This window comes from Pagrus major, chromosome 10 (genome assembly GCF_040436345.1).
Source record: "Pagrus major chromosome 10, Pma_NU_1.0".
Classification (NCBI taxonomy): domain Eukaryota; kingdom Metazoa; phylum Chordata; class Actinopteri; order Spariformes; family Sparidae; genus Pagrus; species Pagrus major.
The window spans coordinates 15,878,687-15,948,452 of record NC_133224.1 but is presented as its reverse complement, the minus strand read 5'-3'; the positions used below and the strand labels follow the sequence as shown (position 1 = coordinate 15,948,452).

Below are 69,766 nucleotides of genomic sequence, written 5' to 3'. Positions count from 1 at the left end.
TACAGCAGTACGCTCCCCAAACTTACACACGATGCCTGTCTCTTCCCTTTTCAGTCTGAGAGTCCCAAGGCTGTGCATCATCACAGCTGCAGCTTATTAGTTCATCACTTGATCGTCCAATGGGGGCAAGTTAAGCAGTTCACCATTCACATCACACTTTCCCCTCTCCTGACAAATGAGACTCGTCCTTGAGTCACTACATTGACATCTGGTTATCTTGAGACCAGGCAGGTGGCTTGTGATGTTACATGGGCCATCCACTGGGATTGCCCTTTCCTCTTCGTTGGAGCAGGATGCAGATCGTTGGAGGCCCGACCTGCTGGTGGCAACCTTCTGATGTTCCCATGTATGGCGATGATGATGGACCCAACCCACATCAAACTGGACCTCTGAAAGCTGCTGTCTTGAAAGTCTGGTCAGCCTTATGTCTGGTTGGCCAGCCCTCCTGGAAACTGGATTGCTTGTCACTACCAAAGGAGAAGTAAAGGGCTTAAGTCTGTTTATTCTTCCTCTGTAACTTGGCGCACAGCATATTGCAAATGTTTTGTCTCAAGACACATTTGAGGACCTGTGACAAAGCTTGGATGGTTTGTGACAAAGCTCTGGTTGGCCAGCCCTCTTGGACACTGGATTGCTTGTCACTGCCAAAGGAGAAGTAAAGGCTTAAGTCTGTTGAAATGCACCACACACTCAAGGCCTCCCTCTACTGGCATTAGTCTATAGATCACATCTGTCCCCCTTTCAACCAACCTGAAGAGGCCTTTGTTCTTGGGGCACAGCCCCTGCTTCCTAGCCTCATTCTACACCCAGACTGACTTGCCCTCAGTATAATACTGGAAATTAGCCCTAAAATTGTCTTTTAACTGCATCTACAATCATAGATAATATTTCACTAAGCCTGGAAACATACTCATGGACAGAGGAAAAATGCTCCTCAGGATCTAGTTTCAGCATGACATCAACAGGCACAGTGCCGGCCCTGACCAATTTGGTGCCCTAGGCAAGATTTTGGCTGGCGCCCCCTTGCATCGCAATCAATTTCACAATTCATTTTCATACACTCACACAGAAACTACATGTATGTATTCAAGATTGTATTTCTTTTAAGTCAAAAATATCACACCAAATAAAAACTTAAGAAAGAAACAAGTGATAAATTAAAACTACAATATAAATAAGGTATTGCACAAACATATTAAAGAATATTCTATTTACATACAAAATAAAAACAGTCTGTATTCTTTGGGAGGAAACCTTTTGCAGCAGAAGCAGTGCAAGCTATCATTCTTTTTTGAGTACATCAGCCAGCTTCTTTTGATTTTTTCCCCACTGACTAAGACTCTGGTAAAAAAGTCATGTGGACACTTTCTCCCATCTTTGTTTTTGGGAAATGTGTAACTGTTTTTTATTTGAAATGGTCCTCTGTGAACTAACTCCTTTCTTACTTTGTCAGTTAGAAGAGATGGCCAGTCAACAGGGTCTATTGGTGCAGCCTTTAGTCCTGATGCTGTGTCACTTTGCTGTGCTGAGGTAGAGGACAGGAGCACCTGATGCTGTGTCACTGGCGGTGGTGGTGAAATATTTTAAAAGTGCATCTGAAGAGAGAAGAGGAGTATATGTGACCACTGGATGTTACATTTTAATAAAAACAGATGCTTGGTGTGTGCTATACATAAGATTAATATAGACTAATAATGAAAATACGATGAGATTCATTCAACTATATCGTCATTGCAATGCAATTCAGTCTAACCAGAGTGCAAAAAGCAGTAAATTGCAATGAAATTTATATATATATATATCTATATATATCTATATATATCTATATATATATATATATATATATATATATATATATATATATATATATATATATATATCATGCTCCAAGCCACTTCTCTGTATTCCTTTAATACTGGCTTTACCACATAGCGCTATCGCTAACGGTTCAACTGTGATAGCAAATAAAAGGGGCAACAAGGGGCAGCCCTGCCTAGTGCCGTGACGGAGTGGGAAATAGGAGGAGAGATTGTTGTTTGTTCATACATTGGCCAATGGAATAGAGCATCCTTATCCAAGAGACAAATCTCGAACCAAAACCAAATTGTTTAAGGGTATAAAAAAAAGAATCCCACTCCACCCAATCAAAGGCCTTCTCAGCGTCAAGCAATATTGATATTTCTGGAATATCGGGTGGAGTGAGATCATAAAGGATATCAAATAGGCGTTGTATATTAAAGAAAAATTAGTGACCTTTAATAAAGCCCGTTTGATCGCCATAAAAAATTGAGGGTAGAACAGCTTCTAAGCGGCAGGCTAGCATCTTGGAAAGAATTTTACTGTCCACGTTTAAGAGTGAAATAGGGCGAAATGCATTCCAGAGGATTCTTTGTCTTTTTTTTGGGATAACTGATATAACCGCCTGTCGCATGGTCAGAGGAAGGGAGCCAGTAAGAGAAGATTCCTCAAATACAGAAACCAAGATAGGGGCAAGTTGATTGGCAAACTTTTTGAAAATTTCACTTGGAAACTCATCAGGTCCCAGAGATTTTCCATTTTGCATGGGCTTGACTGTATTTGTAAGCTCCTCTATGGAAAATGGTTCTTCTAGACCGACTGCAGTCTCACTATCAATTGTGGGAACATCTAATTTTCCCAAAAATGAATCAAACAGTGAGTCATTCTCAAGAGATTCGTGATTTCAGACGTGACCAGAGTATTGTTCAGCACAGTACCATCTATGACAAATTCTTAATTTGCATTCATCAGTACTGCCTCTGTTGCCCCAAAGAAAAGTGGAATGATAATTTTACCTGGTAATGCAGGGTAAAATCCTCAATGAGTTTAAATGTCTCCTTCACAGTCTCACGTAACTACTCCACAGTACTGGGTATTCCTGAAGACAGTGTAAGCTTCTCATTCCGGTGTTCTACAACTTTCAAGGCAACCAAATCCATCTGTACAAAATCAACAACCTGAATGAAGGCAGGTGTTGGACATTTAAGAGTCTGAGTCTTTTCACCTAACACTGGCAAACAATGAATCTTTTCACCTAACACTGGCAAACAATGTGATGTTTTGATGTCACCATGTGTTTGCCTCCCACAAAATATGCTCTCAAGGAATATGTATCACCAAGTTTACGATGCTGTAGCAGGGTGATTTTCCCAGAGTGGTTTCACATAAATGCCCTGAAATGTTCATCATACCAGCTGTTAAGTAATTTTTACAATGAAACTGAGATTGCAGTCTACAAAAACAAATGTGAAATCTCAAAAAAATCAGGCAGACCACCAGTTGATCCATAAGGCAAAAACCATCCCAGCAGTATGACTACATTGGTCAAGTTCACATAAGTTTGTGTTGGCTATACTTTCTTGAAAGACTGCTGTATTTCCATATCAAGTAGTTCTAATGGAAGAGATGATATTTTAGCGACACATATTGCAGGTTTTAAAGCATTTGCTTGTGAATTGTAGGCAATCATCATTTGGTGCTTTGAGTCATCAATGTGTCATCAATACATTTCTGAAGCCGTTCGTGTATCTAACAACTCGCTTAAGAAACTATGTTTTGCCTCAACCCTCTTATCATATCAGGATAATGCTACAAAAAATAGCACTTTGGAGTTAATTTTTTTGAAAACTTCCAACAGTGGCGATGTTCTGATATCAGTGTGTCTAGGTATACTTTCCTCAGTATGAATAGGGGATACTAAAAGCTTAATAATATCTTTTAAATTCATGACAACTTGCCATGCTGGATCATTTAGTGGTATCTTCGCACCAACAATGAATGGGCTACCGTCCTGCAGCAAAAATCCATATAACTGGCGTCAATGATGCCCGAGACGAAAAGGTCCATAAAACTACACAAAAACTTTGTAATATTCCTCCATACTGCTCGTCCGCTGCAATCCAAGTGTCCTGAAATGGCGACATACAGAGTTTGCTCGAAACGGCGTCATTTAGTACATTTTTATAGCCTAAACAGTCACTATACTATATTTGCCTGGAGGCATGGTTGCGCGTGCACGCAAGTCTCCCTCACAGCCGCTTGCACTACGGAAGCCGCAACACCACAGTTATTCTTTAAAAAATATCACTACCTAACTTTGGAATATACTGAGTTGATGATGTACAGATAAACTGAAGCTGTTCCACCAAGTCATCAATGCATTTGCCAGAGACACTATAGATGCTTTCCATTTTTAACAAGAGGGAACCAATATTTTTCACTATTTCAAGTATCCCTTTCACAACCCAACTCTACAGTGGTATCTACTGTATGTCCACATCATGATTCCAACACTGGAAAGTGGATTTCATTCTCAGTAAAAAACGTTGTCTTAAAATGTTTCCATAAAATTGGATTTGTGTTTTCGACTTCTGTCTTCTGAGGAAGTCCCATATATGTTTGTCTGGAAATCACATCCATCAAAAGCACATTCTATGGTTTCATGGAGTCACAAATTTTACATCTGAAAGATTGCACAACTTCACACTCTTCAGTTTACTGCAAATTGTGTTATCTATGCAAGTGTGTGCGGAGGCCACCCCATGTCTTAAAGTAGCAAGGACAGTTTAAATGAAGTGGGGGTACTGAATATCCATGACCAAAGGTACACTCTAACAAATGATGTGCTGGCTCAATGTAAAAAAATGATGTAACAATTTGTATGGATATTTTTAAGTTATTTCAACTTAGCTAGTATTGAGTACATGCCACAAGACTTCTCTAGTTAGGCCAACTCAATTACTTTAGTACAAGCAACATGATTTGCCTTGTCCTCTACAAGCTTATTTAAGTTGAAGCGACTTAATTTTAATTGTGCTAAAATTACTCCTTTTAGTTATTCTAACTTATTTCTTTTCCTTTCATTCTACTCAGAAATGTCCATGCAAATTGTTACCTTAATTTTTTTTAGTACAAGAACTTATTTATCTAAGTCAGAATAAATCACACATTGAAATTCCAGTTTTATGATCTATAGATCATATGCTGACTGGTGTTTGAATAAACAGTTATAACTGTTTATTCAAACACCAGTCAGCATCTCACTTACAGTAACAGTACAGTATATTGACATTTTAATAGCACACAAAAATGTAGCCTTCATAAAATAAATCAGGAAAATTACAACATAAAAAAGCCCAATTTAAGCAGCAGGTGGGCTACACGTTTTTCTATTAAATTAGGCAATTCTCTCATTTCATTATCTTCAGCATCTTCACTCACTGCAACCTCAGTATCACCCTCCACAGGATCGTCCCCTGCATTTAGGGGATTGACATACCTCTTCAAAAGCTCAGGCTTGAAGTCATCAATAGCGTGAGGAGTGTGTTTCCAGCTCCTATGAGAAGCAAATGTTCCATAAATGTTTGTTTTGAAAGGACAATTTTCAAAAACACAACACACAGTTTCCTGTTTCTTTAAATGACGGCCAATATGCTCAAAGTATTCTCTTTCTGTGGAGAAAGTGTTTAAGGGCCAACATGGACATTTAAATGACAGTACAGTGGACAATGGAGTGACTTCTTGACAGGTCGGTTCGCAGGCTGCCCCATGTTTTAAATGAGCAATAGCACTCCCAATAAAGACAAGGGAGAGACTCTCCACCATGACCATGTCTAAGTCTATGATGCTTTAACAGATCTGTCTTTCTTGGTGTTTCAAATTTGCAAATTTTACAGGCCCACTTCATTTTAAAAACTAGCAGTTCTGTTTAAATTACTTGAGTTTGGGTCATCCAGAAGGCTGTGGTGCCTACAACTTGTGCAACTTAAGTACAGTAAATGTTATTTAACTGTTTTTTAGACTGCACTTGCTGCTGCAATGGCTGACTAACAAACCGAATGTGTGCTCAGTCACCTACAACGGTCTAGCCATGAAGCTATTGCTGCTCAAACCTTCAACACTACTACAAATTTAAAATAAATTTGAAAGAAACAAAGTTAAAACTACTGAAAACCAGTGCTAATTAACACCTGCCACCATAAAACAAAAGTTAACAAACACTAATGTTAGACTGAATTACTACCATTACTGCTAGCTTACACATTACTACTGCTGATCGAGAAAAAGCATCTAGTGTTGTGTAAAACGATTTCTTGTACTGTCTGCTGATGCAGTTATTAGCTGTTGTGAATAAAACGAGTCAGAATTTTACTCACCAAGCCGTAAAGTTTGCAAACCGCGTTTCTCCAACTATTGGAGAAACATGGAAAAATGGTATTGGTCTATTAAGGACGTTTTATTACTGGACACAGTGTTGGAGGTGGAGCCCTGTTCATTCATATGAAAGCTGCTCAGTGGTGTTTTGAAGCCAAAAAAGCTCGACTTTCCGGCAATGAGAACACCTGGAATGCTGACTGACCCGCCTAATATCCGGTTTAAAATAATTTAATCCAAATGTTCCAAATGTTATTGGACCGAATGGCTCAAATTATGATAGTGAAACATGTCATTTCGTGGGGGTTGTGACACTTAAAATAATCTATCCACCGTTATACAGGCGCTTCTTTCACGATGGGTCTATTGTTGTTCTCTCATCTGTTACAACTGTTTCCAGTGCATTCGTAACGTGAAATGGGATGTCAGTGATGTACAATGTAATGCTTCAGATAAAAATCACAGATGGGCTGCTTTGCCTGTGGGAAGTGGGAATGGGGTCAATAGGCGCTTTTTAGGGGGTTGACCCGTGTTTAAAAAACCTATGTGGACCCCCTAACTTTGGTGGAAAAACGGTAAAAGAGAGACTGAAGTATAATATATATAAAAAAGTAACCTCCGTAACATTGTCATGGGCCTCCATGGTGCTTTCTACTGTTTACTAACCCTTTTGTCCAGTGCATTCGTTATGTCGAACTTACATGGGTTGCTTGAGAGAGACAGGATACAACTTAATGCAACAGACATACAGCAGTCCTGTTGCAGGTGTGGAGCGGCGGGCGTGATGGAAAGCCTCGACATGCAAGTGCATGTTGCGCAGTGTTAAAACAACAATAGATTGCTAATTTTACATCCATAACATTATGTGTATTTAACTGTGCGTTAGCTGAGCAGTTTGGTGGTTGGAATAAATAGACACAGTCACAATAATTCTAACATCAGGACTTGCCCACTGCAGAAAGTAATGTTAATGTTAGTTAACTAGCTCACCTTAAGGACATTATTCAGAAGATTACACCCTATAAAGTTTTGTATGCACGAATACAGGGATGTTGGGACCCACAGATGAAGTAATTCATTGTGGATTTCAAAATGGACTCTGAACTGAACTCAGTGTCCCAGAATTCCCCATTGTTCACACCTTGGTGCAAAATTCAGCTTTGAGCTACTATTGGTCAGGGTGACAGACCCCTCTGATCAGATAGTTAAAACTCCAACGCCTTCCTCTTCTCCTCTCTTCTCCTCAAGCCTCTCTTCTCCTCCGACTTCTTATCCTCAAGGGCTCCTCTCCATCTCCCCACCACAGGGCTGCCTGCCGTCAAGATCTCTTCTTCTGGGCCTAACAGCTGTGGAGAGCTGCAAGCTGCATTTGAAGCAGGCCCAAAGAACTTCTCCTCACTGGGACGGCCGGTCCATTCCGAAACACCTCCATTGTGACACCCCTCCATTCCAAAACACCCCCACTCCGAAACACCACTGTTCCGAATCCGACTTTCAAGTTCCAATTACTTCCCAATAGGGTTAGGGTTAGGGTCAGGGGTTCCCCAATAGCCTTTTCGGAATAGCGGGGTCTTTAGAAAAAATGGGAAACCACGCCATTACGAAGAATGGAAGTCTATTTTCGGAACAATGTTGTTATTTGATCTGTCCCTTTATTTTGAAGGCAGAGGGCAGAAATGGAAAATAGCTTTTTATTTGCATTGTACAATGTAACCTCCTCCTCCTCTCCTCCTTCTCGTGCACCTGGGAGCAGTTGAGTTGTTGTTGTTGTTTTATTTCATATTAAAAAAATTGTGATGAACCACTATACTCTTGCTATTATCTATGAATTCATTTCAGTTGGTTACTACTGAAAATATGTGGGTGTTTTTTAAAATCAATTTGGGCGGACTTCGAGCAAATATTGGGTTGGAAAACATCAAATCTCCTGTGAAAAATCTTCAGTTCACCACAAATTTTTTGATTCTAAACTCTTCTCTTACTATCTTATCTCGAAGAGTAACCGCCATTCCTTCTGCTAACACTGTTCAAATGCTGTTCAAAAGCTTTGCTATGCCAGTAGCTATCAAATGGGAAGCCTTGGATAAGCAACATCATACACAATAGAGTGCGGAAGTCACGCCCCTTCCTGTTGACCCCATGGGATCTTATTTCGAAAAACCTTTGTATTGTAGTGAATGGAGAAAGGCAAATAATTTTTTGATCCCTCCTTAATTGTGCCATGAACTACACATATGGGGCCCTATTTAGACAGTCTATGGTGCATGGTCTAAAGTGCATGGCGCTAGTGCGTTTAGGGCGTGTTCAAGTCCATTTTGCTAGTTAAACGCAGATAATCTGGGCGCAAAGTGAGGCACACTGTGCAAAGGGGTTGTATTTAGAGTCTGGTTAATGGGTGTGTTTTGGGCAGAACATAAATTAAACAAATCTGAGTGTCGTCTCCCATTGCCTTTAAGAGCCAGGTGCGCCAGGAGCTGGTGTGGTCCTCGGCTCCTGGATGTGGTCCTCGGCTCCTCGACCCTCTGCCCCGCCATTTCACAATCATCTGTCCCATCAACAACTGTTTGACTGCATGTGAAAAAATATACTGATATTTAACTGAGGAGGAGGAGGAGCGCTGCTGAGCATCTCTCTGTGATGCATGTATCTCAGCCTGTGGATCAGGCGTGACAGTTCATAAAAAGTATGAACCTGATCAATACTGGGGTGAGAGGGGTGAAATACGTCTTTAATGGGGTAAATATTACCTGCATTGCTCCACCAGCAACAGAAACGATATGGGTATCTCTACATTAACATGCGCATTTATGTACGAGGAACAGCTGGTGAAATTCTTTGATTATTTAAATCTCCTGACTCACCAACAGGATAGTTAGTATTTCATGTTTTTTAATGTTCTGTGTGTTCTTCTATGCATTGAAAGGTCACACACGCCACCCAGATTCATATAGTAAAATAGTTTGGTGTAAAGCAGCTGTCCTGATAAATCCTGAGATCCTGTCAAAACATATTATTTTAGAAGCTAAAAATGTGTTCTGTGTCCTTTGCGAGAGTTTATGACTACTGCTTTTAGTTTTGCTGATTAAATGTGCCACAATATTTGTTACAGACTAATAACGTAAAGCAGCCTCTCAAATAAAAAAAGAGTACAAAGAGTATGCAAGGCCTGTGTAGGCGCATCTTACTATCTGAATAATACGGTCTATAAATAGCAGGAAACAGACTGTCTCTTTTGACTTTAGACCAACTTTTTGTTGGTCTAAGGCACATTCACTTTCTGCTGCCTCAATCTGCCATCAGTTCTCCTGACCACACCTAACTTTAAGACAAACACACCCAGGGAAATACAGGTAGGTGGAAGTCCATTTTTCTATTTACACAACATTGGCACTGGGCTTGAAAATGACAACTGCGTCTGTCTTAAACTAGTAACGACACTTGCACTGCGCTGTGCGCCGCTTTGCACTGAGCATAAGTGAAAGCCCATGATGTTTATCAATTCAAAAGTTAATTATTCAAGTAAAAAAAATCACAATTTGTCAGAACTAAAGTAACATACTGTCTAATTTTGTGTTAAACCGCTCACTGACCTACATCGTCGCTCAACACACGTCACCAACACCGACATGGCCGTCTACTCAGCACAGAGAAGGTACTAAAAAAGATGAAAATCACAATAAATCTGGTCATACTGACAACTGCAGTTATGTGAAAGGGGAGTTCATCAGTTTTGTTAGCAAGTTAATATACAGGAGCAGCTCTACGATGTTTAAGTTACCAGTTTGATGACCGTTCAACTGTTGGCTGTCTTTATAATAACATATTTTCACAGTCTTAAATTTCATTAGTTTTATGACAAACTGCAACTTAATTTGCTTTTTTGAAAATTATCTTTTTAATTGACAAACATCATATGTGTGATTCATGACACAATTCAAATGGGTTTAACATTTTTTTCATCTTTCTTCATTCACTATCACAAAAAGTTTTCCTGAAATAAGGTCCCATGGGGCAAACCAGAAAGGGGCATGACTTCGGGTCCCTTTAGTCATAATGACGTTTGAGAACTCTGCAACTATAGAGCGGTGTAGTCTGTAGTCCTCAAACCCAGAAATCTGTTAGCATTTTTGCACATTCCATCGTCACAGAGTCTATGGGTTTTTTAAGTTGTTTTTTGGTTAAATGCCTGAAATAAGGCCTAGTCATAGGCTTACGATATTTGTACATTTGTTCTGCAACATAAAATACTTCGTTAAATGTCCCACAATTTAATTATTAAAACAGTGGTTGCTAACATGTTGCTAAATGAGACAAGATATGTTGTCACCGAAATTAAACATCATCATGCCGGACATGGAGACTCATCTACTCACTAGTCCGTCTTTAGAGGCGGACTTCAGTTGCAAATTATTCCAACTCTAACTTTACAACAGGTAGATGATCAATTACCTTGCTGGTTATATTTAAGTCATGCAATGTAGTCTGCAATGTAGTCTGTTTTTAGCCTAACATCAACTTTTTACTTCAAGCTATTTAATTTATGCTTTGAAAATAACAAAAGTGGTGTTCATCTGTGAAGATTATCTTGCTGAACAAAACATGTAAATATCATAAACTTCTGTTTGCCACAGAGTTTATTTTCAGCGAAATTCAAAAATCCAATTCAAAAATCCCAAAGATTATGTCAAGCGAACCGAGGCGATCCTAACTTTCGGGTTACCTTCAAAAATATGTCATCCCTACACCACTCTATTGTTTTGACTAGTCAAATACTGAATTAGAGATATCCGCAATTGTAATTAGAGATATCTGTAATTGTAATTAGAGATATCTGTAATTGTGATTTGAGATATCTCTAACACAGAGATATATTTAATTCAGTTTTGACTAGTCAAAACTCAATTACAGATATCTCTGTGTTAGAGATACTGTTATTTTGACTAGTCAAAATGACGTCATTAATATCTTGAATAAAAATGTTGACTAGTCACAATGTACCAACGATTAGTCAAAATGACATTGTTAATATCTGTAATCTAAATTCCGGATAATCATATTTTGTTACTTGCATGGAGTTTACCATTACCTCTGTTTACAAGAAGGGGATGAGCAGACTATACTTCCTGAGGAAGCTGAGATCCTTCAACATGTGCAACAAGATGTTGGAGATCTTTTATCAGTCTGTGGTGGCCAGTGTACTTTTCTTTGCTGTGGTTTGTTGGGGAACCAGCATTGGAGCCAGCGATACCAATAGACTCAATAAACTCATTAAAAAGGCTAGCTCTGTGATTGGCTGTAAACAGCACACTCTGGAGGCTGTGGTGGAGAGGAGGACACTGAAAAAACTGTTATCCATCATGGATAATCCTCTCCACCCTCTCCACCTCACACTGGTCAGACAGCAGAGCACCTTCTCCAAAAGGCTGCTTCTGCTTCGCTGTCGTAACAACAGATACAGGAAATCTTTCCTGTCACAAGCCATCACTTCATACAATAACTCTCTCACCTCTGCCTGACAGAGAGATCTCTGATCTCTCTACTGTTTTACTCAGTTTATAACATGTTTACATCTGCACATTTTAGGTTCTTTTGACCTGTGGTTCTATTATTGCACACTCATATGTACATTTTGGTTCTGTTATTGCACATTCATAGGAATTGTTTATTTCTTGTATAGTTGTATAGATTATTATTGTTTATAGTATAGTTTGCACTGTGTATATACATTGTATGCTTTCTATTTATGTGTGAGTGTTTTTCTTTTTCGTTCCCACTGCTGCTGTGACAAAATAATTTCCCAGTCTGGGATCAATAAAGTAATTCTATTCTATTCTATTCCATTCTATTCTATTCTATTCTATTCTATTCTATTCTATTCTATTCTATTCTATTCTATTCTATTCTATTCTAGATAGGTTGCATGTTAACTCCACCCCCTCTGGCATTCTTACGCTTAAACTACCCGATCCGCCCACTTTTACATGACGTACAAAATGGCCAATCCCAGGTCTCTGTGGGCGGGATTACGGCAAAATGACGGCGATCTGTTGCAATGAGAAAGCCTCTTTGTGTGTTGTCAACGTATATAAGACATTTCTGCCGCAGTTTCTTTCTTTGGAATTATGTCGGCTGAATATGACAATAGGTGAGGAAAAGTTTTTTATGTTTCTATAGGTATTTCGCGTTTCAAAATTTGACTTGCTTTATAGGTCGATAGGTTTGTCTTTGTTATGGATGGCTTCGCGATGTAGACATTGAGTGAAACTGGCTGGTATTTCTTTGCTCGAAAAACCGTTAACGCAAAAGGCCTGCCGATAGCCTGCATCAGACTAACGTCACTGGTCTTCACTGTTCATAAGCCAGTACGTTGATTATTATTGGTATTCGGTTTTCTCAAGTCCCAAGTATGCTTTGCTTCCTAACAAGTTTGTTTCAAGTGGCATGAACGTTTGCGATCGCTGTAATGAAGGTAGCTAAATGGCAAATGAAATGGCAACCGGCGCGATGGGTAGCACGTGAACTAGCTTGGGCTAATGTTAGGCCTTCCGATTTTTTATTTTATACGATCCTGGCGCTAAAAGCCTCTTATTGATTGTAATAATATATAGGAGCTGTTGATTTCCCAGCTTGTAACACAGCTGAACAAAGCTCTCGGAGTTGGCGGTGTAAATGTAGAGAGATTCGTTCATTTTGTTTCAAGGGGCGCACATGGTCGTAGTAGTGTGCTGCGGCTCGGACAAAGCCGGTAGCGTAGGCCTCAAAGTGCTATTGGAAGCGTTGAGCCCCAACATGGCTGTCGCTTTAGTATAAGATAGCTTCGTAAAAGCAAATGCGTGGATTGGGGCCGTGTACCCATTGTTAATGGGTAACGCTGACTTGACAAGTCCAAAATGGGCCACAAAAGGCGAGCAAGGCCCGTTGGCAGTGCTACAGCGGGATTGGGCAACAACCATCGGTGCTGTTTGTATTGTTACTATCAGGAATTTTCCATTCGAACTAACCTACTTCTTAAAATCTACTATCCACACTTAATTGAATGTAAATTAAGTCGCATATTGTAACTGTAGTTTGCAATTCGTAATGGTAGTTCGTTATTCCATCGTCCCGCTTCAGACTTCACATCCCTGACCGAAGAAACGACCATCTTGAATGTATGTAACGGTAGTAAAAATGGCGGACTATTAAGTGCGTTTGCTTACAAGCACAAGGGGTGAAACGAAAAAATATTTTATTAAAGTCTCAAATGTAGTAGTCCATACAGTATTGTTTGCCATACGTATGTGGTAGCATATGACCATGAGATGCTAATGATAAAGGCGCTGGCCGATTAAAAGGGCACACGTATTGTGCTCGTGGGGACGTAGAGTCGGATTGTAAACGGACGTATTTCTGAGCAGTGTCGCTTCTGGTAAATCAATGTTAAATTGTAATCACGTGTGGCGCAAAAGGAGTACGCTTGCAAGGAAATGTATCACTGTCTTTATTGTTTTGTCATTCTCAGTGACAATGGCCCCGAGGGCATGGAGCCAGATGGGATCATTGAGGTGAGTCCTCTGCAATTACTAAAATAGTCGAGACCCCTTACAACACAGTAAAATTGCCGCACAGTATGGCTGTATACATGTTTAAAGAAACTGTCTATTTTGCCAGATATTGCAATATAATTAAAGATTGTGGGATTGAACATGAATCATTCTTTTCCCTAAAGACTACTAAAATCATGTCTGGAGAATAAGATTTGTAGGCCAGGGCATCTATGCAACACTATAGAATTCTGTTTTCACATACATTTGCCATAAGTGGCAACTTGCAGCTTCTGCTATTTGTCAAGTCAGGGATATCATTAAATTTCTTTTTTCATTTGTAACTTTGTTTTGCCCTGTTGTCTTGCCACCCCCCAGAGCAACTGGAGTCAGATTGTGGACAGTTTTGATGAGATGAGCCTGCGCGAGGCTCTGCTCAGGGGAATCTATGCCTATGGTTTTGAGAAGCCTTCAGCTATCCAGCAGAGGGCCATTGTCCCTTGTATCAAGGGTAAGTAAGACATGCATTATACTTTATATTTAAAAAACAAAACAAAAACTGACACCTGGAATTGCCATGAAGGTTGTTTAGAATGAGGAAGTCCAGGTATTGCGTTTGTTGAAATGCATAGGTTCACATCTGAACATTCTTGTTCTTTCAATACTCGCACTTTCAGTGACGCTAAGGACAACATCCCATTCATTGGTGTTGGGCAAGATTTTTAATATTATATAAAACATTTATGTGCAAACATTTCAGACACGTGGCCTGATTAATGTTCGTCTTGCATAGGCAATTATCCAGTCACTAAATGAAAAACGCTTGAAACCACTGCCTTGTTTGAAGAACTTCTAGATAACTCAAGTGTGTGTGTGTGCACACCGTAAATTGTGTTCTACTTTTTTTTTTTTGGTTCAGTCAACACCACTTCACAACCCAGAAACTTGACATCTATGAATCCATTTTGGATTGTATGAGAATTGAAATTCCATCTTAGCCCCACAGCACCATGTTTTTTCCATACTTGGTTACTTTTCATTAACTAAAGGAAAGAAGATTGAATATGGGAAATAAAACCCATCAGGTAGAGAATTGATTAGTCTTGTACCCATCCCTCCTTTGTAGTCACTGAGCCACAAATTGAATGTGTGTGAACCTTGATGATGATTAATATGCTGCTGAAGTGCTATAATCTGTGGTGCATTGCATTTTTGGTTCCTGTAGGTGAATCAGGTTTGTAAAGCTTGTTTGTTTTTTTTTAGGTTATGATGTGATAGCTCAGGCCCAGTCTGGAACCGGAAAAACCGCCACGTTTGCCATTTCTATCCTCCAGCAGATTGATGTGGAGCTGAAAGACACTCAGGCTCTGGTCCTGGCTCCCACAAGGGAGCTGGCTCAGCAGGTAGGCTCACTGTCAAACGCAACGTAGATCATCCAGGACAATGGATGGCATTAATGGTTAAATTAATCTGGTAAAGATTATTACAAGAGTTTGTGGCAATAAAAGCCAAATTTGGATCATGCTGTGGGACCTGAAGCATAAGCCAGTTACTTGTGCTTGTTACTTTTGATATATTCCAATCCAGCATTATTGATGGGTATGGTGGTAGCTTTCCAATGAGGGCTTTATAGATAAATGCCAATGATTGTTATGCCTCTTAAGGTCAACCCACTTTATCTTACAATATACAATAGCACATCCTGTAGCTATGGCCAGTGATGATGTTGGAGAACAGAATGTTAGATTGAGTTGAGGGGCTTAAGAGTGGTAGGAATTTGGTAGTTGCATCAACCAGAATTTCTCAGTAAGACACCGAGGTCTTTAAATTCACTAACTTGATGATGCAGTGTATATATGCATACTAGCAAATCAGTTCTCTGGCGCTGATAAACGGCATGAATTTCCTGCATTACCATATTTAGATTTAGTAAATTATACTATGGAGCATTGAGGGAAATTGCATGTTCTTAATGGATCACTGTACAGAATTGGCACAAAGATTGGACGTTGCTTCAATGAAGAGACCATTTCATTTTTTTAAATGGCATAGAGGATTAAACCCAAAATTGAACCTTGAACAACTTTTGTTCCCTGCAAGAAATCAGATCAGACACTCCTGACTTGTATGCGAAATGATAAATTGGTTTGACCTCACTTAAAAGCAAACATACGGCTATGACATGCCTTGTTTGAATGTTAAGTTTTTTTTCTATTAAAAGGACTAAAACATGAATAAAGTGTTGTTTCTTCTTTTTTAAATATAGATCCAGAAGGTGGTGCTGGCCCTGGGTGACTACATGGGTGCCAGTTGCTATGCCTGTATTGGAGGGACCAACATTCGCTGTGAAGTTCAGAAGCTGTTGGCTGAAGCCCCTCACATTGTGGTGGGAACCCCTGGCCGTGTCTTTGACATGCTAACTCGCAGAAACATCTGTAAGTCCTTGTGTATATCGAATCTTGCAAATTCTGAGATTTCTTAAATGAAATGTCTGTCCCAGGGCTGTGCAGTGTGACTATTTAATATAAAATATATTTAAGTTTTGGGCAATACAGTTTATCACTACAGGTAGGGTTGGTTGCATTCACATTTGAACTGATGACCAACGGTACCTTTTTCGATACTTAAATCTCTAATTTCATTTCTCGACAATAAATCTAGAGACTGACATGTTATGTACAATGTTAGTGGAAATATGACTCATGATAGTCACTTTCTTTCAGTAGCATCTTGCTATACTGCATATATAAATCTGGTAAATAAATGATAAAATACTTTTTGTAGTTTCCTGCTAATCAACCTAGTGGTGGCTGAATTATCATTTTGAATTTGCGTTTTGACCCTTGGTCTTGCAGTAGCGGCTCAGTTTTGTGTAAAGTCAGCAGTTATAATTTTGTTTCTTGAGGATATTAAATACTGTGCCTGTAAATATGAACACACCTTATGTTTAGATGTGAATTCAAATGGACAGTTATTTACTTGTATACTAAATATACTTTGACTGCCCTAGCCTTGCTCTAACCTCTGGCACATTAATGGGAATTTCCTTTGTGTTCTCATTGCAATTGGTGGCTGAGTGCTTCTTGTACAGAATCGTTTCAGCACTCAAAGAAGGCATGCTGTAATATTTCTTCATATGCAGTTGACATGATGTACTGTTTTAGTAAACTAGACGCCAAGTTTTGGGGAGACTCAAATGTACTCTAATTATGCACACTCGTACCAAAATTTGATACAGATGACCAAGAAAATTGTAATTGGTGCATCTCTCCAAATCTATAAATTGGAGAATTTTGTCGACATGTAAGCAGTTACTTGCTGCATTTGTGTTCAGATGAGAATATAGTGGGGAGATGGAGGCTTTACTTGTGGTGTGATGAACAAGTGATATTCTACGAGAGTAGGACCAAAATTGCGTCTTTATGCACAATTGGAAAGAACTGCTGTATAATGATGAAACCCATGCGTGTCAACTGACTCTGTAAACCCCTAAAGTGTTGTTACTCTCGTTGGCGTTCTGCTAGCTTGAGCACTCAGCGCAGTAGGGGTCCAGAGACATGATCATAAATCACTACTTCTGAATACAGCACCCATCAGACCTCCCAGAACGGAGTAATTAGATTACAGCAGAGAAAATGCGCATTCTTAAAGCATACATTCTAAGTTTAAATGTACAGTATTTGGTTTCATTACTAAATGGAAACTTGCTGTATCTTACATTTATGCAGTTTTCAGTTTTAAATGTATCTATTCTGCAACATTCTACTAAACAAACGGGACTCTGGTGTAATATGCATCGTCTGCCCATCAGGTAAATCGAAGCACACAAAATACTGGTGGATTGGTGACAGATAATTGCTACTGCGATAACTTTTCAGAATACAGTGTTTTGGGGCCTTACAAAGTGATTCAAAAGCATTAGCTGTTGCACCATATGTACTTCCTGGATTACATTATGGTCTCATCAGTACTATGTTGGAGTATTTATTAAAGTCCACCTTTTTTTTTTTTTTTTTTGAAAGGGTGATATCATCAGTTAAGCCATAAATTGAAACCACAATGCCTGCAGGAAATTAAAGCTTGCTTGGCTTCATAGTCTAGCCTACTAGTTTCACATCGCCATCTGTATGCAAGTTGTAGGCAGAATAGGGGATTTTTAGATTTACAGGTGGAAACGTGCTTACAAAACTCAGTCCAGACCAGCATTTTATAACTTGATTAAAAAATATATTTTCTGTCCACACGAGCACACCTGGAAAATGCAGTCACATAACCATGCACATGCTGGTATTAACAGGAATTGTATGGTTTACCCTGTGGTTGGTTGCTTACTATCAGAAAATGCAATAAATGTTTTACTTTTCCTCTTTACTAACTTATACTTTAATTCCTGGAAAAAAGGACAAATGATGGGCCAGGGAGAGGTCACTGTTCTCACAAAATCCTCCCAGATATATATATTTTTTAAAACATTGTCAACTGCTGATTTGTGTCCCTTTTTTTTCCTTTGTATTTTAAATGTACACTTGTCTTTCTAAATATTAAAATTCCATCAGTGTACAAACTAATATAATATCATAACCCATAATCAGAGTTCACATCCGCCAAAGATGCTTCATTTGTCAAGACCTGATTAGGGGACCAACATGGGTGTCTGTGTCACTGCTTTCAGAAAATATCAGTTTCTGCCCAGCCAAGTGTTGTCCAACAGGTCCATTTTAGGTGACATGAAGGACGGTTTACATGTGTAAGGCCAAAAGGGAGAGAAGAATGATTTAAATGTCTATGAATGAGGTCATGAATTATCACCATCACTAATACTCTTACATCCAGCCTTTTTTAGAAGGTCAAACAATCTATGTTCATTGTTTTTTTTGTTTTTTTTCCAGCTTCGAAGCACATTAAAATGTTTGTTTTGGATGAGGCCGACGAGATGCTTAGTCGAGGGTTCAAGGACCAGATCTATGACATCTTCCTGAAACTGGGGCCCAGCACACAGGTAAGAGCTGACCATGTGTCATACCAAATTCCATTCAAATACGATATTTAAATTCTCTGAAATTAACACTTGGGATGGGCCATTTGACACTACTGGTGCCTTGACAAATCTTTAATTTGTTTTCAGTTGACTTCTGTAAAGAGCTTGCGTACAAGTAGGTTTTAACAAGTCCTGCAATGTCTGTCTCTAAGGTTGTCCTACTGTCGGCCACCATGCCAGCTGACGTTTTGGAGGTCACAAAGAAATTCATGCGTGAACCTGTCCGAATCCTGGTAAAGAAGGAGGAGCTGACCCTAGAGGGCATCCGCCAGTTCTACATCAATGTGGAGAAAGAGGTGGAGACACATTATCCAGTTGATTTAGTTAAAAATCTTTAAAAATAAGAAGATTACGTCCAATTTAAGGTGCATTGTAGTCTCTAATGGACAAAATACTCTGGTATACACTAGGTGCACCTATTTAACTGGCAAAGTGGTCTAATACAACAGCTGTGTGCCAAACCTTCATAGATTTATAATCAATCAACCACTCTGTCAAAATACTGAACTGACATTTGGAGAATGCTGTTTTTACCTGCATTTTTTTATCATATCACCCAATTTTCATTGTTGAGGATATCTATGTATAATGAAATACAGTACATGTAAATATTGCACATTCAAAAATAAATGAGGGAATTTTTTAACAGCTAAAAATTACAAAATTTTAATTGGCTCAAAATATGCAGGAACAGTAAACAAAAACTGTAAGGGTCAGCATTTTCATGAACAGCCTTTTTAAGGGTAGCATTTATTGCTAGACTGTATTAGATTTCATTAGCTTTAGCTAGGTGTACTAATCTGGCAGCTGAGTGAAATGGATCCAGATGTTCAAGGACATGCGGTGTATAGATGAACCATCTTTTGTCTGCGTCTCACCTGGTTGTGGTCCTCAGGACTGGAAGCTGGACACACTGTGTGACCTGTATGAGACCTTGACCATCACGCAAGCGGTCATCTTCATTAACACAAGGAGGAAAGTAGACTGGCTCACTGAGAAGTTGCATGCCAGAGACTTCACCGTCTCTGCTCTGGTAAGAGCCTCATTTTGTGGTAATTTCTATGTAACCTACCAGGTTGAAGATCTGTCTGACAAATTAACTCACCAGTTAAATGCTTTTAATATGAAGCTGCAGCCAGTTATATCTGGCTAGCACAAGCATTTTAGTTTTGAAAGCCAGATGTCTTAAACACATGATTGGGTTACATACATTTTGATTGTATTTGAAATGGATTCACATATCAATTTCCATGACAACTTTAGATCTGCCATAGATGATCCCCATTCCATTTCGAGAAAATTGTGGATCTCCTGAAAATAGTTTTTAAAAAAAAATAAATCTAAAAATAAGACTTTCGCCAATGGTTTCTTGCTCAAAATCCTGACTGGCCTCATGATGGCAACTAGTTTATGCAATGTAACAAAGTGTCATTTTGTGTCAGAGTAGATTTTCGGAAAACAAAATGGGGCTTCAGTAGTGTACGGCACTTCTTGCTCACCCGGCTTGGTTTTTGTGCACAAGCTTTGTTCTTTGTGTGGATTAAAAACATGGCAGTAAAATATTAAGATGAGACATCAAAAGATTAAATGTTGACTACACTTCCAGGACAATGAGTAAAGTGAGTGCATTTTGTAAGTGAACTGTACTAGACACTGTTTTGAGTGTACTGTAGGCTTCCTTTCACTTCGGCTTTGTCTCCACTTGTATCCTCTATCCCCCTCCATCCCCCCCCACCCACTTAAAGCACGGTGACATGGACCAGAAAGAGAGAGACTTGATCATGAGGGAGTTCCGCTCTGGCTCCAGTCGAGTCCTGATTACCACTGACCTGCTGGTATGTACAGTAACAGCCTTTCAGTGTTTGCTATGATTCCCAACACCACCATGCTTTATTTTGATGTTGCTTTTCTTCTTAGCCCAACATCCCCACTGCATTTGGTAAAACCCAGACTAACAAATGCCAGGTTTACCTTGAATATAAGTACTTTCTGCAGGCCAAGGTTCCCTCTCCTCCCATCTGCAGTGTTGGTGAAGGACTGAAAGTTCCTTGGTAGAGGATTCTATCTGCCCTCCACTGTGGCTGGGTTTAAGTCCATGACTCACAACTAATTGGCAGATTACACTCAGTCTTGTCTTTTTTTTTTTTTTTTAAATGTTTTTGAAATGAAATCGATGAGTTGTGTGGTGCACTTTTAAAAAAATATTTTTTTATATTCTAAACTGACTGCTATGTAACTGATCATTATGTTCCTCCTCAGGCCAGAGGTATTGATGTCCAGCAGGTGTCCCTGGTCATCAACTATGACCTGCCAACCAATAGGGAAAACTATATCCACAGGTAAAAACAGTGTGCAATGTATATCACTGTAGCACATCATTACACTTGTGGCACTTCCCTTACAATAGTTGTAGTGTTCATTGGTTCATACAAAGTAATCAGTTTTACATAATGACTGAAGTTGGTTTTTGATTAGAAAATTAGCAACACTGCTTCAATTGAGGCCTTTCTTAATGACACAGGACAGGTTTTGATTCACTAATATGTGGCATGATGAGCAGTATTTCAAAAAGCTGGAAACTGTTAATGTCAGTTTCCACATAATTGTCATTTAAAGTGATTGAAGTCAGATCTGATGGTTAAATGCTATGAAAATGAAATGAATAGTATTTTCAAACTCAAAACACAGCTGTCCTGAGGGTTCTGATGTGAACATGCAAGTCCTTAACCCTAATGCCTTGAACTGTAAAACTTTACCATCCCTCTTGGTATGACATGAATACTCAAATACTCACCTCATGTTGCCGTTTGGCACCGTTAGGTAGTCTTTGCTCCTTTAACTGACTCTGAGGTTTTTGGTTTGTTTTTTTTTCTGCCAGGATTGGTCGGGGTGGTCGTTTTGGCAGAAAGGGAGTAGCCATCAACATGGTGACTGAGGATGACAAGCGAACCCTGAGGGACATTGAGACATTCTACAACACCACCGTTGAGGAGATGCCCATGAATGTGGCAGATCTTCTCTAGAAATCTAGAAGAATCCAACCACCCTTCATCTACCCAACCCTGCTTATTTTAGAAGTCAAACCTTGTTTCTTATATGATCTGAATTCTAAGAACTTTCTTTTGCTAAATTTCACCATGACTTTACACTCTCCATTTGAAGGAAATGGGAAATGCAGCCATTATTCCCACTTAACATTTGAAGTAGTTTTTGGCCATCTTGGAAGGATGAGTTACTGACCAGCTAAATCCAGTTGCCATTGTCCTGACCCCATATTGGTACCTAAAATCTTCCTGCAGTTAATCCCTCTTCTCTCAAACTGGAAGCATTGATTTCAACATTTACACATTAATGAGCCCCAAAAGTGCAAAACATAACCAAGTTTCCAAAGCACATTTTAAAAAGAATAACAAAGTTGATGTTTTTAAGGGTTCTGGCTGTTGGCAAAAGCCTAACATTAAATTAATAACTTTGCTCAATTGATAACATGCACAACGCTAACATGCAGATGTTTGAAGCTTTTGTGAAATGTGGCTTTGTTGACCTGCACAGCATTACCAGGTGCTGCACTGCTAGTGAATGCTGGATGGGAAGTTTTAGACTGCGTTAAGTTTGGACTCCACAAAGCAAATCTAGGCTAAATGGGAAATGCTGCATTTGACCAGATCAGTATTTAAACAACCTTCAGTGTACTTGCCTTTAACACACTTTCGTGATCATGTAAAGAACAGAGGTTTTGGGGCTAGAGTACACAGGGCATATTCAATAAAAAGACATGTATAGTAAAATCCATCATGAATGAGTTGTTTACGATTTTGATCCTTTTACTGCTGTTTCTTATATATTTTTTTATTGCTATTGTACATACTGCTTGACTTGTACAGTCATTTGTGCAGTAGCATTCAGATGAGGACTGACTGGTGGCTACAGATGTTTGGAGGCAAAATCAACGGTGAGTGTTGTGGAGACTAAGCCTCACGACCCTGAAAATCTGGTTGAATTTTAATCTCTGACATTATTGTGGTGGTGGTGACTTTTTGTAACCTACCTCACCAAAATGTGTGTGTGTGTGTGTGTGGGGGGGGGGCATCGTACATGAAAGGACCAAATTACAAATGATTAAGTATATCAATCCCTATGCCCCAAATCTCTACTCTTTCTAAGCGCTCTCAAATATTAAATTGCCTGTTATCATGGGGCTTGGTGTCTGGTTTAGCGCAACTGTCATGTTTTGGGGTGTATAGTCAGTGCTATTTTTTAAAATGAATTTACGGAATTGTTAACCTTTTTCAGACAGAAACAGTGTATCAACTTTTCTACATTGGATTCTGTATAGTATTTATTTTAATGGGCTTAAAGAAAAAAAATAAAGGTTTCTCCTTTAACTGTGTAAACTGGCCTCTGCATTGTTGAATAGCATGAAATCGCTTTTGGCCAAATCCTGTTTCGAAAGGCTGGTCTGTAATGAATATACAGTCTAAATTGACAGCTGAAGTTTTGGTTCTATTCAACTGGCCACACCGGTGCTGCAAGTCTCAGTGACATTGCTGCTCATTAACGTTCAGACCGCATTTTGGTCAAACTACTGGCGCTGCCAGACAACTACCCACGGAGCTGTAAAGTTTGAGTTTATTTTAATGTATAATTTGCTTTAATGCGTTTTTTGATAACTGGGTCTGGGAGAACGCAAACAACTTGAATGCCCTTTATCTCGTGAATCTTTAATGACCTGCCGTTTACACTTACGACGGTACGAGTCTCCAGCCTGGACTATATTTAGAACATTCTAGCATGTATTTACTGAGTGTTGTCTTTCCGCAATAAAAATGGAATTGTATATCGGTGTGATGTGCATTCAGTCAGTGAGCCGTGATTGTTTTTGTGACAGCTCATCCAATACGTGCAGAGACTACAAAATCCAAGAGAATAAGGGGTAGCTTGACACGTAAAGTAAGACTCATTCAATAACGTCGATAAAATGTTACTATAATCAATCGTCAAAAAGCCACAACAATAACACCTAATGATCGAATTTTAATAATACTAAAAGTATGACGCTGATAATTATGATCGTGATGATGGTAGGAGTCAGGCAGGGACACAGCAGCAGAGCCAACCACGACCCATAGGAACCTGCGAGGCGAGAGAGCAGTCAGAAGAGGAAGAAGCCATGTTAGTAACAATGAGATATGAATGTATACAGATAGAGGTGCAAGAGAGTGGAACTCTCAGCTCATGAACATTTGATCGAACGGACAACGTAAGAGACAAATAACATACGCATTACATATAAAATTGTAGCGATCGGCTTTATAATGAATTCAGCATCCTTTTATGCACCGCACAAAAAAAAATCTAAAACACGTTGCAACATTCTTACATAATGAGCATGATTAATCCAAGCTGTTTCCAGAGGTCTTTATATTTGGAAATTATGAGGTATGATGACTAGGCTACTGAATTTTTGCAAAGCTTAGTCGCGCATTTGCAATCTTGCTGCATATAATGGAAAACGGCACAGTACTTTCATGTTTTTAGCTTGTGATAGGCTTAGTCCTTAGTGTTAGCAAAATGTAGCCTAAAAGTTTGAAACCAAATTAACCGGTAGGCCTACAAAAGAGCAGTGCCATTTCCAGCTTTTGACGGACCCTATGCAAAATGTTGCAGTACACTAAATGGCAGTCAGCGTACTGGCAGATCACCACTAGCGCCGAGATCGAAAAGTGGCTGAAGGTATGTCGATTGCTGCTCAGCGGCATATACCGTTCCCTAGAGTGGCATACCGATTGCTAGACTGGTATATACCGATCCCCAGACTGGTATTCAGATCCTTGGAGTGGTATGCTGCTATTATGCCGCTGTTATTCCACCGACACATGACGGTATGTGCCGCTTGAGATTGTTATGCCACTGAGTGACTGTTGGATGGTTACCGCCCCCTGATGAATATATGGGTTTTTTTAGTCTTTATTGACAATGCTAACGTAACACATGGCCGTAAATAAAGGAACGTATGTATTTTATGTTGTTGGGATGTAAGCATATATACAGTAATTACACGTGGGACTCTTGCGATATGATAGTAAAGTAATATGTCTAAATTTCTACCTATAAACTACTTAAAGCTAATGAAAGCGCTAGCCTTAGCTAACATGGCTAATGTTAGCCCAGCCACCGTAGCCAGTCTGAGTAATCGATAGCAGAAACTTTGAGCCAACCAACAAAACGATACTTAGTGACAGGTTCTCTTTATTAGAACACAATAATACATTACTTCATATAAAATCTACTTCACAGAACATTAACCATTGTGGCATATTATGTATCATATTCACTATACATTGAGATATTTTCTAACTATTGTCAATCAAAGTGTGTGTGTGCGCGTGTGTATGTAGGCTATGTGTGTATTATATGATATATAATATTATATATATATAAAATGTATATTATATGATATATAATCACCTGGTAGTTTTACTGTAGTTTTACTGTATACTTATTGTGATAAGAAAGTGTTGGAATTTTTGTGTCTCAATTTAATTGTTACTCCTATGTTTCATCTAGGTCTTGGATCATGCTATTCTACTCATGTCTATGCAGCAGCATATGTCCTTGAATATCACAAGTCTCATCCAGCCAACACTGCACCCCTACTACAGACACACCACTCCTGCTTCAGCACCATATGATGTCCTGCATCCTGCGTTTTTATGCCAGAGGCCACCAACTGGGATTTCAATGTTGATTTGAAGATGCGGTTACAAAATGAATCTGTCACAAAACATTAAATTTGTTTACTCATTTTGATCATTTGTTTAGGCTGAGATGTGATATTGATAAGTGACTATGTGCAAGACACAAGCTAAATACATGTAGCTATATGATGCTTTGCACCTTTGTGGCAACCTTGTTATGATGCAGTAAGTAGTGCAGCGGCCTTGCAGTCAGGAGATATGTGTAAGAAGTTTTAACTGATCATGAACGTTATTTATCCATTGTTTTTCTTTTCTTTTTTGCAATGGAGACATCCTTTATCCACTACAAACAATTCTCTTATGTGCAAATAAGAGAATGTCTTCATTTTGGAGCTTGACCAAAAAACACATTGAAATGTCATAGTTGAAAGCCAGTATTGCAAATCCTGGTGGAAAAATGTTCTAAATGTGAACATTTCATTGTTGTCTTCATATACTCAATAAAACATTTGCACTTCTGAGCCAGTTGAACGTCGTGTTGCTAGTGATTTCTGTTTAGCAGAAAAATGCTCACTGGAGGATTGCTGTAAACATCGGGGTTTTTTGCTCATGAGCTTAAGAAATGAGGATGTGTAAATGTATTGACTACACCTGAAGTAGTTCACTACTGTCAATGTACAGACGCAGGTTCCTATATCTGCCAGGAGGTGGCACTGTAGACATTTGATGACTTGTTTAACAGCTACTGAACCCAGACCTGTTTACAGTCTGGCTTATTGTGATAAGAAAGTGTTGAAAATGTAGTGTCTCAATTTAATTGTTACTCCTATGTTTCATCTAGGTCACGGATCATGCTATTCTACACATGTCTATGCAGCAGCATATGTTACATATACCACTCCTGCTTCAGCACAATATGATGTCCTGCATCGACACACTGATCCAGCGGTATAAGCCTTCATGCATGGACATACCACTTATGATCCATAGGAATATGTCTTTTTTATGATGCCAGTGGCCACACCAACTGGGATTTCAACGTTGATTTGAAGATGCGGCTACAAAATGAATGTGTCACAAGTCACCATTGAATTTGTTTACTCATTTTGATCATTTGTTTAGGCTGAGACGTGACATTGATAAGCGGGTGTAATTGCGTCTATACTTAGGGATAATAAAATAAAGATACGGGAAACTCCATTCACTGAACGCCTCGCACTTTATTCTTTAGCGCTCCAGCCTTGAACAACTAAAAAAACATTCAGACCACACACACTTCCGTTCTGTCCCTTCAAAATAAACGTACTCGACCGGAAATGGGTTACAGTAGTATTTTCATACATTCATGTAAAACGCTTACAGCTGGAAAGCGCAAGCGCAGACACCGTAAACACGGACAGTTATTGCCAGAGACCGTACTTGTGGAACAAAATACACGAGCGAAAGAATTGTATATAATGCTTTCCACTTCTCGACTTGATAAGGGGTATTGTTGCGTGACCACCCGCCCAGGAGAATACTAGGCACGAGATCAGCTGATCCAAGGGGGCTACTTTTTGCAACCTTCTCTTTCTTTTGTGCCACAAACACACCTTGTATCTTTTAAAATGTGCAAATAAGATCGTATCCTCATTTCTCTAATTTCTCAGATGTAAGCCAGTATTGCAAATCCTGGTGAAATGTGGTCTATATGTGAACATTTAATCAACATCCTCAGATAGAAGTATCAGGTAGTCGTCAGGTTTACGTATTGACGGCTATTATACGTTTATTACACTGAAAGTTACTTTCTGGGTAGTGTCTACAACTCACCCACCGCCTCTATACAACCCCCAATATCAATTGCCTTACATCATACGGCATACGATATGAATCATATGTAGGCCTGTAGCAAAGTAGCTCAGCTCTAAGAGATTACCCACAGTTCAAGTGTGTTGCGTGGGTGGGTCAGTACGTCTACCAGTCTTTGATACCAGCGACAGTGTTTACCTGACGACTTGAAGACATGGCTGGTAAGTTTTGCCCGCATACAAGTTCCTTAGAATATTGAAGTAGTATGCTACACTGACAATGGATTGACTTTAAATGAAAAAGTCCGAATCACCCTGTCATAATAAAAAGTAAGCCATTTTACGTGCCGCCATTACCGAAGATTACGGCCAAGTTGTAGTTGCTGTGTTCGAGTTGGACTTTTTTGAAGAACAGAAAAGTATAAAAGTTTACTTTTATACTTTTCTGCTCTTCAAAAAATTCCATGAAATCACTTGGCCGTAATCTTCGGTAATGGCGGCACGTAAAATGGCTTACTTTATCATTCTATGAAAACGTGCCATTTTGTGTCCCTGACACAAAATCTACCCCATTAAGCTGTATTAACAACAAAATATTTAAAAATGTAGTTGGTATGATATGGTAAACAAACAATCTTCGTTTTAAAAATTCATACATTGATATATTTTTTTTAATTTGAAAGATTTTTGTATTGTATATCTTTTAAACATGGTAAAAATGGCTTGTCCCTCGGTAACGTTTTTTCTATTACAACAGGCTTTTAAAGAGGATAAAACCAAATTATCTGAAAAAAACTTTAATTTATGAAAAGCCTCAATTGTTAGTTAACCTATGACACATGTATTTTATTCTTGACCTTTTTGGAATATTGAAAAAAATAACATTTTAGTACTGTCCCTACGTTTTATGTCAAATGCGTTACTTTGGATAAACACGCCCCCTCAGGGACAATGAGCATCCCAGAAGTGACATCATTTTCAGGAAGTGACATCATCTGCCTTTTATCAGGAAGCTGCCAAACAGACAACTAAGTGCTCCTCTCTTTTAGTGAATTTTCATTGAGTTGTGTTTAGTTTGACTGAAGGGGACGATCATAGTGTGTCAACCCGCGTTACCATAATATCATGTATTAAAAAGTTAAACATTTTAAATTAAAATGTACATATAAACAAGCATTTTAGCCTCTCTAGAATGCACATCACGTGGTGTCATGGTGTGAACCACATGGCTAGTAATGGCTGCCAAAAACATATTTTGTCAAACCTGTTACTGTCAAACCTGTTACTATTAACCCTTTCCCTGCCATGTCCCAATATTTATTGTATAAAAAATGTATTCCTTGTTATTTTCATTTATACACACACTATGTATCTTTCATAATATACCAGATTTATTCTGAAGTGTCACTTCAAATACTTATTTAATACAATTTGGTGTTGGTAACGCGATTGACAAAACACACATGTCCATGTTGATTATTTTGGGAAAATAAATAAATATATAAGATAGCCTGAGATGGCACCACATATTTTTCTGACAGGTAAGAGTCTACTTAAACCAAATAAGTCCTTAAACACAATAAAAATAATACTTTGAAAATCTGATTTTCAGAATGGAAAATGGCACGTTTTCATAGAATGAATAGGCCAATTGTACTGTTCTGGCCCCTCAACATTTTTAGAAATTGTGTCATCGCAAAAACGCCTAATGGCGGTTACGGCGCTTTTTTCTTGCAACTGTACCAACCCAGCAAGCAATAGACGTTTCAAACTTTTCACATGTAAGCCAGTATTGCAAATCCTGGAGAAATGTTGTCTATATGTTAACATTTAGGCCTATTCCAAATCCTCAAATAGATATGATAGCTACACAATGGGTCTCATTCATGAAACATTAGTAAATGTGTGCGTAGATTTGCACATAAAAGCCTACGCTACTAAAAACCTACTCCGGATTCATGAACACTGCGGGAAACTCAGATCTGATCGTAAACACGTGTGTATGATCGTGAATGCCAATCCATCGTAAAGTGACAGCGCGCTCCCGGTAATCAGCTATTAGCATAAATCCCCGCCCATGAATTGCCAATGACCACCATATAAGGAGGTGTAGCTGCATCCGGTCGACCTGTCAGTCATGGCACAAACGAAGAAAGCGAGAGAAAGAAAAAAGAACTTTGCGGAAGCGGAGATAGAAATACTTTTGGGTGAAGCGGAATTAAGAAAAAAAAAATTATTTTCATCTGTTAGCAGTGGTGTGACAGGGACAGGCAAAGCGAAGGCCTGGAGGGAGGTGACAGATGCCGTCAATATTGTCTCTGTAGTCCAAAGAACCATGTCCGAGGTGAAGCGTAAATGGTTTGACATGAAACTGGAGGCAAAGAAACGCATAACCTCACACAAAAGAAATATATCAGCCACAGGAGGAGGAGGCTCACAGTCGCAGCTATCCACTGCAGACGAGCGCATCGCTGGGATAACTGGGGAGACCTCTCTGTCAGGAATTATACCTGGCGGAGACAGCGACATGCCTCCACTGGAGCCTATATTTTTATTATCATCATTCAACATGTAGAAAGAACGTGTAATCTATTGAGTCGATTAACATAGATAATTCACAATCATGAACCTAATCTGGATCTTAAACCTGCCAATTGCCAACTACTTTAACTAAATGTGTTATATTTTTATCATATGTTTAGGCTATATCACGTGTTTCAAAGGCATCTGCGTATTGTGTACATAACAGAGCGCAATATGAATTTAAATTGTAATTTCCAATAGTGACAAGCATTATTTATGTGCATTCTTAAATTTACACAAGCACTACGCGTGGTCAGCAGCATGTGTAGATTTTGTTAGTAGCTACGAAAAGATCGGAGCTACTAAAATATTGATGAATGCGAGATGCACGTAAATTTCCGTCTGCGAACAGTTTACACACAAATTCGTTCTGCTCACGTTTCATGAATGAGACCCAATGTGCGCTGACAGCCTTTATCCGTGTTATAGCCTAGTCTTCAATAATAATAACAACTGTTGTGCCTTTTGCAGATTCTTATCAGGCTTTTACGGACCTGAACACATTTTTGTCTTGCACTGCTGAGGAGTGTATGTTCTGTCGGACCAAACAAGTGGCCAATGAGAACCACCTCCGAAAAAAGCACCTCAAAGAGGCTATCTATTTCTTTGATCAAACCACAGGTATCATTGAACATCAAACTTCATTTTAGCACTCTTCCACCCGGTATCATGACACGTTGACTTACGTCTGTGGTTATGAAGGGTTTGTAAAAAGAAAACCAAGAGTCAGCCAAGTGATTTTCTTCTTTTATTTACAGAAAAGTTTGTGGTGGCATGCTTCTGCAAGGATAAATCTGCAGATTGTAAAAGAAGCCATTACCACTGCCCCTTCTGCGGATATCGGCTGTTTACCAGGGACTTCAATTTTAAGTACCACTTGCAACACATTCACGGTAAGACACTTATAGCCTTTATTCAAGGGTTAAATTGGGCCTGGGCTTGGGGTGCTGTTTAGCTCAGTTGGTAGAGCAGTTGTCCAATGTACAGAGGCTTTGTCCTCGCTGCAGCAGCCCTGGGTTCGAGTCCTGGCCTTGTCCTCTTTGCTGTGTCTCACTCCCCCTCTCTCTCATCCTTTTTCCTGTCGTCTCCTCAGCTGTTCTATCAATAAAAAGCCCCAAAATATATATATATATACTTAACCATACACCCAGGGCTTAATCCTGGGACCTTTTCAGATGTAGACTGCCACCTTTTTGATTGGATACAGAATTTATTTTTCCTCTGTCATATATGTAGCCAAAATACATATTGAGTTATCTTTATTGTTACATATTCTGCTCTTTTATTTCCCATTGAAGTTGCTGGTGTGTCATTATTAGAAGCTATTTGGGATGCGTTTAAAATCTGATTAAACATGAGACAGGTCAGGTAGTGACAACTGAAGCCTCTGTTTTGTGTGTTGAGTTTTGTGCAAGTTACACGATCTGCGCTTGCATGTTAATATTTGGGTTTTTTTGGCTAATGATAACTGTTTCCCTCTTAAGAAAATAAGCATGACGTTAATGTGGCTTGATAAGAGGATGCCTGTGTAGATGGGAGAGGCACACACACAAAGCATACCATTTAGTTTGGTCTCTAAGCCTGCTTGCTTTGCGTGGTTGTAAATACACTTTCTGCCCAAATTACATTTGCCCCCAATGTAAAAAATCGACAGAAAGGAAGGAAGGAGGACATGGGACAAGACAGAGAGAGGTAGAGCAATGCAAATAGGTGTTTCTGCACGCCTCCCCTGCTGATTTTCAGTGACTGTGAATGGTCTGATTAATAAAAGTAAATAAATGCTCATTATGTGAAGACAATTTCAGTTTTGTTTAGTTTTGACAATTGGTTGTTGGTGTGGTCCAATGTGATTTCGACACTTTGGATTTGTGATGCATTCTGTGAATTTTTCTCTCTCCCTGACCCGCCACAGTAACTTAAGCACTCAGCAACAATAATGATGTTTTTTCTCAAAGACAGAAATAACAACATGTATATCATTGCGAGAATTACCAGAAGGCCCAAACAATTAAGAGACTGTCATAGGCAGCATTCCACAAAGTCATAAAGTTTCAGCAAAGTCAACAACTCACAAAATTGACCTGTCTCATAAGGGAGTCCGGGGACTTTCCCTACTAAGGAGCCTTAATTAGGGCCCGAGCAGGGAGACCTGCGAGGTCCCTATTGTTTTTCGAATGATTATTATTTGTTCTTTTTCTTTTTCTTCTTTTCTTTCTTTTTTTTTCTTTCTCACAAATTTTTCACTGCCTGAACATGGATGAAAACGCTATTTCATTTGGCAAACACATTAGGCTTGGCGAAAAATTATAGAATCTATGTTCGTCGTGAATGTTCTACTTGTGACATTTCTTCCCTCTGTATTCACAGGGATTGCTGCAGAAAAAAGAAAGGTATGGTATTACATAGTATTATATAATATTGTTACTGTTATAAAAACACTTTTAAAAATTTGCATGTGAACCTCTTTGGATAAAACTTCCATGTGGTGTACCCGTGGAATACACCACGATAAATAATTACATGTATCTATGCAGGTGATAACTGGTAAGAAATTATTTACCAATTTCTGTCAAACTGTGTTGTCATTGTAAACATACTTTTAAAAACTATAAATTGTTGTACATCAGTTGAAAAAGGGGTATGACATCAAAAAAATTGTTTTATTAGCCTGCCTATATATAAACACTAACAACACTGCTCAAAAAATTTCAAATACTAACGGTGACTGTATGTCTATAACTAGTTCACTACATTTGTGTTACTGTAACTCATTTTGAATTAATGTTATTTTTGGGATGGGATTTTGAGATGAACTCTGACTCCAGGTACAGTACTGGCTTCGGTTTTGAGAGTCTTGTAATGCTCTCGTATAAGGTCAAGAAATTTTTGACATTTAATGTAATGATGATGTGGACATATTCAATTTAAATGAGAAAATAAAAACTGACATGGTGCAAAACTCTAATAAAATGTACAATCACAAGTTAGATCACATAATTTGGAAAAGGATGCTGAGATATAAATTTTGAAAACTTTAAATGACTTGACAACTTAATGCACTCTAGGTATCATTATTTTTTCTTCCAAAGAATATAACTAATTTTGCATGTCTTGATTATAATATTGCTTGATGATAAGGATTTTGTAGATACTACATCAAATAAGTGGTTAGGCCGCATATCTTCTGTATCTCTGTAGTGCTACATTGATAAAGCAACTAAAGACTGTTTTATTTGCATGTAATTTTCTGGGAGATGTAGTTTGTATAGTTTGTTCTACCCCCATTTGAAATTCCACTGTGTCCCTTATCATTTTTCAAATGCTTATGTAGGCTTTTTATTTTTCACAGATGAAAAAGGAGCAACTCATTCAAAGGGCAAGAACACAAAGGAAAGGAGCCCTCAGACTGAGGAGCCTTCTGTGGGGACTTATCCATGTTCAAACTGCAGTTCAACATTCAGTGCACCAAATAACTTACGAAGGCACCAAAGAGAAGTGCATAACTTGAACACCATGCCCATGATGTGTGTTGACAGTCAGAAGGGAATCTATGTCACACCAAAATATAGTCATGGCCCTCTCCTTCCCATACATGTTGTGAAATCAACAACAACACCGCAAATCGACTGTGAAGTAGCGAACTGCCAGCAGTTAATGATGATAGGAGGATCATCAGGAAACCCTGGCAAGGAGTGTGTCCATCTAGAGAGGACACCACATGCAGATGCCTACACACCACCTGCCAGCCTTACCGTCCAGTCATTGCAGGCAATGAAAGACAAGGGTCTAATTTCAAAGGAGTGGTCTGACCAGTGCGAGAGCATGCATAAAGCTGCATTGGAAAATCTAGTGGACACAGTATACCCCATCTTTTATGGTGATATGGGATACTGTAAAAGATGGGTGTTCTTTTCTATATACACTGGCCAAACGGATAACTGGTGCAAGTTTGGGCGAACCAGAGTAACCTTTGACTCAGTGTCAGGAAAGTGGAACTGCCAGTGCAGAGGGACTGGGAAATCCCATCGTTGTCTCCACCGCATGCTGGCAATGTGGTAGATCTTTCAGGAATCCCCAGATCTTCTCCTGCCTAATTCTGACATTCTCATAAATGACATAGACGATCTGGAAACAGAAATACATATGTCTGAAACTGAAATGTCGTCTTTGTTGCGCTCAGCCCCCCTCCTCTCCCAGTCTCCCTCCTCTTCCCTCTCTCTCTCCCCTTTTTTTGTTTTTCTGCAGGCGGTGCTCCAGGGATTGGCGACAGGTGCGCAGGGAACACAGCTGCATCCCATCACCTCATCACCCCTCTGGCTTAAATACCCTGGCTTCCTCATTCACCACTGCCAGATCTTTACAGTCACCGAAGCGGTACTGCGTCAGGCTCCTTTTTGAATTTAGCGCTCCTACTAATTTGCTACTTACTAAATCTCCTGTGTCTCCTGCCCCGTGGCCTCATCCTGTCTATCTGTGCTCCACAGCTCCCTGGTCCCTGCCTCCTCGTCGCAACCCCTGGACCCGCTCTTCCCCCTGGAAGGCCTCTCACCCCGGATTCCCTCCACTGGCTCCCTGGTCCTCCCCGGATTTACGCCCCCCTGGATTCCCCCCTCAGCTCGCCTTTTTCCCCTTTTTCAGTCCTCAAATAAAACCCTTTTAAATTCCCAGTGGTTGTCTGCCATTTGGTTCTCCCTCCTTCCTCGCACTTTGCATCAGTCTTATGCTGAAAATGACCGAAAAGTATGTCAAATGACCAATTATTTGCATACAAAAAAGAAAATCCCACCACTCCAGGAGCTACCAGTGGATCTGAGGAGCAAAGAGAAGGATCCCCCCAATGTTTTCATTCCAGAAGAGAACACATGTCCATATTGCCCAGGACCCACACCACCAGATCTACTGCCTTACAACATCATAACGACTCAGGCAACTGTTTACGGCTATACATACATTAAAAAAGGCAAGTGATGTTGATAGTTTAAAAATCACGCATCTGTTTCTGTATGTCCTTCTTCCTGTCTTTCTGTCTGTCTGTCTGTCATTCATTCATTATGTCACACACACTGTACATATTAAGTCTTCATCTTTGTTTGTTTGTCATCTTGTTTTCATTTGACCCTAATTGACCTACAGGTATCTCTGTGGCCATCAAGCAGTGTCCCATATGCAAGACCATTGTGCGTTTTCAGGAGTACAAGTCTGGGTTCCACAATTTCAATGACCGTGTCTTCCGGACCCTCCCATTATGCGAGCTTCTGCTTTCTGCATTGACCGTAAGTGTTATTATTTAGAGTGAAAATCTGTATTCAACGTAATATGAATTTTCTATATCTGTCATGCAAATAATGATGAACTACTGCCAGGGGCCTTTGGTCTTTATTTTCAGCTACTTTTCATTGAAATTAGACAATATAAAATTATTTACGTGTTATGACATCATTAAATGTACTTAATCAAAATTTTAATTGGTTGTTGAGGTTATTGGTAACAGAAAAGTAATGTCTCAGGACTGTTGTGTGTGACAAGAGCAATTAGACATATTTTTTTGACTCAGGTTTTTATGTATTTCTCAGAACAAAACCGCTCCTGGACGAATGCTCTCAACCCTGTCATTCTTCAATGACAACCGTTTCCACCACCAAGCGGTCAGAAGAGCTTTTCATCACTTTCTGTCATTGACAGACTTGACATTTCAAGTTCAGTTGCTACCGGTGTGGTGACTGCCCTCCAGTTATAATTGCAGATGCAAACTGGAAGGTAGCCTTTGACATACCGGGTGAGCCTACAGCATATACATGAACATCTAACTAAACTTAGTGATGTTTACAATTATGCTAATTATCAAGAAGAGCTATTGTTGATATAATTCTACACTGCTGTTGCTAATATGATGACTTTTTGCAGTCTCTACATTTAAGAGGCCTGATCTAGAGGTACTCACAGATGAAGACCTCAACATCAACATCAAGAGCGCATGGACACAGCTAGACAAGGAAATGATCACTGAGGGGTTTATATCAGGTTAGTTTCTTGCATCATTTCCATGAGCTTGGCTTTACAATTAGAGTAAAAAAGTTTCTACAAACTACTACTCCGCACATACTTTTGCATTCTTTGCAGGACTTAAATCCATACTATTTAAAAATGTAAATGTGGTTTGTGACCTTGCACACACTATTGATGAAAGGAAATTAATAACATTATCCACTGTGATAGGAGATTTGAATGTAAATGTTAATGTTTAGGAGCAGATTGACCCAAATTGTATTGAAAACAAAAACAATCTTGCCTGTCCATGACCCAAGGAAAGGGGATTGATTTGTCAAACTGTTAACATTTACGTTGTTCTTGCACAGAAAATTGAAAACACTTTTGGCATAACTTTGATATGTTTTTGTAAGCTCCAAGTCAACTTGAACAGTTTTTTTTTGTAATGTTATTAATTGCTAATCTGTGTACCTTCAGAACTATCAATTGCCTATTCTGAAATGAAAACTGGAAAACCTTCTTTTAATTATGGTTTGTCACCCAATATGATTTGGGGGTATCCACGCATTTTCACAAAATACAAAATAGATTTTGTAGGGTAAGAATCGATTTTTTGACTTTTCACCCACAACCTTCATTTTTATTTTAAGTCTGCATCCATAAGAACTGAATGGCCTGCACAGAAAATTCACACTGATCTGTCATCACTTGCCTGTCCTGTGGCCAAAACTATAATTAAAGCTAGACAGGAACATACATACCTGTTATAAAAGTTTAAGGCGCCACATTGTTGCTCGCTTATGCCACAAGAGGGAGTATACCCTTAAGTTAGCAGTTCTGTCTAGAGTAAACTGTTTTTCACATAATTCATTTGATATAAAAAGTGCATACAGATCACAGTCATCAGTCCACAGCAATAAAGCCCTACAATTCCGATCATGAATGCTTCCAGTACACTTTTTGCTATAAATGGTCATTTAAAATCAGCCCAATTTCATATTTTGTAGTAATGAAGACATGATTTTTCTGTCGGCTTACTGTACATGTACTGACTTACATTTTATTTTTGGGACCCAAGGTGCTGTCTTCTGTGTTGTTAGTTCTTTGAGGGGATTTAAATATTTTCCCTCATTTAAAATGTCACTTATTGTGCATTATAAGTTTCGTCAAAGTAGCCAGGACTGTGAGTGAGCTACAGAAAAAATGCGTTATTCAGAGTAACCAGGAAAACAGTATGATTTGGGTTGGTTTGGCAGTTTGGTTTTACATATCACAAGCATTACACAGGCCTGCATATCTGTAAATTAGATAGAGTATATTGTTAATGTTAATGAAACTTGTGTTTATCATTTAAAAATATCCCCAGGTACATAAACGAGAAACCCATATGAGTCCAAGACATCGTACTCAACATTGGCTCCTTGGATGGGGGAGGATGTGAGAAAGGAGGACACACTTCCAAAAACAGAGGCAAAGAAAGGCATGAAAAAAAGAAAAGAAGATTCAAATGTGCCAGCAAAAGAGTTGGATGAAGACACCATTCTGTGCCTGCTTCAATCAAAGAAGGTGTGTTATATTGAAAATGTTAGTAGTTATTGTCATCATTTATATTGTCTAAAGAATTAAAAAAAAAACATACTGTCCAAAACACCCACAGCCTCAAAAGAAAGACCTGCAAGAGGCCTGTCATGCACTTGGTGTCAGTGATGAGGGATCCATCACTGACCTCGTGAATAGGTTGGAGGAGCTCCTCAACTTCAAGGACATGTATCCAAAACTTTTTTTGAAGCTGCAAAAGACTGGAGGTTAGACTTCAAAATGAGATGTCTTTAAAATGATTATGTCTTGTTGGTCTTTTTTCTATGCTTATGCTTTCTTTTATTATTTACAGGTGGTGTATTGCATTTCTCTTGCCCTCATGGAGTGGTTTATTATTTGAACTTTCTGTTTTGGACTGAGTCAGCCAGGGACCATGTTGATGGTTTGCTCAGTTTTATAGCATTCCCGACATGCTTCATCTCGGATGTGTCAGGCCAAGTTGCCAGACACATGAACAATCGCAGCCAGCAATTGTTCTTCCAGCCAAATGAAGGGCGATTATGTCAACCAACCAAGGAGAATTTGGCAAGCGCAGCAGAGAAGAAGCTCCAAATTGAAATGGCCTGGGTAAAAAACATCAATACACATCACCCCTTACAACTACCAGCAGAAAAATATAATCCATGGATATTGCCACATCCAGTTACCAAAACCACAGAGAGGTATGCATTGTACGACCGTTTCCACCAGAAGAACCAGAAGAGACCAGAGGAAAGCCTAAGGAGTTTGAACTTGTGCCCCAATTTACGCTCCAAAATCAATTCATCCGTAGCAGAACAGCTGAATCGCGAGTTAGCAGCTACCAGGTACTCGCTTACTCAAATGAAAGAAGTACATTTCAAACAAACAGCCAGGATTCTTTTGGAGATGCACAACTGCAGCATTAACAAGAAATTCCTTGATGACATCACAAAACAGTCATCCGTGCCCCTGACATTGGGTCCGCTGGGCACACTGGTCTTCAGGTCTTCAGGTTTGTTTACATGTTTTCGACAGTGGTGTGTTTAGTATATGTGACTAGAAATATAGGAGTTGTATTACACAAAACATTGTGACACTATGTCACACAACTTAAAAGTATTTGTATTTTTGTGATCACAGCACACAGGATGCACCCTATTGCATTGCTCTTCCATTATTTAACAACCGAGGGCATGCAATAGACCCTTTACATTATAAATAACGCTGGTGTTAAGGAATAGTGCCTTTATCCAGGTGTAAAGACAAAAGACAGTAATATATGCCTTTCGATATATATATATATATTTTCAGTTAAGACATCTGGCAGTGTGACACTGCCACCTACTGCTGTTCCAGCAGACAAGGTCCCAGGCAGCACTTTCCAGGCCAGCAACTACAGCATCTCTGAAGAGGACAAGGTTAGTAGCTGCATCTGATGTTTTTCACAAAAATCCAGTTTTAAAATAAGTACAATGTGAACATAACTTTTGTCATTTTGTACTTCCATAATTATTATGAATTGTATAAGCTAATAGAAAGCACTGCTGTTTGTAGAGCACTTTGAAAAGTCTTCTAACTGGATCTCGGGACGAAAATCAAGTTTTGACCAAAATTGGGAGAAAGTTCCAGATTTCAATAAAAGACATGAAGAGTGTTTGCTCTCTGGATTTACTGGAGGACACCTCATTGATGATGCCGTGGCTGACAGATGATGTGAGTATGACAGTACTGTTAACATTATTAAATCTATTAAAACGTATATGTTTACAGTCAGACATGCTGTCTGACTAAAGACAAATGCTGTGGCTCATGTCAGTGTGCACTCAAGTGTATGGTGCAAATTTTTGTGTGCTAAATCCTGCAAAAACTTATATCACCATCTTTTTTATTCAAGCTGTCAATTTCAGAGTGGCACAGATTACACAGGGCTGCAGTAAGGTAATATGAAGTACTTGTGTGTATGTTTTTGGTCAATTCTGAACAAACACAACATCCTCAATAAAGCTAGGAAAAAGTAACACTTATAAACCTTTATCCCCACCGCACAGTCTGTGAGTTTGGCTCACTTTGACTACATTCTGTGGAGTCGGGAGTGGATAACACATGGCCATGTCCAGGACAACACTGTCAAACACTTTTGCCATTCTTGAAAGATACAGTGTCTTTACAATCTGTCTTTTTATCATGGACATTTAATACTGAAATCACTATTGTCTCCACCGCACTAGATCGCAGAACGAATATTTCTGCCAAGGCTTGTGGGCCACAGCACTCCTGAGACTGGAAACCACTTTATTCTTTGGGTAGGCCAACATTACAGCACATCAACCATGTCATAAAAATGTTGTTAAACACATGTATATCACTGTAATTATTATACTGCCAAAGTAGTATTAAAATTACCACCCAAAGATGCATTCAGAATTAAGAATGCAATAAACATATGATGCTATATTTCAAATACTATGCAAGACATTTTTAACACTAATATTAATAAATAACATAAATATTAAGTGTAATGTTAGACATTTTATGAGTTACTAAAGGGGAGTTTCAAAAAACAAACAAAAGATGTAACTGCAGATATATGTGCTTCTGGTATCTTTATGAATTAGGTACTAGACTATTCAAAGAAAGAATTCAGATTGTACAATTCTTTGAGGATTCACACAACAATGGCAGATGACGACATGGCTCTTCTGAGGTGAGAAGTTAAGACACAAAATTCAGAGTGTGGTTACAAAATTTAGGCAAGGGAATTACTGTCATAGACATGTGACCCCTTCTGTTTTGTTATTAAAGTAATGTTTTCAGAAACCACGGAGGACTCAAGGGATGGAAGGTCACGTTCCCAAAGCAGTGGAGGCAGCGAGACCATGATAACTGCGGTATCTTTGTGTGCTCAGTAAGTAAACTCTTTAAGCTTTGTTAGGAGATTTCATCATTTGTAAAACACACAAACAGGATGACAACAAGAAATAATTGTCTTGTATGCCTTCTGTGACTATGTTTTTATCCCAAAAAAGGCAGCTGAGAATGAGGTCCAAAACAGAGATGTCAGCAATGACGATCTCTCCCTCAACCAGTGTCGAACTCTAAGGAGACACAATGCGGCTGAGATGATAAGAGGCCTGAGTGTTCAGGTCAGATATATTAAACTTTTGGCTTAAAGCCAATGTTTACACAAAGAGAATTCAGAGTAATGTTTTTTTGTTTGTTTTGGGTTTTTTTGTCATTCACAAAGACTTTCCCACACACCAAAGAAGACCTCCAAAAAATAAAAAATGAGGAGGCCAGGATTCACCAACAGGAAAAAAAAGAAAGCGACTCCAACTGTCATTGCTTAGCCTGGAAAAAACAAGCCTGTGTGTTTCAGCGGGTAACTGGCACAAAGAGGTATTGAAGAAAGAAATCGAACAGCAATATGCAGCCTTTGTGTAATGATGCATGCCAGGTGTTTCTTACAAAAGTAGAGCATAATTAAGGTCTCTACGGTTTTATGGTAAATATAGTCAAATAAGCTGATAGACTGTTTGTTTCAATTTGTCTTGTAGAACACTACACAGTCAAGTTAAAACATATTCTTGGCTCGAGTGTAAAGGCTGTGGAGGTTGGATCCACTTTGAATGTGCAGGTGTGCATGGAGACGTGGCCACCAAAGAGTTCCATTGTGGTTGTAATCGTGACATGAGTACATATCTGTAAGTATATGACACATGCTCCTGTTCTATTAACTAACCTAAAAAAATTAGAAATAATTACTAACTCAAAGAACTTGCTGTAATTTTATCGTTCTCTTTCATTACTGTACGAAACATGACAGTCCATAATTTGTCTAACAGTGATGTTTTTTAATTGTGTTAGTAGTACGAAATTTCAATGTTTTAAAGTGCTTTCCTCCAGCTCAAAAGTCAATTAGGAACATTTTTTAAGATAAATGTCTTTGCTGTATTACAATTAAAAGCTGACCTCATAGTTCATGCTTTTAATTCTTGCAGGGATATTGTGGAATCCACCCAGGCAGACAGCATTTTGACTGACAAAGAGATCAAGGTATTACTGAAAGAATTTCCTTTTTTTAAATGGGTTTGGTGTTTGGTTTGAAAGAATAATGACATCCTTTTTCAAACCTGACATGTTGCTTTTTAAAGGTATTTGGACTGTTTAAACTATTTGGTATTCTCAGTGTTTGGAGATAGATCTTCTGTCAGGTGTCATTCTGTCAAACAGAGTGTACCTGTTCAGAAACACAGGATTTGACCCGACACTAAAAGCATACTATGCTGAGCACCTGTCTGTTTTTGACGACATAAAGGTAAAGATTATGCATGCATTTAATGCTAATATGTTAATAAACACCTGAAAAGTAAAAAAAACAAGTTCATGGTGTCTCTACGTATGAAATACATACAATCTGAAAATAAAGGCAAATATTAATGTTGTCATTATCAATATTTCAGACAGGAGAACTCCTTGCCAGGTTAGAAGGGCTTGTTGCCAAACAAGTGGCTCCTGCTGATAGAGATGCCTACTTAAATGAAGTCATTTTGCCAGAGGTAAGTTAAACATAAACTTTTGTGTCCAAATTAGACAAATAAAAAGTTAATTATTTCTTGCCCGTGGATTAAATTGAATTGTGACATAATAAAACCACAATAACAAATTTAAAAAAAATTGTTCCAGGTGAACATCGGGTGGCTGACACAGCGGTTCAGCATCTGCCGGTATGAAGCAGAATGTATTCTGCTAAGCACCACCTTCCGGTAAAAACAAGATGGAATGGTAATGTAATAGCATAAAGAAACAGTATTTGGTAGTGAAACAAAGATTCTAGTGAGTGGTAAAGCATAGGTGGGCAATATTTCAAATCTGTCTTCTATTTATGTAGCCTTACCCATCCAAATTTGTCAAATCAAGTGGATATTTGATAACAGTAGTCCATTTTTGTATAAATACATTAACTGTGTAAAAGTGTCAATATTTGTAAAACTGGCACAAAACTACACATCTCAAAAGAAAAAAACAACATTTTGAATTTCTAACAGAAGCCCCTAGAGCAATTTTGAAGAAAATAATGTCTGTCATTTTCTAATAGATTTAGCAATGTCATTATTGCAGCATCAAAAATGTCACAAATCAATATAGTGATCAACAACCATCTTGTGCCATGAGATCTCGCGATATAAAATTGTGACGATATGAGGTTAAAAACTGTGTCACGATATCAGTACAGAACAAACGCAGAGCAGCAGCCAGCATAGCGGAGTCTGACGTTCACCTGGCAGCATTTAGGGTACTTTGTGGAAACACTAAGCGGCGAAAGAGCGACAGACAAGACAGGAACAAGATGTAAGCACTATTACAATGTACATTTTGGTGTTATTTCTTTTTTTAAAAAAATACCATGACACAATGAATGCATTCATCACTCAATTGGGTATTTACACGAGAGATTATAGAGTTGAAAATCTAGCGGTCAAAATGATCGTTTACGGCCGTTCTAGTAGTTTTGGAATTACGGCCCTTCTAGTGTTAAAGCAAGCGCTAAAAAATAGCCTCGTGTTAGCCGTTGCGGCTAACACGAGCACTATGCTAAGACACCCACAGAGCCACCATAGCTCTCTACCATAAAGAAAACATTGAGTCCAGACAACGCTCACAAATGACTTGAAAATGGTTAATGTTTTACTGCAGACGGAGAATTTATGGAAAGGAGTTCAAAAACAAGGTCACACACCACTTAAATTAGACTTTAGAAGCTCATACATAGTTCATGCACACTCATAAGATCTGAAGAAAAATCGTGAGAAATCATACAGGAAACAAGCCAGTCAGTTGAGTTTGTGGCAAAACCTTTGACAGTTCTTACATATTGTTCGTGTCTTTTACTGCATATGATAATTCAAACTCAGTCATTAGTCAAATTAGAAATGAAATGACGTTCATTACAAGATAATAACTAGTTCAAACATTTCACAATGCATTGTTTTGCATGTTGTGAAAACACTATTTTTCCAGTAACTTATTTCATCATAGAAGTTCTCTTTACAAAAAGTGTTTAAAAAAATGTATCATTCCCGTGAACCCAATATCATGTATTGTCTCTCTCATGAGCTGAGTGTATCATCACACCACTAGTGTACATGTCGTGTTTCTCCACTTATCACTAAAGAGTTCACGTATTGCAGTTACATATTCAAGCTTCCACAAATAAACTTAAAGCCTTTTCCATGACTTGGCAGGTCAGAAAGTGGAACTGCCCCAGACCAAAGTTGTGTGCAGACAACCAAAGCGCCTCCAACGAAACAGATTGAGGAGGTACTGTATTATTCAATGATAACTACAATTTTTACATGCATAGTAATTACCACTCATAAGAGATCATTGTCATTCACTGACATTGTGTGCAACCCAACACATCCACATACATGCTAAAAGGTACAAAGTACATCATTGTTATAATTCAGAGAAGTACTCAAGTAATGTGTTGGTGCAGTAATTTTTTTTTTTTATTTGAATTTGTCTGCACAGCTCTTTGATGAACTTCTTGAGGAAGTATTTCTAGAAACCGTCCTCATGGAAGGAGACAAGGCAATTGGAAAGATTGCACTTGTATGCAAGCGATTTAAGGACATTGTGTCAACGGAAAGGTTCCGCAAGAAAGCACATTATCGATGGCTAAACAGTAAGTAACCATAATGTAAGCAAACGTATATACAGTGCCTATAAAAAGTATTCCCATAAAGCTTTGACTGGTGAAGAACCTGGGCAACAGTTGTTGTATGCAGAGTATCTCCCATCTCAGCTGCTGAATCTTTTAACTCTGTCAGAGTAGTCATAGGTGTCTTGGTGGCCTCCCTCACTAGCCTCCTTCTTGCACAGTCACTCAGAGCAGGCTGCTCTAGGCAGATTTACACATGTGCCAGATTCCTTCCATTTCTTAATGATGAATGTAACTGAACTTCTGGGGATGCTCAGTGACTTGGAAATGTTTTTGTACCCATCCCGACTGTATTTGTTTGCGTGTGTGTGTGTGTGTTTTTTTTTAAATAGATTTTTATTGATTTTTATCAGAACAAAACATTTAACATACAAGTGCTCTCTGTATTCACAAATATATCAAAACAGGAAGGGAGATAAACCACCATCCAAACCAAAATGACCTCAGGTAGCTCACGACTGTCTTCAAAATAAATTAAATTAAATAAAACCATCAGTACAGCAAAAATATACATATACAATTAAATAGTCAGATAAGACCAAAGCAAAAGCAAAAATAACAACAACAACAACACAGGGGAGATCTAGTGACTGGCAGTAACAGGAATAATAACATACATCATCCAGTGGGAATATTCCAGTCTAAAGTGTACCTCCCCTTGTTTACAGTGTCCCGGAGGGGTGGGGGTAAGTACCTCAGAAGGGCCGACCATGTTCCCTCAAACAAACTATCATCCCCTTTCATTCGCGCAGTGAGTCTTTCTAAGGGTAAAACTTTGTACAATTCTTGGTACCATTGTGTGACAGTTGGAGGTCTGTCACTTATCCACTGTTTTAAAATACATCTCCTAGCCAGAAACAGAAGTTTGTCGCAAAGTTTGAAATCTGATCTGCTCAGAGATAGTGTTTTTGAAGGCAAGCTTAATATGAAGAGGCCAGAATCCTTCTTAACTTTAAGTGAGAAAATTTTACTCAATTCCTGGGCTACATTGCTCCAAAACCTTGTAATCAAACGGCACTCCCAGAAACAGTGAATGTATGTCCCAACAGATAATTTACATTTGATGCAAAGGGGAGAGATCCGGTTATCCATCTTGTTAAGAATGAATGGTGTTATGTGAGATCTATGAAGTATCTTATATTGAGTTTCTCTCATTCGATTGCAGATAAATGTGGTTTTGGCAGAGACTATTGCTTCATGCCAGTCATCTTCGATAAATTGCCCACCAAGATCACGTTCCCACTTCTGTATCACCGTCCTTATATCTGATGGATCTAAGGAGTAGAACAGCGAATAGGAATGAGAGAGAAAATGTCTTGTGTCTTTTCGATTCAGTAAAAATAAATCTATATCACTGAGAGAGGGAGTGCCTGTGTGGAGATTTTTCACCTTTGACAGAATAAAACTACGGAGTTGAAGATACCCATAAAAGTGTTCAGATGCAATGTTGTATTTTTGTTGAAGCTGTTGAAAGGACATCAGTGTATTACCCTGGTATACGTCCCAAATAAGCCTGATGCCTTTCTTATGCCAACTATCAAACACACTATTATTAATTCCTGGGGCGAACTCTTCATTCCTAGTCAGAGGTGTTAATGCAAAGGATGAAGTGTTTTCCCCAAAATGTTTTGTTATATCTCGCCAGACTCTGATAGTATTGTAAATAATAGGGTTACGCTTAATGTCTGGTGATCTCTTTTTTCCATAATTAGTGAGTTTACTCAGCAGGGAGTAGGGAGAGGAGAACCACTCGTCAATACCCGCGTCGGATTTTAAATGAGACTGTAGCCAGTCCCAGACTATTCGGGTGTGGCAAGCCCAGTTGTAAAATCTCAGATTGGGTAGGGCTAAGCCCCCTCGTTCGTTCAAGGTCATTCTTAACTGTTCTGATTGTAGGCACCAGATTAAGTCTCCCCAGGTCCTCAACATTAGGTGACACTTTAATACCAAGATAAACAAATCCTGAAGTGGCCCATCTGAACGGAAAATTTGTATCTAGGCTGGTGCTACCGTAGTTCCCCAGGGGCATGGCCTCAGATTTTGTGTAATTTACTTTGTAGCCAGATATCAAGCCAAATGAGTTGATAATTGAAAGAGTGGCCGGGACTGATACCTCAGGACTTGAAAAAAAAAGTAAAATGTCGTCAGCATATAATGCTATCTTGTGAGTGGTCTTGCCTAAAGTAACGCCGTGTATATCCTTACTATTCCTGATGCGTTCCGCCAGTGGCTCTAAAGTGAGGGCAAAAAGGAGGGGGGAGAGCGGGCAGCCCTGTCTTGTCCCTCTACCGAGCGGGAAGGGAGAAGAACGCATACCATTGGTCAAGACACAGGCCTCTGGTGAATAATAAATAAGTTTTATCCAATTTATAAACACCTCTCCTAATCCAAACCTGCCCAGGACATCCCACATGAAACTCCATTCCACCCTATCAAACGCCTTTTCCGCATCCAATGATATTGCTAGTGACCGCTGTTGCATCTCCGAGGAATACTGTACCACATTAAGAAGTCTTCTCACATTAGAGTACGAGAACCTCCCCCTTATAAAGCCTGTCTGATCATCATTAATAAGTGAAGGTAAACAATTCTCCAATCTTCTGGCCAGCACTGTGGAAAGTATCTTGCTGTCCACATTTATAAGGCTGATAGGTCTATAAGAACCGCACTCATCTGATGGTTTATTTTTCTTCAGGATTAAAGAGATATTGGCTAAATTTAGGGAGGGAGGGAGACGTCTATTCCTGAAGGAATCCAAAAACATATCGGTCAGAGGGCCCACAACAACTCTGCTCATTTTTTTATAATACTCCGGCCCATAGCCATCCGGCCCTGGTGCTTTCCCACTCTGAAGTGTACGAATAGCGTCCACGACCTCTTCCCTGGTAACCGGTCTATTCAGGAGCTCACGTTGTTCTTCTGTGAGAGAGGAGAGACTGATTTGATCCAGGAAGGATTTTCTTAGTTCATCCGATGTATTGCAGTCGGTGGAATATAACTTGTGGTAGAACTGTCTCATAACATTATTAATTTTTTTTGATTCATGAACTTTGTCTCCATTATTATCTTTAAGTGATGATATTAAATTAATGGCATTTCTGCCCTTTGCCAGGCGGGCAAGAAGGCGGCCAGGCTTGTTGCCATGTTCATATAGCCTTTGTCTGGCAAAGAGGATAGAGGCCTCTGCCTTGCTTGTTAAGAGCTGGTTAAGCGCCGATCTTGCTGCTTCTAAGTTTTTAAGATTATGTTTAGATGGAGACCCTTTAAACTTGTTCTCTAAATCCTGGATCGAATGTTTTTACAACATGGCCGATCCCCTTAACGTTTAAAGAAATAATCTTAATGTTACTCATGGTTGTTATATGAAAATAAGATACGCCAATAATGTACAAGCCAAGTAAGGTTCAGGGTCATGAGCGATGGTGTGGAGGTAGTGAAAGCGCAGGAAACACTGAAGAAGAGCAACAGTCTCAATCTCTTCAGGAAACTCCCACCCCCACGACCCAGATAGATTCACAACTCTTTGGAGCCCGAAAATAATAATTAAAGAAGGATTATGTCAGTCCCCTTGCTCCTCAGGGGTTATGTTGCTTTAGCCACAGCTCCAAATTACAGGCATCCTTTTTTTTTTTTTTGTCAGACAAGATCAATTTGACTTCACCTTTTGAGACATCACAGCCGTTACAGTCCTGACTTATCATATAAGTGCGGTAACAACTAAACTTAGACTTTAATACAGCAGTTCAAACTTAAATTACTGAGTGACATCTTGTCACAACACACACTGTATATTTACCCAGTGGTAATCGTTGCACAATTCACGGCAGTCCATCCACAAATGCCTGCGCAGCTCGGGGGGACTGGAAAGCATGTTTCTCTCCATTGTACGTGAATGTCAGGACGGCGGGGAACCGCATGGAGAAGCGGATGTTCAGTCCGATCAGACGTTCACACACCTTGTTGAAGCCGCGCCGCTTCTCCTTCACTGCAGCCGAGAAGTCCTGCTGAATGTACAGCTTCTGTCCCTCATGTGTCAGCTGCCGTCTCTCCCTCAGTGCAGCCATGATCCGCTGTTTGTCCCCGGAGTTGTGCAGCTTAATGATGACGGGTCTGGGGCGATCGCCGCGGGCGGGTCCGAGTCCTCTGTGCGCCCGGTCCATTTTAATTATGCCTCGTTTGGTATCCAAGTTCAGTATTTTCAGCAGCCAGCGTTCAAAAAAAGCGACAGGTTGCTCACCTTCAGCTCCTTCCTTTAAGCCAACCACCCTGATATTGTCCCGTCTCGTCCTGTTTTCCATGTCGTCCGCTTTTTCCGTGAGAGTTTGTAACTTCTTCTCAACTTCCCGGAGCTTGTTTTCGGTGGTAGCTAGCAAGTCCTCCATTGTGGAAACTCGGCCCTCAGCTTCGTCTAATCTTTTACTGTTGCCTTCCACTCGGGTTGTCATAGCTTCCAGGGCGTTCGCGAATTTGGCCAGCTTCTCCTCTAACAACTTGCCGATGCTCTCGGTGACTTCTTGAACTAGCTGTGAGGAGTAGCCACCTGCACTCGGTCCCGAGCCGCCATCTTGCACCTCGACGTCCTGTCGGTTTCTTGTTGTTCTTTGAGATTTACTTGGTTTTTCGGACGGAGCCGAGCCACTTTCCTTGCTTGACATCATTAGGAAGCTTAGAGTGGTTAACAGGGTATAAAAATGCCAGTCTGTGGCGGGTAAAATTTAAATTACGGTCGATGGGAGCGGGAGCTCAGTGCCAGTCCGACCTCTCAGCTCAGTGACGTCATACCAACCCGTGTGTGTTTTAATTATGTATTAATGTGTTGTTTTTCTTTCCAAAAGGTGTTGTGAATCTTCAAAAATTCTCCAGTGCCTTTCAGGAGGAAATGGAAAGGATGTACCTAATTGAATGTTGTAACGCCTGTGGGTCACTCTACAAATCCTTCCCTGGAGGTATAAAAGCCAGTTTTCTGATTCATAACAGTGCACTTAGTTGCAGTTTTAAGGCCTTTGGTGCATTAATTCTTGTTGAGATAAATTTCATATCAGCAAACATTTGTGTTGTAATGTAAATCTAAAATGTTCATATCTCTCTTCTTGTTCAAGGATATATTGGACAAGGGAAGAGAGGAGAGGTACACGGTTACTACAGTGAGCCACCTCACCCAGGTTACTGCAGCCACATCTGCGCTCCAACAGAGGAACCAGATGATTAAAACAGGTAGGAAGCATTTGTGCACAACTGCACACAACTGTTCAAGCTCCTCCCCTGTGGTAAGTGCTATGTGCTTTGTACAAGAAACCCAGTGGTAGAAATACTGAAAATCTGTGTTAAAATATGAGTACAGTTACATTACTAAAATATTACTCAATTACAAGTAAAACTACTGGTATTAAAATCATACTTAAGTAGAAGTACTATGCATTCTTCTCAAACGCTACTCAGTATGAGTTACCTTTTTAGCTGTTGATGTTTCATGCATTATAAATAGCAGGGTTTGTGTTTCTCCAAATCTTCAGTATAAATTACTTCTGTGCTGTTCGGCCCAGTGGTCATGGTCACCTCTCCAAACCTGTGCTTGCAGCAGAATTTTTTGTTTGTCCGCATCAGGGTTTTCATTGGCCCGAAACTTCTTACAGGCTATGACTGTGATGAGTAGTTAGATCAGTCACAGTGTCAATAACCCTCTAACACCAAAACAACCATTTCTAGACTATATTTTTGCAGTTTGAAGGCACTGTTTTTAATATGCCTCACGTATGTTATCATTATCCTTTCAGTGGTTCATTGTCAGGCTTAATGAATCTTTTAACCCCAGTGTAGTACTTATGGTTCATTTGTATTATGCCAAGAAGAAAGCAACAAATTAGACTTTTTTGTAAATTTTCCCCAAGCCCTCTCACTCTCTCATTTCTGTCTTCTTCCTCCTCCTCTTTTCACCAGGTCTCTCTGCTGGACCATTGCCCGTCCAGGAACACCTCCTTCCTGACTGATGGTGCCTCGTCCTCATCATTTTTTTTTCTTCATTTTTTTATCTGTTGTGTGGGTGTGTGTTGTGTGCTGTGTATGCCACTGTGTATGGGACATTTCATATGCAGTATATTGGTATTTGTTACTTGTTCTTTGTTTATTGAGTGATGTTTGATGTTTTCATATATGTTGTATTTATTCATAATGTTAAACTCTGGTGCAATGCATTATATGATTACATTTATGTTTTAATTGCACATTACTCCCTTACATTAATCCCTTACAAATAAAATTGAGTTGAAAAAAAAAAAGTTTGTTATGTATTTCACCCCTGTCAAGTACCAGTTAGCCTAAAGTACCAGTTAGCCTAAAATACTCATAGAAACACATTTCATATACAAGTAAAGGAAATACTGCCTATGTCTATGTAACTATATCTTCACTCTCAAGCAAATATTGGAATTTATAGTAAAACTATGTGGTGTAATAAATAAATAATACATTTATTTTTATATAGCGCTTTTCAGGTACACAAAGACACTTTACAGGTTAAAAACAGAAATATAAAAACACACTGAAAATATAAAGAAAGAGACAAGTTATACATTAAAAGCAATTTTAAAAAGGTGAGTGTTGGTGAGTGTTTTACATGTGGATTGTCATTTCAGACTATCCGAAGATGGATCATAAAAAAATACCCCAATACATACATTTCCAACAGTTGTTTCACACAATAATTCAGATGTTATTCAAAATGTTATATGAAGTAATGTATTATTGTGTTCTAATAAAGAGAACCTGTCACTAAGTATCATTTTGTTGGTTGGCTCAAAGTTTCTGCTATCGATTACTCAGACTGGCTACGGTGGCTGGGCTAACATTAGCCATGTTAGCTAAGGCTAGCGCTTTCATTAGCTTTAAGTAGTTTATAGGTAGAAATTTAGACATACTACTTTACTATCATATCGCAAGAGTCCAACGTGTAATTACTGTATATATGCTTACATCCCAACAACATAAAATACATACGTTCCTTTATTTACGGCAATGTGTTACGTTAGCATTGTCAATAAAGACTAAAAAAAACCCATATATTCATCAGGGGGCGGTAACCATCCAACAGTCACTCAGTGGCATAACAATCTCAAGCGGCACATACCGTCATGTGTCGGTGGAATAACAGCGGCATAATAGCAGCATACCACTCCAAGGATCTGTATACCAGTCTGGGGATCGGTATATGCCAGTCTAGGAATCGGTATGCCACTCTAGGGAACAGTATATGCCGCTGAGCAGCAATCGACATACCTTCAGCCACTTTTCGATCTCGGCGTCACTCCAGATCACAGACACCACGATGACAGATGAATGTACATTTAAGACATTTAACTACTACGTTCTTCGTGCTAAAGCTGCGACGGATATAGGAGCAAAGGGGTCAAAGCTCAAGGCGCACTGTCATGACCAAGTAGTACGCATACTGCAGGCAACAGCATAGACATATACGTAGACGCCTCATTGAGCGCTGGACCCATGGATGTATTAGATCCATGGCTTGACCGTACGTCGACGTCGCCGCCATATTGGAGGAGGCAGATCTGCCCCGTGAACTAATACAAGTCAATGGAGTGAACTTTATAAAGCTCCTTCTACAAAGTGCTATAAGTTAATGCCTCTCATTTACACATTCACACACGTACGAATATGTTTGAGAAACAGATAGGAACCAAAAACAACGTAGGCTATGTCACGTTCTCTGATGATTATAAACGTTAACTACTCCTTACATGTTCAGTATACTGGTAGGCACCAAACCACCGGATGTATTTTTATAATGTTTTTATGAGTGTTTACAGCTGCCAACGTATGTAACGCTGCTACTGTGATGATAAATGACGGTTAAATATTGAATCTGTGTCTATAATAACCAGATCCTGACATGTAAATGTGATGTCTGTCTACCATACTGTCAACTTAAATATGGACTACTGACTGCATAATATATTAATCAGAATCAGAAATAGGCCTACTTCATTAATCCCCGGCGGGAAATTGCTTGCGTTACAGCTGCTACCATTCAAAGTCAAGAATATGCAGAAAAATAGTAATAATAACAATAATAATAATAATACAAACGATTTATATAGTGCATAGAAGTAGCCTACTGCAACTTTACTTTTTTTTTTTTTTTACCATGAAATGTTATTTTATACAATATCATATTTTATAATGTTCTGTCATGGAGTTTATCACTTCACTGCTAAAAGAAAAGAAAGCAGGCTCACTGCCAGTTGCAGTTTCTTATCTTGATTTGCGGACTTTTTAATTATTTGTCTCCATGATTGTTATTATTATTACTTAGAATATCACTGTGTAAAAATTACGTTGGTGCTTTTTATTCCCACAGACATCACATTTAGGCTACATGTCAGGATCAGGTTATTATAGACACAGATTCAATATTTAACCGTCATTTATCATCACGATAGCAGCGTTACATACATTGGCAGCTGTAAACACTCATAAAAATACATCCGGTGGTTTGGTGCCTACCAGTATACTGAACATGTAAGGAGTAGTTAACGTTTATAATCATCAGAGAACGTTACAGACGTTGTTTTTGGTTCCTATCTGTTTCCTGAATATATTCGTAGGCTACGTGTGTGAATGTGTAAATGAGAGGCATTAACTTATAGCACTTTGTAAAAGGAGCTTTATAAAGTTCACTCCATTGACTTGTATTAGTTCACGGGGCAGATCTGCCTCCTCCAATATGGCGGCGACGTCGACGTATGGCAGCAGCGGGCCAACCCGCCCAATGAGGCGTCTATGTATATATGTCTATGGGCAACAGTATATCTTGTAGGGGCAGCTACAGTATGTAGTCCTACTATAAGTAAAAAGAAAAAGTGTGCGATTCTTTTTCTGGCAAACTGAATAATATGGTAGTATGGGTATTTAAATACAGATTGAGCTTGTTTGAGATCAGCCAGACCTGTGCAGAATCGATTAGATCCAGTCAGGTATGACCGATTTGACACAAAACAGTAATGGTAGTAGGCTATGGCTATTGAAATGCAGGGGATAGACTCGGGATTAAAAGTAAAAAACATGGCTACTCCACTAGAGGGAGATATTGTTCTTTCTCAGAGATGTATAATACAACTACAGACCGTACCCCAGCATGGCGCCTACATAGGGTATTCCCAATAGGTCCATGGGTACTTCTCATTTCTCGCACGGTACCAATTCCCTTATTTGTCGTTCCTCACCCTTTGCTTGAACGGAAGTGGTTCTTGTCCGCCATCTTGCAGGCCGCCCAAAACCTCCAAACCACCCAGGAGGAGCGCCAGGCTCTGAAGCATGCTCTGAAGCCAGTTTTCGTAGTGGCCAAACCGTGTACTTACATCATCACGTGATGCACTGCGGCCCAAAAAGACTTTCCCCATAAGCTAACGTTGTGACAGACGGGTCTGTTAAACGGTGGATACATTTTTTTGAGCGTCATAACCACCGCGAAATGACTCGTTTCACTATAATAATTTGAGCCATTAGGTCCAATAACATTGGAAAAGTCTAGAAGAGCCGCACGATTAAAATATGTTTGCCTCATTCAAGTTAGCCGGGCGCTAAACCGGCTCGGTCGGCATAAGTCTCTTGTGCGCACCATGGATCTATAAGGTGCGCACGCTGTATGCTTCATGCACCACTGAGCAGCCTTCACAGAAATGAATGGGGCTCCGCCTCGAGGGCTGTGTTCAGTAGCCATAGGTCCATGTAAAGCTCATATCAAGGACGTTTTTGACATTTGTGCACTGAGGAGCGATAAGCGAGGTCACGGAAGTCTTTTTACCTGCCGACACGACCCCTTAGTGGATATCAGTTAGTTGATTGGAGGCTGCAGCGGATCATGATCTGAGTTTCACTGGAGTTTCATACCGGAGTGAAGACAGATTAAACTCAAATGCATCGCCATCAAGTGTTACGTTAACCCTAGACACCATAATCTGGGTTATTAAATGATGATTTCACAATCAGAATATCACTGAATACAGAGGGGAAATAATTAATAAATATATAAACGAATTCTGCGAGTAGAAATGGTTCCTGTTCCTCTGATACAATAGGCTACACAGTATAAATACAGACTGCAGCTTGTTCCTCATGCACAGGTGTCTGTTTAGCAGGTAACAGACGGAAAATCAAAGAAACAGTTTCAACTTTAATGTTGGAAGTTCACAAAAAAAGTCCAGTTGAAGTTTAATGTTCGCGGCAGGAGCTTCGTTTGCATCAGGACATCGGCACGTGCATCATATCCCGATGTCCAACGAGTGATTAAAATTACGTGAATTAAATATGCAGGAAAAGTATTTCATAGTATGTCAAGTATTATAAGGAGTGGTGATTCATTATCCTTAGTGTCTGGAAAGCATTTCTGTGACATCCGTCCAATAGCCTACCTGTGAGACTGTAGTTTGAAGAGTCTTCAAACAGGACACTGTGTGCAATAACCGTAAATGTTATGTGAATTGCGCATTCCAAAACTAAGTGCTGCTCATTTGACCACGCAATCGCGAATGAAGGCTGGTTTGACCGACGGTCCAGATCATAAAACTAAACATTGTGATTAATATCAGATGGGTGAAATAATAGCCTACATCTCAATTATGAGGAAAACATTAGGCTACATAACCTGCACTATGATAAACGATGTAAGTGTGTCTCTCCGTTAAGAGAGCTGTGCGCATTTACGCACGCGATCAGTTTAACTTTATTTTTGTTATTTAATTTTTTTTAAATAATGCACTCTTGTGCAGACACAAATTCATCTAACGTCTCTACAGCTGTTAAAGCCGACTGGCCGCTGATCCAGCTGTGATCAACGGCAGCCGTCATCAGAAACGGACGTGACTTAACGTGACGCTTCAGGGGAAAAGACGTCTCGTTTCTCTTAAAACGTATTTCCTAGTTTCCTCTCCCCTCCTCGCGCCTCTCCACGAATCCCCGATGGGAGGGACTGAAACAAGGAATTCCTTCCCCGGCATCAACTTCTTCCAGCCCCGCCCGGCGGTTGGCGGGGGGCGAACTCCGAGCAGGGGTGCATTTCCACAGCACCTTTTCAATCAATACCCCTACCACTGCTACTGCTAATACTATTACGTTAGTTTTCAGGCACGTTATCAATAATAACAGCAACCAGATAAACAGGCTAATATTAAGCCGACCAGCTAAATGAATAGATAATGGTAACAAAGAGTAACAGTGATCTGAATTTTCTTTAAATAATGTGATACAGTAATTATAAAATACAATATAATCTAACATCGTCTTTGTTACGCACTGGTTTCACACATTACACGAAAAACACAGGGCCAACTATTACACTGTTCAAATATCACACCAACTTTCATATTTGCTTTGTATCGTATTCCCATTAAAGTCATGGCAGGATGTGTAATAGCACAGTTAACTTGCATCTTTATATCCTAATATAAACTGTGTCTTCTTGGATGATATATCAGTTTTGGCTCTTGTATGGGTTTCATCAATTACCATAACGGTGTACAAAGGAAATTATAGTTAATTTATTTTCACTTTAACTTAGGCTACATATCTCACACATCTGACAGCCACCAAAATAAAAAAAACATTTCCACAACCATCAGATGTATAATTTTTCCACCTCTCAGTGGTCGATTCTGTGGACTGAAGGAAGAGCTGAAGTAGTACAAGTTGGCCCAAAGATGGCGCCCTCACCAAAATAGTGACGTCAAAAATCAAAATGCAGCATTTCAGCCTGTGGTGGTCCAACAGTTACCATTAGTTCTTAACTACAAATAACACATTTTCAAATGGAGTTTCATGGCTCATCACCACCATCTGTAAAAAAAAAAATACAGAAAGACACAATGGTCAGAATGTTAGATGGTTGTTCATCATATTCAAGCAAAGCTTTATTATTAGACAACTCTTATTTTGCTCTTGCCTTTTGTTGAAGCTATATTTGGTGGTTTGATGCAACAAACAACACAACCTCTGTTTACTCACAGACATTATCATATATATATTACCATTATCCTCTGTGTAAGTGTGTTCCAGTTCTATAAAACAACAACAATCACCAATCAAAAGTAAACTCTGCACTAATTATGAAAGTGTGCTACTTTTGTAGTTCATATACAAGAAAGAAATCTTACAAAATATCAATCCTTGGAAGAACTGTAGAACAAAGATGACCCCAGTGAACAGGTAGTCAGCATCAAAGGAGCCAAGATAGAAAGTTAACAATCACCTGCATTTATACAGTTCTCAAGTCAAGTCAATTTTATTTACATAGCACCAATTCATATAGTTATCTCATGATACTTTTCAATTACAGCAGGTGTAGACCATACTCAATTCACACAGACAATCATCATTCCCCCATGAGCAACTACTTTGCTACGGTGGCCCAAAAAACTCCTTTTAACAGGCAGAAACCTCAGAGCAGACCCAGACTCAAGGTGGGTGGCCTTCTGCCTTGACTGTAACCAGTCCTAACGGTTGAGAGAGAGAGAGAGAGAGAGAGAGAGAGAGAGAGAGAGAGAGAGAGAGAGAAAATGGGGGGTTGGGGGGGGGTGTATGCAGAGTAGACATGTTTTTCCTGGCTTCTCATGGCATACCAGGTCCTATTACTTTAAACTGCCATTTTGAATGCTAGACTCTTGTCTCTTGTCTTGACTCAAATTAATGACTCTTGTAAAGAGTCATTAATTTGAATCTTTCCCAACTACACTAGTGGAGGAAGTAAGGGCAAGTAAAAACAGTCAGTGATCTGGTTGAAGCAAGGAACTTTGTAGACCAAAAACTTTGAAAGGCTATTCTGCAAAACTTAAATGAAGAGTCTAACTTTGCACTGAAGAGAGTTTTATCATGGCATTTTTTTTCTTGTCAACATATTCTGCACTGTGTTTTCTGTGCTTTTTGGCCGGCGGTCCCAGATATGGATGACGGTAACTCTGCTTCGTTTGGGGAAGCACAGCTTGCATATTTGTTAACTGTTCATTTGATTTTTTGTTGGTTGTTGGTGGCTGCCTCTTTGAATCTCCCAACATTTTTAGTTACTCTAAACCCATTTTAATGCTTTCTTTGGGGAATAACAAATGAATAACACACTTGACTCCATATCCTTGGTCTCTTGGAATGTTAAGAAAAGCGAAGTAAAGTTTTTGCACATTATAAGTCACATAAAGCCCACCTCCAGTTATTTTTTCTTCCTTTTAAATGGTCGATGTTCTCTCTTAAACAGAAAATAGGGGTGTGGTTATAAATCATGTGTTAACCATCACCATTGCAACCAGAATGCCGTTCTAACAAGATCAACATCACTAGCATGGATAGCATTAACATGGAAAAGCAATCGCATAAATATTACTAGGTCAGTCAAGAAGTTCTTCTTGTGTATTGAGTGGGTGCAGAGTTTATTCAAGGTCAAACTGTAACCTGTACTCAGTGGCAGTCCTAGCTTGCATGGTGCCCTGGGCAAACCTCACCTTCAGCCAGTGAAGACCTGCCACAACCAATATTAAGCTGACGTCGACATACTGTCCAGCAAGTCAATGCGGCATCTACATCTATATGTCTATGGTTTAAACCGTCTGTGTTGAAAGCTTTCTCTTGCTCGACCACTCACACAGTATGTTTTAAATCCAACATTATATTCTTACAAGAGACACATATTCAAGTCACTCAACATAGAAAATTCAGGGCTAATTGGATTTCACAAGTCTATCGCTCAACTTTTACATCCAAAACCAGAGGTGTTGCCATTTTTTTCCTTAAGACTACCTCATCCACAATTGATCCAAACGGCAGGTTTATAACTCTAACTGGACACATCAATTTATTCCCCATTATACTAGTAAATGTTAATGGTCTCCAAACATGGACAACCTAGCCGTCTTTTGCAAGGGTTTTGATTTGATCCCAAATGACGACCTAAGCCATATATTGATTGAGGGCAACTTTAATTGATCTTGATTCATATTATGATAGGCTTTTGTAGGCTAGGCTTTCTGGAGATTTTAACATCCATCTGATTGTGATTATTCTTTTTACTCCCATGTACACTGATCATGTACACAGTTAAACTACTAGTTGATTCCAGATTAATCGCTAATTTGACCACATTGAATATCTCATCATCATTATCATGATAATATCAGATCATAGTCCAGTCAAGCCTTTAGCTGGCTTTTTTTTCAACCATTCCCTGCTTGTGGATCAGGCACTTAAAGAACACTTCATGATGCAAATCTCACAGTTACTTGAGACCAACCACAATTGTGAGGTGATTAACTCAGTTTGGCTGTGGTGGAGGGGTAACTGTATTCTATAGGGATAACTTCACCTATACTATGCTAAAATATGACAGTGTCATCATTCTTGGTGATTTTAACAGTTGCGTGTGCTGCTCAAAGAATGTTTTAGGTAGAGAGTTTTTAAACCCTTTGCAATCTTTCAACATTTTACAGCGCAACACTGGGCTAGTGCTTTTTTGCCCATCTGCTTTTTTTCAACTACCAGTTTTTAGCAAGGCCTTTCTCTCCTCTGCTGGTAACCCAGCCATCCACCTATCCACCGCTGACTAGCTTAATAACTTAGTATCTAGTATCTATAGTATCTGTTTGGCCATATTTGACTCCATGGCTCCATTTAAACTTCGCACCTATCCTTCCACCAAAAACTTCCCCTGGCTTAACATGTGAAAATGGAAGCTTAGAAGAGAGCTCAGACAAATTGAGTGCAAGTGGAAATCCACAAAATTACAGGCGTTCCACCAATTCTTAAAAGTTACCTGAAGGATTATAACGCTACAGTTGAAGACGCAAGAGCAAAATATTTCTCAAACTTGATCACCAGCAACTACCAATAATCTTGTTCAGGACATTGATTGTGTTGTTGGTGCCCCTCAGAACTATGTTGAGGATGTAAATGTTTCTAAACTTTGTAATCAATTTTTTTTTTTTTTACTTTATTGCCACATTTACAGGCAATTTAGACAGATAAAAGAAACATTTTTATCTTAACTTTTTAAACACAAAGAAACAAAACACAGGGAAAAAACAGACATCATATCTGCCTAGGTTTGCGTCTCAGAGCAAAAAAATAAATAAACATCACCATTTCAGCCAAGGTAGAGTCACAGGAGTCCCTCTTCTTATAAATATTGACAGCTTTAGCTGAAGGAGGGCAGTCATATTTTCCATTGTGTGGACATGTCTAAGTTCCTCCCACATGTCACCATCTACCACTATGTTGAGCTCCAATTCCCACTGTCCTTTAATATGTAGTGTGTTATCTGATGTGTCTGTCAGTAACTTTTTGTAAATATTGGATATTTGTTTTTTTGTTGATGTAAGTTGTTCAGATATATACATAAAATGATCCTCAATCTTAGTTGGTTCTCTTTTGATATGATCCCAGTCTGCATGATTTGTGATGTAATGTCTTATTTGTAGATATCTATACAGATCGCTCGAGGGTAAGGTAAATTTGTCTTGAAGTTGCGAGAATGCTTTTACTATATTCCCATCAAATAGTTGATCGATTATTTTCAGCCCACTCTCAGCCCATCGTCTATAAACTTTATCCACCATGGATGGGAGAAATTCTATATGTCCTAGTATGAGCATGGCCCGCGACAGGGCCACAGTTCGCTTCCATTGCTTTTAGACTCAAGTCCAGACCTTTAGTGTGTTTTTGATCCAGACATTATTTACTTTAATTTTTTTCTGGGTCTGTTGACTGAAAAATGGAAGAGTAGATATTGGTATCCCTGGTAGAGAGTTCTGTTCAATAGATACCCACCCAATCTCCCTATCTCTGATCATCTAGCCCACCACCGCTTGAAGCTGGGCAGCCCAGTAGTACAGTTTTAGATTGGGTAGACCCAGACCTCCTTTCTCTTTAGTTGCCATCAATATTTTCAACCGAATTCTTGGTCTCTTATTTTGCCAAATAAATTTTGAAGTACGTTTTTCAAGCAACTTAAATGTGTATTGTGGTATTGGAATAGGGAGGGATTGAAATTGAAAAAGGAGTCTTGGTAAAACATTAATTCTAACTGACTCTATCCTGCCAAAAAGTGACAAGGGTAGCACATCCCATCTGCTTAGGTCCTTATTGATTTCTTAATCAATGATCAGTCTGTTGTAATTCAAGGAAAATAGTTGTGTAGGTTTTGGCATAAGGATAACACCTAAATATCTGAATCCCTGCTTGCATCTCCTGAAAGAGACCAAGTCATCCAGTTGAGAAGGCCAGTCACCCGCTATCACCATGGCTTCAGATTTGGTTGTATTGATCTTATATCCTGACACGGCACTGTATTCATTAAGACTATCCAGGAGGGCAGGGACAGATGCTATGGGGTTTTCTAAGAATAAAAGTATGTCATCCGCAAATAGTGCCAATTTGTGTTGAACTTGTCCCTTATCAGATATACCCTGTATGAGGGGATTCGTTCTTATTAGTTCAGCCAGTGGTTCAGTGCTCAGTGCAAATAAAGAGGGTGGCAAAGAGTCTCCCTGGCGCGTACCTCGTCCCAGGGGGAAAAAGTTGGAGCAGTGCCCATTAAAGGGACTTGGGGCAGGATCAAGAAATAAGACTCAATAGTGACTCGCTGGCCGTTGCGGCCGTTAGGGTAACTGCAGCCATCAGCCAAGCCGGCGTGGGAGCGCGCATGAGCTCTTCACAACAGTGCAGCTGATGCCGTCTCATCCCTATTCGTCAGACGCTTGACGCTTGGTCAAGTGCCCCTCGCGTCGATACCTGACGCAGGAGGCTACCCCTTTGTGTTGGTCTTATCCGCTACACATGAAGCAGCCGGGAAGCTGCTCGCTGTGTGTAGCGACACACAAGTGCAGCGATTTACAGTTACGGTTGATGCAGTCTGAAAGGCACGGGCGAAAGCAAAGACGGCATATCGGGGGACAGAAATATCGTCTCTGATACGGGATTGCTGTGTGTGAGCGGCTAATGTTGCTACACAGACACACTCAAACCGTTATCCTGTGGCTACAGCCAGCTGCTAACGTCACCTCCTGGATAACAGGTTGGGCTTTCGGTCCCGTATATAAAGGGACATATTTCTAACTATTCGGTTTCAGACTAAAGGACCGTGGAAAATGCGCAGTCTGTAACTATTCAGTGTTACACAGCGGTGGACTAAGTTACATGTTTGCAGCTAACACTACTTTGCACGTTAGGTGACTCCGAGTCCTTGGTGATCTCATATGATTTTCAAATCAAGCTCTAAACATGACCTGGAATGTTTTCTTACCTGGTTACTAGGAAATGAGCCATGTCAGCATCTGTTTTCAGTCCCAATTCAAGTTGAAGCTGCCTCCATGAGTCCAACACGTATCTGATGTGTATCCGGGTGCCAGCCCAGCTTTGGTCTTAATTTTGTTCGACTCACGACATGCCGCTGATAAAACCTTTGTTTTCTTCTTAGTATGGCTTTTTAGTGGACTTTGTGTGGTGGTGGGTTGTTTGCTGGCTGTAGCAGAATCCATTACTACCCAAAAACTAGTTTGGGTCTGCCGTGTTTGTTTACTTCCTGTATCCAAGTCGAAAGCCGGTCGAGGACGCGCATTCAGTGTCATCTGACGTCACGTCCGCAGGACTGCGCGGGAAATTCACGCCCGAATTGCAGTACATTATGCAGCACACAGCCTGTTCAAGGCAATGGAGAGATGCGTGGGTGGGCTCATTCTTTTTGGTTTTGAGCGCTTCATCACCCATTAGCATTAAAAATCTTAAAATGCATGTTTATAATTTCACAGATCCTGCCCCAAGTTCCTTTAACTCTAACTCTATTTTAAGGTCCACACATAGGCGGCTGATTGGGCAATAGGACATGCATTGAGTTTGGTCTTTATTTTCTTTATGAATAACACTTATTACAGCTTCTGACCATGACCCAGGTGGATCCCCTTCTGTTAGAGCATAGTTATACACTCTGCATAAAATTGGTGTTAATTCATTCAGAAATGTTTTATAATATTCTACAGGGAAGCCGTCTACACCTGGAGACTTGTTATTTTTAGGTTTTAAAATATTTTCTTTGATTTCTTCATCTGTAATTGGCGAAGACATCATTTTGGCCTCATCTGGTTCTAATCTAGACAGTGTAATTGACTTAAAGAACAATTCAATCTTTTCTCTTTTGTGGGGATCTTCTTCCACCTCATATAGCTTTTTATAATAAGTAGCAAATGCCTCTGTTATATCGTTTGGTTGTGTTAGCATATTGTTATTATCTGGGCTTATTATCTTATGTTTTATCCTGTTGGATTGAGCTTTCCGCAGCTGGAAAGCCAGCAGGTGGCTTACTCTGTTCCACATTTCATAGTATTTCCTATTTATGAAACGCAATGCTCCCTCTGTTTTAAAGGTTAACAAGTCATCTAGTTTTTGTCTAGTTTCTTTTAATAATCCCAATATTACCTTTTCATTTGATTGTTGATGCTCTGTCTCTAGTCTCTTAATTTCTTTCTCTATTTTTAACTTGTTGAGCTATCCTTTGCTTCTTTAATCTTGAAGAAATGGCAATAATGTTACCCCTCATCACCGCCTTAGCCCCCTCCTATAGGGTAGAGGGAGAGACAGTGCCATTATCATTTGATGCAAAGTAATTTATTAAATCCTTCTGTATTTCTTGTTGAATTTTTTCATCATTTAACAGTGAGAAATTAAGTCTCTAGTATTTAAATTGTTTACATGGTCCTATCCATATCTTTAAAGTGACCTGGGCATGATCTGATATGGTGATTGGTTCTATATTACAGTCACTGCTTCTATAGAGATCTCTTCCTGATATCAGGAACATATCCAGTCTAGAGTAACTGCCATGCACCTGTGACATGAAAGTAAAATCCTTCTCCCTGGGATGTAAGTGGCGCCAGACATCTACTAAACCCAATTCGCACATCATTGCCTGAAGAGTAGTAGATTTTTTTGACGCCGGACCTACTTCAGTTGGGAGCCTATCCATACTTTGTCTCAGAATACAGTTGAAGTCCCCTCCTATTAAAATAATTCCCTCTGCTTTATCTACCAGTAAAGTTGCTATGTTTTTGAAAAAATCTATACAATCTTCATTTGGGGCATATAAATTAAGCAGTGTTATTGTAGTACCCCCCACAGTCCCCAAAACCATGACATCTACCCACCTTATCACTAATTGTCTGTTTATGATTAAAGTAAAGTGATTTATTGAAAAGACTGGCAACTCCCCTCTTTCTCCCATTCCCAAAGGAAGCACTATATACCTGGTCCACCCATTCTCTTTTTAATTTTAAATATTCTTTTTCTGATAGATGAGTTTCCTGGATCATTGCTATAGAACAGTGTAGTTTTTTAAGTTGGCTAAGTACTTTTTTTTCTTTTAACCAGACTACCCAGACCCATTCTAGCTAATACAACTTAAACTATCCATGTTCTGTGTATTGTGTGAACCTAATAGCAGCCATATATGTTCATCTTAGTTTCTTTCTCAACATAGATACAACTGAGTGATAATATAACAGCCTATCTAACTAGTCTCAACTAGTGAAGAGAACACAACAAGCATAAAATAGAACAATACCTACATAAGGAACGTAATGCAGGTAGATGGTGAACTTCCACATACCCATCTGGTTTTCCCTACAGCTATATTAAGATATTTCATTTCTTAAATAGATAAACAAACCAGTTCCGGTGTAGCCTGGGCGAAGGATGGTGACTGTTCCTCCGTGGGAATCACACACAGTGTCCGTGCCACTGTCGTCTAGCTTGTGGAGTGGTTGCTGCTCAGTTTGCAGGTATAGCCTGCTCGCGGTTTAATTAAGTTCCGTCTAATATAGTTCAACTTGGACTTGTCCTAACTTTGTTGATTTTAAACATATAGAGATAGAAACAAAAACAAAACTCGGCTTGTGCTGGGGTCACTCAGATTCAGTGAAGAAGGCTCTGACGTCCCCGTTACCAAGTAGCCTACCACTGGATTATTCCCTCATCTCTCCCCCGCGCTGCTCCACCTGTAGCAGGACAAACCTCATCACAAACCTCTTAACGTCTTTTCCCTCGCTGCCCTCCGGTACACGATTTATTCTCAAATTGTTACATCTTGACCTGTTCTGCAAATCCTCACATCTGGCCATTAGGTCCATCTCTCGGTGCAGTAGATAGCGTATCACTCTTTCACATCTCCTCCCGTTGTCTTCTGCTGCACTAATACAGTCCTCTGCCTCCGTGGTTCTTTTCTCTAGTGTTGTCATTTCAGATTTTAGCTCAGCCATTGCTGATTCCAACTTCAATAGCAATACCTTGGTCTGGTTGTGTCCCTCTCGATTTTCTGCCCTTAGCCTCTTGAGTGTTAATTAGGAGGTTACAAGGTGTGGATAGTACTCGCCCTGGGGTGTCGATCAAAACACACTGGACAGGAGGCAGGATGCAGCTTTAACCTTTTACTGAGATATAGTCTTCAGTACAGCACAACACTACAGCAGACCCACTGAATGTACAGCAAAGCAGTTATCTAGGCGTGTGTGTGTGTGGTCTGCAATAGGAAAAGAATATAAACATAAATCAGCATATTATTAGTAACAGAAATAATAATCTCAGATATTGCACTGACCAGGTTACAGGTAAACATAAACACTAATCCAACTGTATATACAGTTATATTCAACAGGAATAGCACACATGTATTCGCTGTATATAAACAGAAAACGGCCGCATAACAACAGCTTATTAGCCAAAGCAGCGATAGCTTCACATACAATATAGACCGTTCATAATCACGTGAGAAATAACACACATAACTTACGGTCTGTTCATCTACGCACACAGGAACAGGGCCGCCAGATAACAGGGGAGACAGTCTGCACACCGCTGAAGTCCTGCTCGTAACTCGAGCGAAAGCGAAAGAAAGCATGAACTTATTACGTCTTCCCCGAGTGATCTCCCCAGCCGCCTCACTCGGGTGCGCTCGGATGAGCTCGGGTCCACTCGGGTCCGCTCGCACGTTCAGGTGCGCTCGTGCCCGCGCGCCAGTTATGGCCTTTATTACATTGAGCTTGGCTAGTATTTTGGATTCTGTGTGGTGGATGCTAGCAGCACTAGCCATGTTGCTAGCCTAGATTGGTTTTGTTTCAAATTTTCGTTCTTCTCTTTTTTTTTTACTTGAACCCTTGCCTCTGGAGGAAGTTGCCATTGTAAATTTACATTGTTACGCCATGTTTTTAGTAGTTTGTAAGGATATTAAATATTCAGATGGACGGAGCTCCACTTTTGCATGGCATCATCAGAAGTCCTGTAATCAGATTTTAATCAATTTTAAAGACCACTCCATCAGATCAACATTTAACAGTCAACCACTCAGAAGAGCTCTGGACTCAACGTCAGTAGTCAAACCCTTGCTAAGTCCATCTACTAGCTAACTGTCCTCCTTCAACCAAATCTTACTGAGAACTTTGCTCGAAACAATCTATAACATATACCTACCCCCAAAACTGCCTTGGCCTTTCCCTCCTGAAAAAAAATAACCTAGACCCCTCAGTTCTCTACTACAGACTCATCTCAAAACTCCAATTTCTCTCCGCCTTTAACACCATTGATCACACAGTCCTCTTAAGCCCTCTGAAAGACAATATAGGCATCTCTGGTCATGCACTTAAGTGGTTCACCTCCTATTTAACAGGTAGACAGTTTTCAGTCAGCATAGGCGACTGAGTCTGTGTCATTCCCAGCTATGTTCAACTATGATATCCCCCAAGGCTCAAGTTTAGGCCCCATCCTGTTCTTTACATGCTGCTGACAGTTTAATTATCACCTCATCGGTCCACTGCCCTCCAACTTAAAGCACTCAGCCAGAAATCTTGGTGTTTTATTTGACTCAGATTTTAAACTATCCTGTATTGCAGAGCTGCTCTCCCACTATGGTCAAACGCACTGCCTGTGATCGTCCTATCGGAGATTATGTTTTTGCAAAAGTAATAGCAAATTGGCTGGAAAAGCATATAGCATCCACCCACACCAAAGGGTATTAATCCTAGGAAGGTACTCCTTGTGTAATATCTGCAAAATTCTCAATGTTTTATATACTGATTATAACAAAGTCCAGCCAAGTTCCGATATCTTTTTCTAAACCTATCTGTATATACCTATATGCATTGTTCTCTAAGAAGCTCAATTCTATCATACTGCCTTTCATATGGGGTTTCAAATCACACAGGATAGCCAAGGGTCATCTATACAAACCCCTTAAGAATGGAGGTTAGGGTTCGTCTACTGATTTTGAAAGATTATTCCTGGGCAGCTAACTCTAGGGCTCTTCTCTAATGGAAATCCAAACATGCAGAGACAGAAAAATAGTCCTTCCTGGCTAAAAGTAGAAGCCTTATGCCATTAAAAACTCTTCACTTCTGACTCTTTTGTTTTTCCAAACCTGCCTTAGAAGATGAGTCAGTTCAGCAAGATTTTACAGTAAAGAAATCTACACGAATATTAAATCAGAAGAAAACTGCTTCCCACACTCTCATTGTTTGCATTTTTGCTCCCATATGCCAAAACAACTCATTTAAGCCTGGGCAGTTACATGGAATGTTTACAGACTTGAGAGAGGGGTATTAGAACCTTCTTAGATCTGTACATTGATGGCCATCTTGCACTATTTATGCAATTAGGCACAGTTTAACCATCCAAACTCATATTTTTTTCTGATACCTTCAGGTCAGGCACTATGTTATGGAAAAATGCCTATACTTAAAGTCTTCATCCACTACTCATCCTTTTTTTAAAAACTCTCTTGGTTTGTAAAATTACTTTTCTACTCCTGTTTTCTCAGATCATATTAGGGGAACCTGGGCCAAACAAACAGACAAATTGTTAGGGAGACCAGTAGGCAGGGGCAAAGAGCGGAGCAAATCCGGAAGGTGACTAGGAGGAAAAAGCAAAGGGCTAAGAAAGTCTCGAGAGCGACCAAGGATCATTACTTCACTGATTCTTGCTGTGAGGCCAGACCTGGTGACACCTCAGGAAAATGAAAGAACACACTTAAGAAAGTAGGTTATGGAATTATTTATTTTTTCAACATGTTGTTCGTCTCTCGATTTAGTTAAGTTTGGGGAAGGCTCCCGTTCACAGTGTAATTGCAGTCTCATCAGCTATGCAGCGTGGATTCCCCCCTTATGACCTGGAGTATTGACTATCTGACTGGCAGACCACAGTATGTGCGCTTAAAACACTGTGTATAAGACAGAGTGGTCAGCAACACCGGGGCCCCACAGGGGACTGTCCTCTCTCCCTTCCTCTTCACCCTCTACACCGCGGACTTCAACTACTGTACCTGACCTGTCATCTCCAGAAGTTCTCGGATGACTCAGCAATAGTTGGATGTATCAGTGAGGGTGCTGAGGATGTGTACAGGACTGCTGTGGACAACTTTGTCACATGGTGTGAGCGGAACCATCTACAGCTCAATGTGACAAAGACCAAGGAACTGGTTGTGGACCTGAGGAGGACCAAGCTGGGGTTGAGGGAGGGGGTCAGTGTGGACATTGTGGAGGATTATAAGTATCTGGGGGTCTACATTGATAATAAACTGGACTGGGTAAAGAACACTAACACCCTCTACAGGAAGAGACAGAGTCGTCTCTATTTTCTGAGACGGCTGAGGTCCTTCAACATCTGCCGGACTATGCTCAGGATGTTTTATGAGTCTGTGGTGGCCACTGCTATCCTCTATGCTGTTGTGTGCTGGGGCAGCAGGCTGAGGGTAGCGGAAACCAAAAGACTGAGCAGACTGATCTGCAAGGCCAGAGACGTTGTGGGAGTGGTGCTGTCCAAGTTACATGTCATCTTGGACAATGGCTCCCATCCACTCCATGACGTGGTGGTCAGCCACAGGAGTACATTCAGCACTAGACTGATCCCACCAAGATGCACCACAGAGCGCCACAGGAAATCATTCCTGCCTGTGGCCATCAAACTGTTCAACTCCTCCCTCTGAGTGTCACCCACTCTGAGTCAATAGGAGGACTCTGGACGCTTTGTTTCTTTTTAATGTGCAATAATTAAGACAAAAAATGTGCAATTCTGTTCTTGTTGTTCTTGCTTATATATAGTTTTTATTTTTCTGCATATTTCTGGGACTTTGAATGGGAGCAGCTGTAATGCAAGCAATTTCCCCTCGGAGATCAATAAAGTATTTCTTATTCTGATTCTGATATATTTAGTCCATCCAACCCCATTTGATCACAACATTATCAGCCAATTAATTTTGGGGGATAAAATCAGCTGTTAACCTACTCTCTGAAGTGTGGTCTTTCATTTTCTTGGGGCATTTCTTTATCAGAAGTCATACGATGTAGATATGTTGGGTTTTAGTGTGTTTCTCCATGCATCTCCCATTGACTTTAATACAGCTGTCATGATGGTCTGGCCCTAAAACAAGATTCGGTGATGTAATGACCCTTCCCTCTATTTCAAGTTACTTGAAAGTCACCAGGAAGTAGGGACTAAGGGTGAAGCAGGTCTGGAGGCAAACAGGAGGCAGGGGAGAGAGGTGGAAGCCCTCTGAAGGACTAGCAGGAGGCCGATGGCGAATGCAAGATCCCTCTGGATCAGCCCAACAGCAGGCCACTGGTGGATGCTGAATCCCTCTGAAGGCCGCAGCAAAGGCGAAACCCCTCAGGAGGCAGGCAGCCTGACCAGGACCAACGTTGGACTACCAGTTGGAGACCAAGGCAAGTGACTGGCAATGGGGAGGCAGGACTGGAGGCCAGAAACATGGTTTCAGGACAAAGGTAGGAGCCTGGTGACAAGGCAGAAGGTGGAAAACTGGAGGTCTGGCTGTGGGTCGGCTAGGGCTGCCTACTGGAGATCTGGAGCAGATGTTAGGAGCCGGGGAGGCATAGACTGACCCAGGGGCTGGAGTGGCATCGACCAGGATCCCTGGCGCTGGAATAGCAGAGACATCAGCTGAGGCTTGAGCAGGTGGCAGGAAACCTGGGGCTGAGGCTTGGGCTGGTATCTGGAAACCTGGGAATGTGGCCTTGTGGTCAGAGCTGGGTTCTTCTTATGGAGGGAATGGAATAAAATGATTATGCAATCACCATCACAGTCACTGGGGTGGATGAGAGGCTGGAAAACAGGAGTCCATGACTGGTTGGTTCGTACTGTCACAATAGAAAATGGCGAGGATCCAAATTCAAACACAGAGGCAGGTAGATGGATGAACAAAAAGGGAGCTTTATTAAACCAAAACTGAAATCCAAGTCCAAACTCAAAAATACAAGTACAAAATTCAAAATACAAATTCCAAGCAACAAAAAGGCAGGAAAGGAAAGTATAAAGAAATTAAAAAGAAGTACAAAAAGTGAAGACAAACTAGAAAACAATGGGGAAACAAATCAGGAGCACAGGGGAACAAATAAGAACCAGAGAACAAATGCCTTTTAAGCCTACTCTTTAACATAGCTAGCGAGTATCTGCCTCCGGTCCGAGACTGGAAAAAGGTTCCACAGGAGGGGAGCGTGATAGCTAAAGACTCTGCCTACCATTCTGCCTCCAGCTTATATGTGAGGAGAAGGATATTATATACTGGGTGAGTACCTTGTTTTTATTAGTGATGGATGCTGGGATAAATTAATACAGTGCAGGACTTAACAAAAAATAAATAATGTAGGCCATTTTATCTA

At 39.8% G+C, this 69,766-nt stretch overlaps 1 protein-coding gene, 2 long non-coding RNA genes and 1 other non-coding gene across 4 annotated transcripts; 2 read left to right on the top strand and 2 right to left on the bottom strand.

Moving 5' to 3' along the window:
• Positions 1-12,186: 12,186 nt before the first annotated feature.
• eif4a1a (eukaryotic translation initiation factor 4A1A) lies at positions 12,187-22,524 on the top strand. Its single transcript, XM_073475523.1, has 11 exons — positions 12,187-12,316; positions 13,673-13,715; positions 14,073-14,205; positions 14,958-15,097; positions 15,961-16,129; positions 18,584-18,693; positions 18,885-19,028; positions 19,628-19,765; positions 20,478-20,567; positions 20,992-21,071; positions 21,611-22,524. Exons 1-11 carry the CDS (start codon positions 12,294-12,296, stop codon positions 21,753-21,755), a joined length of 1,215 nt encoding a protein of 404 aa, XP_073331624.1. The 5' UTR covers positions 12,187-12,293; the 3' UTR covers positions 21,756-22,524.
• LOC141004197 (small nucleolar RNA SNORD10) lies at positions 17,140-17,279 on the top strand. The gene has a single exon (XR_012179803.1). It is a non-coding gene; the product is annotated as a small nucleolar RNA SNORD10 (small nucleolar RNA).
• LOC141004024 (uncharacterized) lies at positions 20,863-24,620 on the bottom strand. Its single transcript, XR_012179771.1, has 2 exons — positions 24,516-24,620; positions 20,863-23,865 (listed from the first exon to the last, which is right to left on the bottom strand). It is a non-coding gene; the product is annotated as an uncharacterized lncRNA (long non-coding RNA).
• A 30,986-nt stretch (positions 24,621-55,606) lies between these two features.
• LOC141003699 (uncharacterized) lies at positions 55,607-64,969 on the bottom strand. Its single transcript, XR_012179745.1, has 3 exons — positions 64,894-64,969; positions 64,131-64,623; positions 55,607-55,916 (listed from the first exon to the last, which is right to left on the bottom strand). It is a non-coding gene; the product is annotated as an uncharacterized lncRNA (long non-coding RNA).
• Between the last annotated feature and the right edge of the window lie 4,797 nt (positions 64,970-69,766).

What these genes read in the sequence shown, in the direction of transcription:
- eif4a1a (XM_073475523.1), top strand. Translation starts at nt 12,294, where the DNA reads ATGTCGGCTGAATATGACAATAG. An exon ending in ACATCAATGTGGAGAAAGAG is followed by an intron (nt 19,029 to 19,627) that starts GTGGAGACACAT and finishes TGTGGTCCTCAG; the next exon opens with GACTGGAAGCTGGACACACT. An exon ending in TGATTACCACTGACCTGCTG is followed by an intron (nt 20,568 to 20,991) that starts GTATGTACAGTA and finishes GTTCCTCCTCAG; the next exon opens with GCCAGAGGTATTGATGTCCA.